Source organism: Castanea sativa, chromosome 4, assembly GCF_040712315.1.
Source record: "Castanea sativa cultivar Marrone di Chiusa Pesio chromosome 4, ASM4071231v1".
NCBI classification, from domain to species: domain Eukaryota; kingdom Viridiplantae; phylum Streptophyta; class Magnoliopsida; order Fagales; family Fagaceae; genus Castanea; species Castanea sativa.
The window spans coordinates 9,754,827-9,811,328 of NC_134016.1; the positions used below are offsets into that span (position 1 = coordinate 9,754,827).

The 56,502-nt window shown below is 35.7% G+C and overlaps 4 protein-coding genes and 2 pseudogenes across 7 annotated transcripts; 2 read left to right on the forward strand and 4 right to left on the reverse strand.

Annotated features, from left to right (window-relative positions):
• Positions 1–14,039: 14,039 nt before the first annotated feature.
• Positions 14,040–15,544, reverse strand: LOC142630864 (acetyl-CoA-benzylalcohol acetyltransferase-like). Its single transcript, XM_075804920.1, has one exon. It carries the CDS (start codon positions 15,413–15,415, stop codon positions 14,102–14,104), a length of 1,314 nt encoding a protein of 437 aa, XP_075661035.1. The 5' UTR covers positions 15,416–15,544; the 3' UTR covers positions 14,040–14,101.
• A 2,970-nt stretch (positions 15,545–18,514) lies between these two features.
• On the reverse strand, positions 18,515–20,343 carry LOC142630981 (acetyl-CoA-benzylalcohol acetyltransferase-like; annotated as a pseudogene).
• A 9,413-nt stretch (positions 20,344–29,756) lies between these two features.
• On the reverse strand, positions 29,757–31,485 carry LOC142630991 (acetyl-CoA-benzylalcohol acetyltransferase-like). The gene has a single exon (XM_075805043.1). It carries the CDS (start codon positions 31,424–31,426, stop codon positions 30,098–30,100), a length of 1,329 nt encoding a protein of 442 aa, XP_075661158.1. The 5' UTR covers positions 31,427–31,485; the 3' UTR covers positions 29,757–30,097.
• A 5,779-nt stretch (positions 31,486–37,264) lies between these two features.
• On the reverse strand, positions 37,265–45,476 carry LOC142630579 (protein FAR1-RELATED SEQUENCE 5). 4 transcript variants are annotated; one of them, XM_075804591.1, is made up of 4 exons: positions 45,310–45,476; positions 44,057–44,478; positions 38,722–38,939; positions 37,265–37,712 (listed from the first exon to the last, which is right to left on the reverse strand). In XM_075804591.1, coding segments are annotated over exons 1-3 (627 nt in total). In that variant the 5' UTR covers positions 45,311–45,476; the 3' UTR covers positions 37,265–37,712; positions 38,722–38,735. The 4 variants fall into 4 exon arrangements, with proteins under 4 accessions (XP_075660706.1, XP_075660707.1, XP_075660710.1 ...); XM_075804592.1 differs by having other exon boundaries at positions 44,057–44,530; positions 45,310–45,458; XM_075804595.1 differs by having other exon boundaries at positions 44,057–44,500; positions 45,310–45,448.
• A 5,397-nt stretch (positions 45,477–50,873) lies between these two features.
• LOC142631001 (acetyl-CoA-benzylalcohol acetyltransferase-like) lies at positions 50,874–52,187 on the forward strand. The gene has a single exon (XM_075805056.1). The coding sequence runs from the start codon at positions 50,880–50,882 to the stop codon at positions 52,185–52,187; it is 1,308 nt and encodes a 435-aa protein (XP_075661171.1). The 5' UTR covers positions 50,874–50,879.
• Positions 52,188–52,836: 649 nt separating this feature from the next.
• LOC142633152 (acetyl-CoA-benzylalcohol acetyltransferase-like) lies at positions 52,837–54,418 on the forward strand (annotated as a pseudogene).
• Positions 54,419–56,502: the final 2,084 nt, after the last annotated feature.

Sequence of the window (56,502 nt, forward strand, 5' to 3'; positions counted from 1 at the left end):
GATGGCAGAAAAGGTTCCAAGGCAGAATTTTGTATCAATATTTTGTATTAATATTTTCCCAGCCGGTCCTATGACTAAAAACAAGGGCCAACTTGTGTAGTGAAATAAATAAACATGTCCCACTCCCTTCAATGAGAGGGGCAGAAAATGGTCTTATCATAGTGAAAACATGTCCCATCAATCAATTGTGTAGTGAAATAATTAATGATACAATTAAGTCTTTTTAATGCATTTTACTGGCCAATAAAAATGCTTAAAATTTTTTTTAATTAAAATATATAAATAAATATATTATATATATAATTTATTTTTACAAGTGGAGACTTTCTTTTATTTGGGGGCCTTAGACGATTGTATCAATTGCATCACCCATTGAGCCAGCCTTGGATACAATAATATTTAACTGCAAGCAATATCAACCACTCTTGGCGAGGAGTTGTGTAGTTTTTATAATCACATACTTTTCTCTCAAAATTTGTTAGCGCAATCTTTAGAGTTCACATTAAATTAAAGCCAACCACCCAACTTTAATGAGTAGAAAATGTTGTGAACGTGTAAGAACAAATTTGAACTGAAAGTTTATTCATAATGAACTAAAATGCTCTTTTTGGCATTTTCATCTATCATACTTTCAATCTCTCGTTGGTTTTATTTTATGGAAAATTTCTGTAAAACATACACTAATATACCCACTGTTGAACACCCACACAAAATAAACAAGTCAATTTTCGATGGCAGTTCATTTTTTGTGTATGAGTGTGCAAGAGTGTAACAGAGAGTATGTAACAGATAAAACATTTTTTTTGTCCAAATTTCAAATTGTATCCTCTAGGTTTAAAATAATAATCAGCCTTATAAAAAAAAAGAGTAATTATCATCATCTTTTATCCATAAGATTTAATTTTGTTAATTTCATCTTTAAACATTGCTGACTGTTAACATCGCTTGTATTTCAACGTGCACCATTTGTAGAATTTCCAACAGCATGCATTTCATATTTTCTAAATAAAAATTCCTCTCATAAGTTCAACAAACCAAATTGTCAATGGAAAAGAAAACTTAAGTTAAAAAGTAAAAGCCATGACTGTCTAAAATTAAACTGAAAATAAGGCAGTAGGTATTGTCTTATGACTGCTGCACTCCTGGTAGTACTTTTTCAGGTACTCCGTGTTCCAGGGATGGCCCAACTTCCTTTCGTCTAATGTCTCCAAGTAGTACGTTCCTTTCCTGTGCCATGAGATGATTCTGTACGGGCCTTCCCAGTTAGAACCCAGCTTTCCTAGGGATGTATCCTTCGTAGCGCCAAGCACTTTTCGTAACACTAGATCTCTAACCTTGAAGTCTCAGTGCCGAACCTTTGAGTTGTAGTGTTTTGCCATCATGTCTTGGTACCGCGCTAGTCTCTGGGCTGCTACTGCCCTGAATTCATCGACAAGGTCAAGCTCTAGACGTAATGCTTCAATATTCTTGCTCCCGTCATAGCTTTCAACGCGGTAGCTCGTCAATCCCACTTCTGCCGGTATGAGGGCCTCAGCACCGAACGCCAATCGAAACGGTGTCTCTCCCGTTGGCGTTCTTGTCGTTGTTCTGTACGCCCATAGTACACTTGGTAGTTCGTCTGGCCATATGCCCTTTGCCCCCTCGAGCCGGGTCTTGATAATCTTTAACAAGGAACGGTTTGTGACTTCAACTTGTCCGTTGGCCTGTGGGTGGGCGGGTGACGAGTAGTGATTCTTGATTCCCAGCTGAGAACAAAAGTCTCGGAATGCATCGTTGTTGAATTGCTTCCCATTGTCTGAAACGAGCACTCTCGGGATCCCATATCGGCAAATAATACTTCTCCATACAAAGTTGCGAATGTTTTTCTCCGTGATAGTAGCAAGAGCTTCTGCTTCCACCCACTTGGTGAAGTAGTCAATACCAACTACCAAGAACTTCAGTTGTCTTGCCGCTATTGAAAATGGACCCATGATGTCTAAACCCCCATTGCGCAAACGGCCATGGGGCCGTCATGGGTGTGAGTTCCTCCATTGGCTGTCTAATAAGATTGCCAAACCGTTGACACTTATCGCAGGCTCTAACGTACATATGGGCATCCTTCTGCATTGTCGGCCAGTAATACCCTGCTCGGAGTAGCTTGTGCACCAGAGACCTTGATCCCGAGTGGTTTCCACAAATTCCTTCATGAACTTCCCTCATCACGTAGTCTACTTCATCATGGCCCAGGCATCTTAGATATGGTCGGGAGAATCCTCTTTTGTAGAGGATGCCTTTAATCAGTATGAATCGGGCAGCCCTAACCTTCAATTTCCTTGCGTCTACCTTGCTGTCTGGCAGCTTGCCATCCTTGAGGTATGCCACAATTGGAACCGTCCAATCGTCCTTAGTGCTTAATTCCTACATTCGAACGTTATCTAGTAGCGATGAATGTTGGACGAAGGACAATACCTGTTCTTGAGCGATCATGGGTTCGGCCGAAGTAGCCTTTGCGAGTCGGTCCGCCTCTTGATTCTCTTCTCTTGGGATCTGAGCTATCGTGAATTGGAGGTCGCTCGTTAGACCCTTCACTTCTCCGAGGTACCTTCTCATTTGTTCATTCTTGCAATCATAGCTCCCATTAACTTGGCTGGCTACGATTTAAGAATCGGAGTAGACTACTGCCTTCCTGGCCCCAGCCGCTATTGCAAGTTCCAATCCTGCCACCAGGGCCTCATACTCCGCTTCATTATTTGTAGTGGGGAACTCCAGACGGATCATGCATTCAACCTTATCTCCTTCCGGGGTGTGGAGTACAACCCCGACCCCTCCTGCATGCTTATTGGAGGATCCGTCTATGTGAATTCTCCATGTGGGCGTCTCTTCTGCCCCCTGCTCGTTAGGTGTAGTGAATTCCACGATGAAGTCTGCCAGTATTTGTCCTTTCAAAGCTGTTCGTGGCTGGTATTGGATATCGTACTCACTCAGCTCGATAGCCCACAAAGCCATCTGTCCGGTAGTTTCAGGATTGTTCATTGCTCTCCGCAAGGGCTGATCCGTCAGGACTATTATTGTATATGCTTGAAAATAGGGCTTCAGTTTTGGGAGCTGCAGTTACGAGTGCGAAGGCGAGTTTCTCCATCCGTGGGTATCTCTCCTCTGCGCCCCGTAGCGCCCGGCTTACAAAGTACACGGGCTTCTGTATCTTCCCTTCCTCTTTGATGAGAGCCGCACTTACCGCTGCCAATAAGACGGCAAGGTACAGGAACAATGTCTCCCCTAGCATGGACGGGCTAAGCAATGGCGGGGTAGAGAGATATGCCTTCAACTCTTCAAATGCCCTTTGGCATTCGTCCGTCCACTCGAAAGATCTCCTTAGCGTTCTGAAGAAAGGGAGACACTTGTCCGTTGCTCTCGATACGAACCTATTTAAGGCTGCTATCTTCCCTGTCAAGCTTTGCACTTCCTTTACCGTCCTCGGAGGAGATAGCTCCATAATCGCTTTCACTTTCTCTAGGTTGACTTCAATGCCCCGCTGGGACACCATGAATCCTAAGAATTTTCCAGCAGTAACTCCAAATGCGCATTTGCTTGAATTCAACTTCATTTTATACGTCCGAAGAGTGTCGAATGTCTCCTGGAGGTCCCTCAGATGATCGGACACCTTTGCGCTTTTCACCAACATATCATCCACATAGACCTGGACGTTTCTGCCAATTTGGTGTGCGAACATTTTGTTCATTAATCGTTGATACGTGGCTCCCGCATTCTTGAGCCCGAACGACATCACCTTGTAGCAAAAAAGCCCCTGGCTTGTCACAAATGATGTTTTCTCTTGATCACCTTTATCCAATTTGATTTAATTATACCCCGAGAAAGCGTCCATGAAGCTCATCAATTCATGTCTCGCAGTGGAGTTCACTAAGGTGTCAATGCGCGGGAGTGGGTAACTGTCTTTAGGGCATGCTCTGTTCAGATCCGTGAAGTCAACACACATTCTCCACTTCCCGTTTGATTTCTTGACCATTACCATGTTTGCCAGCCAGTCTGGGTAGTACACCTCTCGTATGAAGTTCGCTTCCCGTAGCTTCTGCACTTCCTCTGCTGCGGCTCGATCCCTTTCGGGGGCGAACACGCGCTTCTTTTGTCGAACTGGAGAGAGCGAAGGTGACACGTTCAATTTATGGACTATGACTGCCGGATCTATTCCCGGCATTTCGTCATGGCTCCATGCAAACACGTCTTGGTTCTCTTTAAGGAACAGTAGGAGGGCATGTCGAACCGTTTGGTCGACCGAGGTTCCTATCCTAGTGGTCCGGTCGGGCCTCGAATCATCTAGTTGTACCTCTTCCAATTTCTCCACGGGTTCTGCCACTGTTCTCTGTTCTTCGATGTTCATTGCCTGTACATGGTCATCCATCTCCATCATGGCCACGTAACATTCCCGTGCAGTCACCTGATTTCCGCGCAGTTCTCCAACTCCGTGTTCAGTGGGAAACTTGATCATCAGATGGTAGGTAGAAGTGATGGTCTTCCATGCGTTGAGAGTGGGTCGTCCGAGTATGGCATTATACGCTGAGAAGCAATCAACCACTAGAAAGGAAACATCCTTGGTTATTTGTTATGGGTAGTCTCCTACTGTCACCGCCAATGTGACGGATCCTAAAGGATGGACCCGGGTTCCCCCAAAGCCAACGAGGGGCCTGCATGCCCGGATTAGGCGCTCTTTTGCAATCCCCATCTGCTGGAACGCGGGGTAGTAAAGGATGTCTGCTGAGCTCCCGTTGTCCACTAGAACTCGGTGGACGTTGAAGTCTCCTACCTGTATACTAACCACAAGCGCGTCGTCATGGGGGTGGTGAAGGCGCCGGGCCTCTTCTTCAGAAAACTCGATACTGGAGCCGTTCCGTCATATTCTTTCTAGTGAAGAGCCCGTCGACTGGACACTTTGTACCGTCCGTAAATAGGTCTTTCTGGCCTTTTTAGACGACCCAGTTGAAGTACTGCCCCCTATTATCATTCGTATGTCTGCTACCGGTGGTCTGGGACATTCGTTTTCCCGTCTAGGATTCTGCTCCTAGGGTTGATCCGTTCTCTCCTTCCTCACGAACCTCTGCAACCTTCCTTGTCTGATAAGGGCTTCGATCTGTTGCTTCAGGTCATAACAGTCCGTCGTATCATGGCCGTGGTCACGATGAAAACGGCAATATCTATCTCGTGGCCTCTTGTTCGGATCTCCCTTCAACTTACCCGGGAACGTCAAAGTTCCTTCATCTTTGATTTGCATTAACACCTGGTCAATTGGGGATATAAGGGGGTGAAACTCGTAAACCTCCCCGAAGGTGGTTTGGATCTCCGGTCTTCTCGTCGATCTCTGGTTCTTGCTATTTTTCGTCCATTATCTGGTTTCGTATCTTCCTGTCTTTCCCTTTTTCTTGGTTTATAGTCGTCTCTGGCCAGCAAGGCATCCCCCGTGTTCATATACTTCGTCGCCCTGTAATATACATCGGACATAGTCTTTGGGTCATTCTTGCATAGAGAGAACAAGAACTTACCCTCTCGTAGCCCGTTCGTGAATGCTGCCACAAGTATCTTGTCATCTGCCTTGTCTATCGAGAGGGATTCCTTGTTAAAGCGGGCTATATAAGACCTCAATGTCTCGTCTTCTCGTTGCTTAATACCTAATATACATGCAATAGACCTCTTGTGTCGATGACTTCCAATAAAGTGTGATACAAACTGTGCGCCTAGTTCCTTAAAAGTGCCGATGGAATTAGGTGTCAGCCTACTGTACCAATCCCTCGCAGGCCCTTTCAAGGTGGTGAGAAAAGCCCTGCACATGATTTCATCCGGTACACCCTGAAGATACATTAGGGTTCTGAAAGACTCCAGGTGATCCAACGGGTCTTTGGATCCGTCATAGTTTTCCACATGGGGCATGCGAAACTTTGGAGGAACGGGGCATGAATTCACCAACGCTGTGAATGGTGAATCCATTCTATGGACTAGGTCGTCCAAGTTGCTAGATACCCGTCCTCTAAGGGCATTCATCATCACATCCATGCATTCCCTCATCTCCTGCATTTTGGCGGCTATGTGAGTCGGCACAGCGTCTAAGACAGATGGTTGATTGGTTTCTTGTCGCTCGGGTCTAGTTGGAGCGTTGCTGCCCTCAGGTCTTTCCGCGTTCCTTCCTTCCGGACTAGCGCCCTCCTGGTCTTCCTGTGGTGCACTTGGGTGTGCGGTCCTTTGCCGCAACTGTTCTTCCAAATCATGATTCTGCTTAGTGAGGCGCTCAACCGCCGCCGCAAGCGTTTGGACCTGCCTCTCTAGAGCGGTGGCGTGCGGTTTGTCGCCTTGATTGTTGTTCGTTGCCATTGATCGGGTGAGTACCATGCAACTCTTTGTCTCAGGAATAGAGCGAGGCTAAAATAATCGGAAGATTTTCTTCTCTTCCCACAGACGGCGCCAACTGATGATGCCGAAAAAATCACCAGTGAGTTGCAAGCACTCCTCAAACCAAGGCAATACCTGCAAAAATGAAAATAGAGGACCTAAAAGAGAGCACCGGTGTGGTGCCGGCCAAAAACCCTCCGAAGGTCAAGTTAGAATCTTGTTTCTTCAACCCTAGAATGCCAGAGTTAAGAATATTGTGCGTACCTTCATATCTAGGGTTTCTGGGGTATTTATATTGGGTAGAATTGCCTTTCTTTTAGGATACAACTTCCCCCTCAAGTTCCTTTCCATATAGGAGTCTTCTCAAACGTGTGTCGCAAGAAGTCCAAGTATGCACGCTTGCGTGGGGATAAAGCAAAGGTTGATTTAAAACATATCAAATGACACACAACCTGGAATCTTCAATTAATTCGTACATGACGGATACTCAGTTAAATTTAACCGTCATAGTCGCGTCACCTACGGTGTCGATCCGTCTACATGCTCTCCGTCCCTTCGAGTTCTATGGGAATACCCGTCTCCTATTTTTATCCCCTTCAATATTGATTGCAAATGTTGTATCAATCCTGTGTCCCTCAATGTCAAACAACTTCCAACAAAATAAGTAAGTTTAGGACGTTAAATTTTTAACAGTTGAACTAAAATGTTATGACGGGTGTTAATAAAAATTCTATCAATAATAAGCTCATCTTAAAGTAATGATATTTTAATTTATAAAATAGTTTAATTCTCTAATGTTGGTTATATACTAAGTTTGAAGCCTCATAAAGAGCAATACTAAGTCCATATTGTTTGAGACCTATGGTGATAATTTAAGTGAGTCCTTGTATACTTAAATATTAGTTAAATAAATTTATTTAATACTTACCATGGCAAGGTTAATTTGATGAATTAATAATAATTTTAACAAAATTTATTTTCAAATAGAGAATCAAATGTGATAGTTCAAGCATAATTTACCAAAAAAAAAATTACTATTTTGTTGAAAATGAGGTTTGCTTTATATCTAGAATATAAGGCAATAGTGCATGGTTAGTAAAGTTGTAATATAATTTTCAATTTTATGTTTTCATGTTAAGAGAAAGATAGCGATTTTTTGGAGTGTGATTATGTGGGTGATAGATGGCAAATGTTGACAATCTACTATTTAGTTTACAAAATTGAAATCTCAAACTTTTAGGAGAAATTAATAATTTATTGATAATCTAGCACATTTAAAACAAAAAACAAATTGCATCCGCCACTCAATGGCTTCTTCCAATGCTTCCCAAAGGCACCAAAACTTCTCTCAACACTTAGAATGGGTGAGACAAGTGTTTGGGCTAAGGACTTCTCAATGATATATAGATGGAGAGGTAGGAGTAGAGGAAAACTAAGAGAATTTGTATAAATGATTATGGGTATGACAATCTCTAACTCTCAAGTGTTTTGTTAGGATTTTCTATCTAAAAATGACTCTTTAATTTCGTGGGTAAAGAGAGTATATATAGTGTGTGTAAAGAATTTAGAAAAGCACTTTTCATTATTGTCAAACAAATAGTTTCACGGGGTACCTCGCGAGTTAGCCTTTCTTGGGAAGTACTCGCAAAATGATAGGCTAGCGTGACTCTTCAACTTCTAATCATGTACTTCACACGTGGCCTTTTCGCAAATTACTTTACTCATGAGCTTCTTGTGAGCTAGTCACGAAACTGCACTGATCTTCATTGCACGCTTGATTCTTCACCAATCTCTCACACTTATCCCTTAAAATTAAACCCACAAAAATGCTGAAAAATGATTGACTGAATTACAACCAAATTTGGCACGGAATTAAAGCCAACAAAAGGTTAGTCGAAAATCACAACTTTACAAAAGTCATTTCTTACAAACAGCAATTCTTTAAAATGGGGAATAGTTTTTCATCTCTAAAAGGGTTGTAATAGATATTAGTAGGTGTATTAATTTCTAAAATTAATATATTTTCATTCAATATGCACATAACAATTATGAAAATAAAAAATCATAAAAAAAAAACTAATCTCTCTTTCAAATTTCAAAAATATTTGTAAGACTGAATTTATTCAACCATTTGTTGACTTTATTCCGTTCCAAATTTAATTATGATGCCCTGTATGTAGGTGGGAATCATGTATTGGTTGTATGTGAGAGAGTGTGAAGAATTAAAGTGTGTGTGCAATCAAGAGGATTCTCGCGACTGGATCTCGCGAGTGGTGACTCGCCAGAAGTGCCACACGAGTAAAGCATGCAGGAAGCTGAAGGGTCATGATAGCTGAAACACTACAGGACAAAAATTATAGTCTGACCAATTAGTTATTTCGCGACTGAAACTCACGACTAGTCCCAATCGCAAGTCAAGTCGCCAGAACCCCCTATCATGCAAAAAAGTGACTTTTCACATTCCTTCTCATACCCTACTATAAATACCTTTATACCCACGAAATGTAGAAAGCTTCTAGAGAGAAATTTGAGAGAAAAACCCTAGAGAAAAACAAGATTGACTCATCCGCAATCTTATACCTTTGATTCTCAAATTTCTCTACTCTCACCCTCTCTATTGACATACCTTTGAGAGGACCTTTAGCCAAATTCTTATCTCACCACACCCATATTAATGAGAAGGTTATTTGGTACTTGGGAAGCAGTTCAGAGAGGACCAATTCATTTGGTTAATGCAATGGGCTTATTGCGGGATCTAGTAAGCTAAAGAAGATAAGATTAGACTTAACTCTATTGGAGAAAGAAGCTTGGAGGGCTTAGGTGCATCAGGTAAATTAGGCTTGGAGGGTCTATTGCTATTTGTAAGGTTGAACTTATTCAATCATGTGTTGGCTTTATTCCGTGCCAAATTTGCTTCTAATTTAACAATTAGATACCCAGTATTTAGGTGGGAATTATGTAAGGGTAGTGTGAGAGAGTGTAAAGAAAACTTAAGATGTGTGCAATTCAAAGGAGCCTCGCTACTGGATCTCGCGATTGGCAAGTCGCCAGAATGGCACATGTGAAGTATGCAGGGGAGTTGAAGAGTCACGACAACTAAAGCATTACAGGACAAAACTTCCAGTCTAGCCAGGCAGTTAGCTCGCGACTCAGACTCGAGACTCGTTCCAGTCGTAAGGTTAAGATGCCAGAATGCCCTGTTCGGTTGAAACTGACTTTTCGCATTCCTCATACACACTACTATAAATAACCTTGCACCCACGAAATGTAGAGAGCTTCTAAAGAGAATTTTGAGAGAGAAACCCTAGAGAAAAACAAGATTGACTCATCCACAATCTTCATCCTTTGATTCTCCAAATTCCTCTACTCTCACCCTCTCCATTGTTATATCCTTAACCTACATTTAGCCAAATCCTATCTCACCATACCCATATCAATGAGAAGGTATTTTGGTGATTGGGAAGCAACTCAAAAGGCACCAATTCATTTGGTTGATGTAATGGGAAATTACGGGATCCGGTAAGCTATAGAAGACAAGGTTTGGCGTATCTCTGTTGGAGCAAGAAGCTTGGAGGGCTTAGGTGCACTAGGTAGATTAGGCTTGGAACGTCTTCTGCTATTCATGTATCCCAACTTTATTCTCTAATGGATTATTGACCGCTTGGAGGGCGGTGAAGAGTTTTTTCGCCGAGTACTTCGGTTTCCTCTTCGATAACACATCGCCGTATTATCTTTGTGTTTGCATTTCTCTTCCTTTACTCTTTACCTTTTAATTACTGCTGTGATTGTATTTAATTATGGTTTAGAGTGTGTTAATAATTTGGATATAACTTATATTTCATATTCTACACATATATTATTTGATTATAAGCTTGTGTTGGTATTTTTGTAATTAGGGATCTAAACATTCATAGGTGTTTTACACACTATTTGAACTTTCACTATTCATGTATTCCAACTGATTTTCTAGTGGATCATTTTACTGCTTGGAGGGCAGTGCAGAGGTTTTTTGTCGAGTATTTCAATTTCCTCTTCGATAACACATGTCGGTGTTATCTTATGGTTGCATCTCTCTAACCGTTACTCTTTGCCTTTAATTACTGATGTGTTGTGTTTTAATTATGGCTTAGAGTAGTATACTTGTTTGGGTATAGCTAATATTTATTATTCCACACATACATTGTTTGAATATAAGCTTGTGTTGGTAATTTGAAATTGGGGGTCTAAACATTCACTGGTGTTTTACACATCAAGTGAACTTTCAATTATTTTTTAAGATATATAATTATATGAGTAAGATATTTTCTAAAATATATCTTAAATTTGATTTAAAATGTTTCATTCCTTTAATGTCTTTAAGGTTCTATTATTGTGTTGTCATCAAACAAATGAATAGTAATAAATATTATATTACAACATCTTGTATTCCTTGTAATACATTTTCATATTTCTATGTAATTACTGTTATAGTCTACCAAACGTGCCCTTTAATTCAATTATTGTTAAAAATTTAATGTCCTAAACTTAATTATATTGTTGGAAGTAGTTTCACATTGATGGACATAGGACTGATGCAACATTTGCAAGCAATATCAACCGCTCTTGGCGAGGAGTTGTGTAGTTTTTATAATCACATACTTTTCTCTCAAAATTTGTTTGACATTGAGGGATACAACACTGATACAACAATATTTAATTGCAAGCAATATCAACCGCTCTTGGTGAGTTGTGTAGTTTTTATAATCACATACTTTTCTCTCAAAATTTGTTTGACATTAAGGGATACAACACTGATACAACCAGGGTTGGCTCAACAACTTTGGGGGTCTTAAGCAAAAATTTTAAGTAGGGTCTTTTTATATTTGAATATTAATCAAATAATATATATTGAATTTTTTATTTAAAATATATTTTTCTTGCTTTTTGAGATGCAAAATTACGAATTAAGTTTTTGTATTTAAGTTCCTCTAACATTTATTTTTTAATTGATAATATAGCTAATTCACTTAATCTTTCTTGTGACATAGTAGACTTTAAATAAGATTGTATTAATTTTAATTTTAAAAAAATAAAGGAGTGTTTGGTAGAGTAGTTTGAGATGGAATTTTTGTAATTTTTTGAAATACGTGTGGATAAAAAAGTATGTAAAAATGTGTGTAATATTGTTTAAAATGTGAAAATATGAGTTTAAATTAACCTACCAAACAAGCCCTAAGTGTCCAGCCTGTACTCTTATGGCTAAGTGTAAAAGCAAAAAATGGGTCACATGATAGCAGAAAAGGGTCCAAGGCAGAATTTTGTATCAATATTTTGTATTAATATTTTACCAGCCTGTCCTATGACTAAAAACTAGGGCCGGCTTATGCAGTGAAATAAATAAATATGTCCCACTCCCATCCATGGCTTGACTAAAAACCAGGGCCGGCTTGTGTAGTGAAATAAATAAACGTGTCCCACTCGCATCAATGGCTTGTGCAGTGAAGTAAGAGAGGGGTGCAATGAAATAAATAAACATGTCCCACTCCCATCAATGGCTTGTGCAGTGAAGTAAGAGGGGCAGAAAATGGTCTTATCATAGTGAAAACATGTCCCATCAATCAATTGTGTAGTGAAATAATTTAGGATACAATGAAGTCTTTTTAATGCATTTAACTGACCAATAAAAATGCTTAAAATTTTTTTTAATTAAAATATATAAATAAATATATTATATATATAATTTATTTTTACAAGTGGAGGCCTTCTTTTATTCGAGTACCTTAAACAATTATATCAATTGCATCACCCATTAAGCCGCCCTGAATACAATAATATTTAACTGCAAGCAATATCAACCTCTCTTGGTGAGGAGTTGTGTAGTTTTTATAATCACATACTTTTCTCTCAAAATTTGTTAGCGCAATCTTTAGAGTTCACATTAAATTAAAGCCAACCACCCAACTTTAATGAGTAGAAAATGTTGTGAACGTGTAAGAACAAATTTGAACTGAAAGTTTAATCATAATGAACTAATATGCTCTTTTGGGCATTTTCATCTATCATACTTTCAATCTCTCGTTGGTTTTATTTTATGGAAAATTTCTGTAAAACATACACTAATATACCCACTGTTGAACACCCACACAAAATAAACAAGGCAATTTTCGATGGCAGTTCATTTTTTGTCTATGAGTGTGCAAGAGTGTAACAGAGAGTATGTAATAGATAAAACATTTTTTTGTCCAAATTTCAAATTGTATCCTCTAGGTCTAAAATAATAATCAGCCTTATAAAAAAAAAGAGTAATTATCATCATCTTTTATCCATAAGATTTAATTTTGTTAATTTCATCTTTAAACATTGCTGACTGTTAACATCGCTTCTATTTCAACGTGCACCATTTGCACCTTAGTGCCATGCATGACGTGATATAAAGTTGGTCATGATTGAATTTCCGTCACAATACGAATCCTCAATCCTCATTACACCGACTTTTTTGGGTTCTGTGTGTATTGCAAAAACTCTGAATCTTGATTTTGTGTTTGCTTATGTTTATTGTTTTCTTTATTACCATTTGTTTGAATTTTGGGGGCTTCATTCGGTTCATTGTACTAACTGATATCAGAGCATGGTTAAGGTTTTGATTTCAATGATAAGCACCAAGGTGGACAAGTTCTACGGCAATGGAAATTTCTCAGTTTAACTTTGGCAGAAAATGGATCTCATAATCCATCCTAATTTAATATCTGCCACCTCCAACCACTAAAAATAATAAACTCATTTGTGAAATTTGCAAGAGTAAAAGGAATAGCAATAGGAAAGAGAAAAGCTTTTTTAAAGAAAATTGTTCTTGAAATTTTGTGTGTAAAAGTGTGTGTAATAAAAAAGTGGGCACTATAATCTAATTTTGAGAGGTTGTTTAGGCAAAAAACTGCTTTGCACTGAGCTTGGTGGGTTGCACGAATCAACCTTTAAAAACAACTTTTCAAATGATTCTGATAGCTTTGTATATTGTTCCTAAACTCATTTTAATTTTTGGTTATTGTATTAATTATTTGAATTAAAATTTCTATTCCCTCCATATAAACCCCAAATAAAGAAAGAGAACAAATTTTAAAATTATTTTTTTTCATTCTTTTCTATTTCATTCCTTTCTCGCTCTCCTAAACCAGCCGTAAAAGTAGTTTTGAAAAAGGTATATATGTAGATCACTGTTGCCCAAAGAAAGAACCCGGCTGGTTTCTATATCGTGATAAACATAATAAGGTCAACAAAATAAACATAAGAAAAATGAGTAATGTTGGGAACAAAATATATTTAACATTTAGGGACAAGGTCTGTTATGATTCGAGCAATATTATTTTTATTTGAGTCCAACAATGATACTATTTTTATTGTGAACTAACCATTATTTGACATATCAATAATTATGATTCTTCCAAGACTTGTTGAAGAAAAAGTTATATATAAATTCAAATTTCATATAATTAAGGACCTAACATATACATTGAAATGTTTACTCCATTCTCCAACATAACCTGCATACTTACCAAGAGCCTTATAGATTAAGTGATTGACACCCCATGGTATTTCTAAAAGAGATCTCCAGGATTTAATCCTCCTTCTCCTAATTATCAAATTAATTAATTATATATATATATATATATATATACTCATGAGAAATTCAATTGAGACAACCTAAAAATTTATTCTTACTAAACCCAACATATTAAAAGGAAGCACTAAACAATTAGATTTGGGAGGTAAAGGCTTTAATCTCAGGATAATTCTGAAACATAAGCATAGCTTCTTCATGCAAGCTCACCCATGCCTCAATTCCATCGCCATCTTTGGTGTCAAACATACCAATTATTTCCATAGGAATAGCTACAATGCTCATCCAAGCAGGCTTTCCCCAGCCAAAATCCGCTTCATAGAAAGGGAACCTGCACCAGCTACTGAACATGTAGATATCAGTCTCACCTCTTTCACGTTCTTCACCGGCCTCTCTTAAGGATTTAGTCATCATAGAAACCAAATCGTCCCCGGTTTGTGCTTTCATGCAGTCATCAATCGTATTCCTTATTGAATCATCAAGTGCGTCCACCAAGTCATGCAACTCAAACTTGCCCTCGTTGTTTCCACCAAATCGAGCATTGGCCACCATGTAGAAGTTCCCAAAAGAGTTATCCGGTATTGGCAGAGCTGTCTTTCCACGCAGATTCAGTGAATGACATAAAATAGAGGCTTTCAAGTGCCCATGTCTAGCTTTAGCCACAGCAATGAGAGCCTTCCATATAAGTGCTGTCACCGCCACCACCCGAGAAGGTTGGCGCTTTGTTGACGTTTCAGAATCACAAGCACCACCTTTGGCAATGGCTTTCAGGCTTGATATTGCTGCCTTATTGAACACAAACCTTTTGGTGATGATTGGATTTGCACCAGGTCCAGGTATCTTAGGTGGCACCATAGGCATAGTATTCTCTCTTGGTGGAAAGAAAGAAGCCAAGTCAAATATTGGGTGAATCACTTCATTGATCCCTTCTGCTTTGCATGCTTTAGCCCATGCATTGAAAAACGTAGTGGCTGTAATTCCATCAATTACAAAATGAGCACATTCCAGCGCAATGGCTAGCCCACCACACTCAAACATGTTGACTTGAACAAATGCCAAAGGAGTAGTTTCTGATGGCATTACAATGGGAACAAGAGAATTCAACAGCTCGGGTTTGAGTTCTCCTTGGAGAACTTGAGCAAGTTTTCCACTTACTTGGGCTTCCAAGTATTCCGCCCCCTCATCATTACAATCAACTAGTTGCTTATCTTTGATGTATCTCCCAGCTAAAGGGTAATAGAGGGTTAAGATTTCTGAAAGTGATTTCTCTAAACGCTTACTCCTTTCATCAATTTCATTTTTGTCACCATTGGCATCATAGTATAGAATAAATGGCACATATGCTGGTGGAGCAAGTTGATCTAAGGATGATGTTTTGTAACTTTTAAGGTGAGGTGGAGTTGGACTTGTTGGTTTTATCAACTTTCTGGATAGAATTTGAACCTCCATGTTACCTCAACTTTGAGAGTTCTTTCAGCAGATAGGTAGGCTTAATTTGATCTTAGAATTCCATGAATAAATTCTTTGCAGATATAAAGGAATGAAGGAAAATCGTTGTCCTTCAGAGCGTTGGCCTCTTTATTGCTTTGATTTTTAGGTAAGTCCGACCAATGATCGTTGTCCTTAAGAGCGTTGGCCTCTTCCTTATTATTATTATTATTATTATTATTATTATGGTGTAGATTTAAAACATTATAACAATAATATAATACTATAGCTATAGATTTAAAATAAAACAACAATATGTTCATAAAAAAAATAAAAATAAAACAACAATATAGTTTTGTCTACAAAGACATTGGGCATAATTTTTGTTGGACAATACATCCATAGGATTTTCTTTGTTGTTTAGATTGTGATTATATGAAAACTAAGCTCAAGCTTAAATCTATCACAACTTTTAAAAATATTTCTTTTTCTTTCTATTTCCTTTTCATTTACTCCCACACCACGTGTCAACCATCTTTTTCTTTCTTCCCATTTACTCCCCCCACCACCGGTCAACAATGGACCACCTCGTTTAATCCAAAAGGCATTTATTCCTTGGCTATTATCTTCTGAATTTCCTCCACATTTCTTTTGAGTCACGAACCATTCTACCCTCACTCATTTTTTCTATGGTTTTTTTTTTCCATCAACATTTTTCCTTCTCTTCGTCGTATGCATTAATGTATAGTATCATTCTTTTCTTCTCTTCTTTAATTTTTTATTGTTTAAACGTTGGCTTCTCTTCTTACAAATTCATGCTAGAAGGATCTCGAATTTCAACCGGAATTTACCGCTATTCACCGAAATGACTGAAACTCATCGGAATAGCCTTAAATTTTTTATGAGTTGGAGCAAAGAGGGTTGTCGTTCCAATTTATGATTTGATACTAGATTTTTCGTCAATAGAATAGAACTAAATTCATAACAATGGTTTCAAGAGGAATATTGCTAATTTTATTGGCGTAAATGCACTTTTAATCCCTATATTTTGATGTTTCTCCATTTTAGTCTCTACATTTTATTTTTACCACTTTTAATCTCTAAACCAATTAACGCATGTTATTTTCGTCCTTTCCGTCAGTCAACCGACGGAAATTGCTGAGGTGGCTGGCGGAGGAATTAAAAAATTATAAAAAATGTCACTTCACCATGACACATCAGCATCTATTTTTCTTTTATAAATAATTTTCAATTTTAACTAAATAAAATAAAATAAAAACACAAACTCAAATTTAAAAACACAAATCCAGAAAATCAAACCAAAAACACGAATTCAAAATTAAACCCATTAACAAAATATCACTTCTTTCTCTCTCTTCTTTCAATCACACGGTCACTCTCACTCCTCTCTCTCATTTCTCATCTTCCTTTCTCTCACCCTCTCTCTAATTTGGTGGCTCTCTCAGATCACCCATGACACACCATCTTCTTCCAAACCGAAGCATTGGAAGAAGACGGAGAGGGCGGAGCTAGCGACGTTGCCGCCATCGACACGCCAATCATTTCACTTTCCACATCGGCGTTGCTCTAAAAACTTTGGCTAGCAGAGGAAAGCTCTTCCGGTGATTAGATAACGAGTTAGTTGAAGACGATAAAGGCGATGGATTCGGCGATGCGTGGTGGGTTAGATCGACAATGCGTGGTGGGTTAGATCGATGATGCGTGGTGGATCAGATCGGCCTCTCTCTCCTCCGCCAACCCCAACGAGTCCACCTCCACCACCGAAGCAGCAGCGCTCTTCTTCAGATTGGTCATTCTGTTTGGGTCTTGCTGGATTTTGCTGGGGTTTGTCTTATGGGTCATGTTGTTTGGGTCTTGAGACCGTGAGAGTTGATCTTGATTTCGAGTGGTCATGTTGTTTAGGTCTTGAGACCGGAAGAAATTTTTTTGACCTCTTTTTTTTTTTTTTTTCATTTGTGTTGTTGTGATCTGGGTCTATGTTTGACCTATATTTGTGATCTGGGTCTTTGTTTGTGTTTGATCTCTGTTTTTTTCTTTTCTTTTTTCGTTTGTGTTGTTGTAATCTAGGTTTGAGTTATTCTAACAGAAGATTGGATTTGGGTTCATCTTCAACAATTTTTATTCAAATCTGGGTTTGAGTTATTCTAACAGAAGTGATATTTTGTTAATGGGTTTAATTTTGAATTCGTGTTTTTGGTTTGATTTTCTGGGTTTGTGTTTTTAAATTTGAGTTTGTGTTTTTATTTTTATTTTTTTAGTTAAAATTGAAAAATTATTTATAAAAAAAAAATAGATGCTGATGCGTCATGGTGACATGGAATTTTATAATTTTTTAATTCCTTCGACAACCACCTTAGCAATTTCCGTCGGTTGACTGACGGAAAGGACGAAAATAACACGCGTTAATTGGTTTAGGGACTAAAAATAGTAAAAATAAAATGTAGGGACTAAAATGGAAAAACGTCAAAATGTAGGGACTAAGATTGCATTTACGCCAATTTTATTTCATAAGACTTACAAATAGATGTGTCATTAACTGCAAAAAAATAATTCAAACATTACTTCATTTATTAGGTAGTTGAAGTTCATCAATCACAAATTCTTTACCAAACTCTCACACACACAGTCCTTACATTAAATCCCACAAAAATACAAGGAAATGATTGAACAGATTACAATCAAATTTGACACTAAATTAAAACTAATATAAAACATAGTTGTAAATCACAATTTTACAAGTCCTTTAATTAAGCTTGTAGGAAACCTTCAGACTTATGAGTTAGGTCTAGTTATGAAAACTTCAGTTTTGTGTCAAATAAGAAAGAAAGTATTTTAGTTATTCATTCTCGGGTCAAATGAGAGTGGTAAAAAGGAAAGGAAAAAAAAAGAAAAAGAAAAAAAAAAAAAAAAGGAAATCTCCTGAAATTAATGTTTATTCCATGGCATGAGAAATTCTTAACACATTGAAATGTTTATTCCATTCTCTAATGTAAAATACATGCACTCATCACACGATAAATTCAATTCAGATATGACATGAAACTTTTTCTTAGTGGACCCAACATATAGAGAAAGGAAGCACAAAATCGAGCGATATGGCTAGATTTGGGAGGTAAAGGCTTTAATCTCAGGATTATTCTGAAACAGAAGCATAGTTTTTGCACTCAAGCTCACCCATGCTTCAACTCCATCACCATCTTTGGTGTCAAATAGACCAACTGTTTCTAAGGGAATAGCTACAATGCTCATCCAAGTAGGCTTTCCCCATCCAAAATCTACTTCATAAAAAGGGAACCTCCACCAGCTACTGAACATATAGATATCAATCTCACCTCTTTCTCGTTCTTCACCGACCTCTCTCAAGGATTTAGTTATCATGGAAACTAAATCGTCCCCATTCTGTGGTTTCTTGCAGTCATGAAGCGCATTTCTTATTGAATCATGAAGTGCATCCACCAATTCTTGTAATTCAACCTTGCTCTCATTGTCTCCACTGAATTGAGCATTGGCCACCATGTAGAGGTTCCCAAAAGAATTATCGAGTATTGGCAGAGCCATCTTTCCTCGCAGGTTCAATGAATGACATAAAATAGAGGCTCTAAAGTTCCCATGTTTAGCTTTAGCCGCAGCAAGGAGAGCCTTCGATATTAATGCTGTCACTACCATTACCCTTGAAGGTTGGCGTTTTGTTAATGATTCAGAATCACAAGCACCACCTTTGGCATAAGGCAATGGCTTTTAGGCTTGATATTGCTGCCCCATTGAACACAAACCTTTGGGAAGTGATTAGATCTCCTTGTTTCTTAGGGGGCTCCCCAGGCATAGCGTTCTCTCTTGGTGGGAAGAAGGAACCAAGGTCGAATCTTGGGTGAACCGCTTCACTGATCCCTTCTGCTTTGCATGCTATAGCCCATGCATTGAAAAATGTAACCACTGAAATTCCATCGGCTATAAAATGCGCAAAGATCAGCCCAATGGCTAGCCCACCGCAGTCAAACATGTTGACTTGAATAAGTTGTTGGGATATTACACAAAGTAATAATAGAAGAATAAGATTAACACAAAAGACAAATAGGAAATAAATAACTTGGAAGTACTATATCATTTTCTTTAGACAATATTTGCCTCCCACACTTTTGTTGCTAAAGAGTTATCGCAAATTTGTTCACATGATACAACCAAGATGTTGGGTTCTACAGATAACAATTCTAGAGAATGAACACAAGATTTCTTGTTTTTTTAAGTGATCATAAGCTTCTATTTATACTTATACGATTATATTTCATCATAAGGCACGTATGGAGAGTTAAAATATTTTATAAAACCGTTAACAAGGCTTGAAACCTCTTCAACCTTTCTGAACAGTCAACAGAAAATTCTACAGAAAATTCCAAAAATTTCTAGAAATTTCTGATTTTCAAATTTTCACTTAGAAAATTCTAGAAATTGAATTTTCATTTTATAAAACCATATTCTCTAAACTCAAACATCATTAGTACAATCAATCCTTGTATATACCTATATATACAACACAAGTGCCAAATGAGTAGTTGTCGATTGCATTGCATTGGGAACAAGTGGATTCAACAGCTCGGGTTTGAGTTCTCCTTGGAGAATTTGAGCAAGCTTGCCACTTGTGCTTCCAAGTATTCCACCCTCTCATCATTACAATCAACTAGTTGCTTATCTTTGATGTATCTCCCAGCTAAAGGGTAATAGAGGGTTAAGATTTCTGAAAGTGATTTCTCTAAACGCTTGCTCCTTTCATCGATTTCATTTTTGTCACCATTGGCATGGTAGTACAGAATAAATGGCACATATGCTGGAGGAGCAAATTGGTCTATGGATGAGGTTTTGTAACTCTTAAGGTGAGGTGGAGTTGGAGTTGCTGGTTTTATCAACTTCCTTGTTACAATTTGGACCTTCATATTCAATTCAACTGTGAATGTCTTGGCTTGAACACACTTTTTAGATGACAGACTGAACCTATATAAACATCTTATATTTATTGATGATTAGTAAGGTTAGAAAACTATTGGTGGGGTGCTCCGCCGTCTCATGTCGTGGAGGTATGAGTTGTTTGCTTTCTCGGGGGGTTATGGATGCTATTTGATCAATTGATTTCCCAGCTAACCAACGGAGACTCTCTACTGATTGTATGAATGACTCTCCATGCTTCAATAATGCGAAAGACAATCAAAAAAAAAAAAAATCTTTTTTGAAATGATGTGAGTCAATCACAGAAAAAATTAATAATAAAGTTATTTTTCTTTAGTCTTCATTTGAATCATAATTCCAATACGAATTCAAAGGGGGATTGATAATTCAGTCCAATCCAGCTTCTATTTCCGTAAATCTAGCTCTCAGATCAATGAGCTAGCGAATGAGTTGATGTTATTGATACAATTTTGTAGTTAATTTATAATCAGTACATATTTATGGATACAATTAAAAGCAATCGCAATTAACACACATATATTTATAGTATTACATAAATGACTTATAAATTTAAATTATTTTTAGTTACACGAAAAAATGGCTCACAAAAGTAAAATCTTTCAAACTTTATTTTCTTCTAATTTTATAAATAGAGTTAGATATATGATTAGGTTTTTTATAGTTTATTTATATTAGAGTACTCTTCATATTCTACATCAAATTAACGCATTTGACACAATAAATAAAAAAAAAAAAAAAAAGGATACATGACACAAAATTAGGCTCTAATTAAAAATTAATTTAAAATACTTTTAAATTTTCACTCAACTTTGACTTTAAATAAATATATATGATTAGTATGTTTTGTTGATTATGTCAGAGATAATCAAATGCAAATAATTTAAGTGTGAGGAAAGTATCACAGGCGGGATTTATAATCTGAAAAGAGTGAGATAAGATTAAAAGTAAAAGTACTATTATGTGTATCTTCATCATGTTTTGGATGAATGCCTAATAGGTATCTAGTACTTTTTTTTTTTTCCGAAATGTTTACAAATATATTTACAAGATATATATATACCGAAACCTCGAATCTCAAAACCGCTACACCACCCCATGCTCCCCAAAGCACTTAACTCCTCTTTTCTTTTCCTAAAATAGGTGTCTTGTCCTTACTCATTATTTCAATCTATCCTATTTTCTACAACTTTTAAGGTGTTAAGAAAAACAACGTAATTTCTCGACATTAAGAAAAACAACGTAATTTCACGACATTCAGCTCCTAGTATTAATGAAATATTCACCTAAAATTTGTTAGAATGTGACCTCATAAAAATAAGGAGAAATTAAGTTCCTCACTCTACGTGAAGAGTCTTTTCTTCTCTCCTCTAACTTACAAGGGGTGTGGGCCCTATCATGGATCCCCATAACTTAGTTTGCATTTTTGTCAAACATAGAAAAAGGACGATAAGTTACTTTGATCTCACGTTAGCCTATACACACATGCATTGTAGTGAAACGTAAAGTTTTTGTAGAACTTGACAACCTGTGACTCCTTGCCTAGTCGGGTTGAAAAAAAAAATTCATAGAGGTAAAATACTAAAATCCCACTCAACCCACGTGAGTCAGGTTAGTCAGTTTTTCATTATTATTATTATTATTTTTTTCCAAATAAATCTGAGCATTACACATCAGCAGTATTACAAACACTCTGAGTTTGCGATTTTGACGACCCAAGTTAAAGTTTCAAAATCACCACAACAACAATGTGAGACTGAAAAAATGTTAAGAAATCTGTAAAAACACCATGCATGTTATAAGTTTTAACCACATGTTTTATTGACATCCAAGATCAGATGTAACAAAGTAACCATTAATAGAAGTTGTTTGACATCCAAGATAATACAACATTTGCATGCGATAGCGACCGAGTAGCTTACATGGAGTTCTTGGCCATGGGTTGTGTACTTTCTATATAATCACATGTACTTTTTTCTCTCATAATTAGTTAACGTAACCTTTAGAAGTCGCATAAATTAAGCCAACAGCCCAACTTTTATGAGGAGTAGAAAAGGTTGTTAACGTGTAAGGAAAAATTGTACTAAAAAATGTGTATTCATAATGAACTTAATTTTAATTCTCGTCCGCATTTTCATCTATCTTCCTTCCCATCCCTCGATGGTTTATATTATAAATTGAACTTATTTGTCTCAATTTTTTCAAATTGTATCTTCTAAATAAAAGATAATTTATTTCATTTTATTTGTGAGATTTAATTTTGTTGATTTCATCTTTAAACTTTGTGTAAAAATTGAAACACAAAGCAAAGAGGAACAGAGAGAATTGAGAAAACTAATTCTGTTAATTGCTTAAGAGTTTTGATACAAGATACCACCAAATAATAAGCTATACAAGATATTTATATACACACGAAAACAGAGGGCTCTAGAGACTCTGTAATCAGTTCCCAAAATCATAACTAACTAATTCAAGCTTCAACCAATCGACTAATGACATCTGGCAGAACCAATAACTAACTGAAACTGAATAGTTAAGTGATACGGTGCGTTTTCCCTTTTGGTCTTTTTCTTGCCGTTTTGCTTGTGCTGTCTCTACTGCTATTGCCGTTTAGATTAACTCCATTATATCTGTCGTTTGTCTCAACTTGGGAATCAGTTTTATTATCTTCCATCTCTATCTCAGCTTCAACACTCCCCCTCAAGTCCAGTGGCTGAGGCTCTGTGACTTGGACTTCTAAACTCTTGGGTTGAAATATATCCTTCAAACCCAACCTGTCTGACAATCGTGAAAAAGCTGCTATTCCCAAAGGTTTTGTAAATATGTCTGCAACTTGAGAATTAGTGGTGACATGAAATGTTTTGATCTGACCCTCCAAAATTTTGTCCCTAACCAAGTGACAGTCAACTTCTATGTGTTTGGTACATTCGTGGAACACTGGGTTGGCAGCTATGTAAAGAGCTGCTTGGTTATCACAGAACAACATGGCAGGCCTATGATGATCAATTCTCAAATCCTTGAGCAATTGCATGACCCAAGTAATTTCACATGCTACACTTGCCATGGCCCTATATTCAGCTTCTGCAGATGACCGAGACACAACCCCTTGCTTCTTAGATCTCCAGGATATCAAAGAATCCCCTAAATAAACTGCATATCCAGTAAGAGACCTACGAGTATCAAGGCAGCCAGCCCAATCTGCATCACAAAATGCCTTAATGTGCAATTCAGTATTACTAGGGAAGAAAATTCCTTTTCCTGGAGAAGCTTTAATGAATTGAAGAACTCTATGTGCAGCCAATAAATGAGGTTCTCTAGGTTGTGAAACAAATTGGCTCAATTTGTGCACAGCATATGTTATATCAGGCCTAGTTAAGGTCAGGTACAATAATCTCCCTATAAGCCTTCTGTACATACCTGGGTCAGCAAGTAACTTACCCTCATACTTGGACAACTTCAGGTTTTGTTCCATAGGAAACCTCACAGGCTTGCAACCAATAAAACCTGTGTCTTTCAAGATGTCTAAGGCATATTTCCTTTGTGTCAAACTAATGCCTGCATCAGTCCTTGCCACCTCTAAACCCAAAAAATACCTTAATGAACCAAGATCCTTCAAACCAAATTGATCATCAAGCAACTTCTTCAAGGCAGTAACACAAGTGGGATTATTTCCTGTAAGCAAGATATCATCAACATAAACCAAAAGCACAGTAAAAGAACTTCCTTGTGAATGTGTGAACAAGGAATAATCTGATTTGGACTGCACAAACCCCAGCTGCAATATGGTAGTTGAAAGTTTCTGAAACCATTGTCTTGATGCTTGTTTAAGACCATAAAGACTTTTATTTAGCTTACAAACTAAACCCTCCCCCTTGCTGTGAAAACCAGGTGGTAGAGACATGTAAACATCCTCAACTAAGTCACCATGTAAGAATGCATTGTTGACATCCATTTGATGCAAAGACCAGCCATTCACAGCAGCCAAGGAAAGGACAATTCTGACTGAGACAGATTTTGCAACAGGGGAAAAGGTTTCAGAATAATCAAGACCAAGTTTTTGAGTAAAACCCTTGGCAACCAAACGTGCTTTGTATCTTTCAATAGATCCATCAGGCAGGTACTTGAGTCTATAGACCCATTTGCAGCCTATGGCAGTCTTACCAGGAGGTAAAGGAGCTAAAGTCCATGTGTTGTTGACCTCCAAAGCTTCAATCTCCTTGTCCATAGCAGCCCTCCATTCAGGAAATTGAACAGCTTGATGAAAAGAACCAGGCTCGGATGGAGCAGCACTGACTGCTAGAACAAAAGACTTGAAAGTAGAGCCCAAGTGAGAATAACTCAAGTAATCAGAAAGAGCATAAGGGAGACCAGATTGAGGTTTGGCACTAACACTCTTACAAGAATAGTCTGAAAGATAAGAGGGAGGAACATGAGGTCTGGTAGATCTTCTTAAAGGAGGAGGATCATTCAAAACAGCTGAATCAGAAACAGGGTCATGACCATGATCTGATAAATTTGGAGAGTCCAGAATAATAGGATCAGGTGTAGAAGTAGTGAGAGGCTCAGAAACAGATGGAGCAGAGGAAGGAGTAATAGAATCTTGAGAATGTAAGATAGAGGGATTAGAGGTGGTAGGAAGAAAGCAATCTGAAGAACAAGAAGGATTAGGAGTGACATGAGGGAAGACAAAATCAGTTAAGGAAGAAGTAGAAGGAGAAGAGTCAGAAGCATAAGGAAAAATTGACTCATAGAACACAACATCTCTAGAGATGGAAATAGAATTAGTTGCAAGATCCAATACTTTGTAACCTTTAATGCCATGAGAATAGCCTAAGAACACACATTTTCTGGCCCTAGCATCAAATTTGTGTCTGTGAGAAGGTAAAGTAGAAACAAAACACAAGCAACCAAAACACCTAAGATGTTGATAAGAAGGGGAAACATGAAATAACACTTCATAAGGTGTTTTATTACCTAAAGACTTAGAAGGAATCCTATTAATCAAATGAACTGCAGTGAGAATGCAGTCACCCCAAAAACATAAGGGGACTTGAGATTGAAACTTCAATGCTCTAGCAACATTAAGAATATGTTGATGTTTCCTTTCAACAATGGCATTTTGTTGAGGTGTGTCAACACAAGACAACTGATGCAAAATACCATTGGATTGAAAGAAATCTTTGAGGTAAAACTCAGTACCATTATCACTCCTAATTATCTTAATGGAACTATTGAATTGAGTTTTTACCATATGAGCAAAATTGGGAAGCAAAAACTTAGTGTCAGACTTGAGTTTAAGTAGATACACCCAAGTACACCTAGAAAAATCATCTACAATGGTTAAAAAGTATTTAAAACCCTCAGTAGTACAAGTAGCAAAAGGCCCCCAAAGATCACAATGTATTAATTCAAAAGGTGCAGTAGAGACATGAGTACTAATAGGGAAAGGTAATCTTTTCTGTTTTGCAAAATGACAAATGTCACAGCAGGCAGCTTTATTAGAAATATCAATGTTTACAACACTTCTTAGCAAATGAAGTTTAGAAAAGGAGGGATGCCCTAGTCTAGTATGCCATAGATCAGTACTTGAAGGATTGGTAGCAGCAGTGAGAGCAGAAGACCTGTGCTGAGATGAGGAATCCAACAAATATAAGCCATTGCTCTCTCTACCCTGACCAATCATGCTCCATTGAGCAAGGTCCTGAATGAAACAACATTGACCAAAAAATATGAGACAACAAGACAGGTTTTTGGTAAGTTTACTAACTGAGATTAAATTGAAACCAAATGTGGGAACACACAACACATCAGTTAAGACAAAAGTAGGTGAAATTTGAACAGTGCCTACATGTGTGACTAAGGCTTGATCCCCATTTGGCAAATAGACACAAGTATTGACAATGGATGTAATAGAAGTGAAATGTGTGACAGAATAGACCATATGATCTGTAGCACCAGTATCTATGATCCAAGAATTAGATTTCAAAGTAGTCCTATCAACTACTTGAGCAGAAAACACAGAATGGGAGAAATTAGGAGGGATCCAAAAGGGGTTACCTGAGAAACTAGGGAAATTGGAAGAAGGTGAGGGCAGGAGTGGCTGTGTTGAACCAGAAATGCTATTGGAATTCATGACAGAAGCAACATGACTAGGTTGAGTGCCAAACCCTGAACCAGTTCCTGCATACCCTTTGAGAAAAGAGAGTAATTGCTCACATTGAGCTGATGAAATAGGACATTGAGGCTGCAGTGAGTGAGAAGACTGCTGCATAGAGATACCAGCACCACCACTGCTAGAACCACCAGATACACCATGTGTAACACCAAAGGGTGTAGTTCCAACACCATTCTGAAAACTACTTTGAGCAGCATAAGGAGCAGCTACCATATTCTGAATCATACCATCAGATTGAACTCCCAAGGCAGGAAGAACATTGGATTGAGCATTATGAAAACCAATGTGATTAGTATCAAAACCAAAAGAACCTGAAACTTGATTAGCCATTGACTTGTTACCTCCTTTAGGCTTATATCCAGGGGGATATCCATGAAGCTTATAGCATTTGTCTGCTATATGTCCAGTAAAACCACAATAAGTACAAACGGGTCTATCTTTCTTTCCTTTCCCACCATTTCTATTTTGTCCATGATTCCCTTGAAAAGACCTATTGTTATTCACATACATTGCCACAGCATCCAACTGTTGAACCATATTAACAGAACTACCTATATTTTTCCTTTTTTCTTCTTGTAAAACCAAAGAATAAACTTTGCTAAGAGAAGGAAAAGGTTCAATAAGCAAGATTTGCCCAATCAAATTGCCATAGCTGTCATTTAAGCCCATCAAAAAACGAAAAACATGTTCCTTTTGTTGTGCATCTAACCGAGATGATTTAGAACCACAAACACAGGCACAATTACAAACAGTGAAAGGTTGGTTATTCACAAACTCATCCCACAAAGTCTTGAATTTGGTAAAATAGGAACTCACCGAGAATGATCCTTGAACCAAATGTAAAATCTCCTTTTCCAATTCAAATAGTCTTGGTGTGTTGTCTTGAGATAGCCTGTTCTTGAGATCAATCCACAAGTCTTTTGCAGAATTGATGTACATCACACTTGCTTTAAGGTCAGGACTGAGTGAGTTGGTAAGCCATGAAAGGATCGTGGTATTACATCTATTCCAGGAATTGAATAGAGATGAAGTTGGATCGGGTTCTGCAATTGAACCATTAACAAATCCAAACTTGTTTCTGGAACTCAGAGCCAGAAACACAAATCTTGCCCAAGTCATGTAATTCTCAGGACCAGTGAGAGGCTGAGATGTAAGAATCAAACCAGGATTCTCATTCGCTGGCAAGAAATAAGGGTTGTTAGCTGATTCATCTACCATGGCTGCACTTGCAGTTTGCGTAGATGAGGAAGAAGGTACACTCAAAGAATCTGAGGCCATGAAAACAAAGAAAGCTAATTCTGAAAGAAAGATTCTGTTTGGTAGGTAGGAAAATGAAAGAAAATACACTCTGATACCATGTAAAAATTGAAACACAAAGCAAAGAGGAACAGAGAGAATTGAGAAAACTAATTCTGTTAATTGCTTAAGAGTTTTGATACAAGATACCACCAAATAATCAGCTATACAAGATATTTATATACACACGAAAACAGAGGGCTCTAGAGACTCTGTAATCAGTTCCCAAAATCATAACTAACTAATTCAAGCTTCAACCAATCGACTAATGACATCTGGCAGAACCAATAACTAACTGAAACTGAATAGTTAAGTGATACGGTGCGTTTTCCCTTTTGGTCTTTTTCTTGCCGTTTTGCTTGTGCTGTCTCTACTGCTATTGCCGTTTAGATTAACTCCATTATATCTGTCGTTTGTCTCAACTTGGGAATCAGTTTTATTATCTTCCATCTCTATCTCAGCTTCAACACTTTGTGAACAGTTAACAAGTTTTGTGTTTCTTTTTTTGATAATTTGACAATTATAATGGAAGTGGAGATTTGAATCATAAATGCCTCTATTAAAAATATCAAAAAGTATCAACCATTTGAATTACAAAGGAATTGATGATTTTACAGAAAGTGACTTGTGTTTCGTGGTGCACGATTTGCATTGGTGCCATGCATGATATAAAGTTGGACATTATTGAATTTTCTTTGCAATACCAGTCCTCATTACACCAACTATGTTGGGTTCCCCAGCATTTATTGCAAAACCAAGCACCGCACACTGCAAACCTTGACTTTGTGTGTGCTTTTTTATCGGTTCTCTATTACCATTTGTTTGAATTTAGTGAGACTGTCATTGTACTACACACTACAAGTGATATCAATGCTTGGTTCAAGGTTTTGATGATAAGCATCAAGGTCGATCAAAGTGGACAAGTTCTACGGCAATGGCAATTTCGCTCTTTAACAAAGGTAGAATAAGGATCTCATAATCCAATAAGGTGTCCATGAGGGACCACATGGAAAAAGAAGAAGCCTAAGATGATGTGTGGGGATGACTAGAAAGTGATGGATGACAAGACTATCAATTAATGCATTTTTGTGAGATAATCTTAACCCCTCTATTTTATAAAAAAAAACCTAATTCAATACAAGGATAAAATCTTATCCTTCTACGCAAAGGTAATCGGAGAGTTTTCTTTTTTAAAACTAGTAGAGATTGGAGGGGAAAGAGTGATGGGGTTTAAACCATAGACATGAATCATCAAAAATAATGTTATTATTACTAGACTATCACTAAATCATATAAACAGAGGTATTTAACATTTTATCCCTTTTTTCTTTTTTTTTATTGCCCTATGAAACAAATCCTAAAAGTAGTTTCCAAAAAGGATATATATATGTAGATCACTTTTTCCCAAAGAGAGAAACCTAGTTTCTCTATCATAACAAACAAAACTAAGGTTAACACTACAGAGTTATATTCCTTTTAAAAATCCAACATGCATTAAATCATACCATACGGAAAATACGTTTGGAACAAAATATATTTAATCACTTTTTGTGTACATGGCCTATTGCGATTCAAGTAATGTCATTTTTACTTGAGTCCACCACTAACTCCATTTTTATTGTGCATTAATCAATAATCATAACATGACATATCAATAGTTATGAAAATTTGTATTCCAAGACTTGTTGAAGAAAAAATAATTATAAATAAACTCAAATTTTAAACTAATTAAGGACCCATCATATTAAAATGCTTCTTCCATTCTCCAATGTAAACATACATACTTGCCAAGAGCCTTATAGCTTAGCTGGTTGACATATCTAGGTGTTTTCATATAAGACATCTAAAGTTCAAATCTTACTCTCCCAATTATTGAATTTTTTTTTAAGTAACAAACATACAGTCATTACACGAGAAATTCAATTCATACATAACTTGAAATTAATTCTTATTAAGAGTAGTATTTATTGCATACATTCTATTACACACATACGAAAAAGAAATTGAAACTATGAGTACAGGTCATGATTTTCAAATTAAAAATCATAACTTCAAGTCAATACAATTTTAGTAACTTTTTCCTGTGTGTAATAGCTAGCATATGTTTAGTATTTTTTTATCATCTTATTAAGAATAGTGTTTATTACACATACTCTATTACATAAACATTTACACACATGAAAAGGCAACTGAAATTGTGGATTGAAATCATGATTTTAAGTTAAAAACCGTGACTTCAAGTCATAGCGGCACAACTAGATTTGGGAGGTAAAGGCTTTAATCTCTGGATAATTCTGAAACAGAAGCATAGCTTGTTCATGCAAGCTCACCCATGCCTCAATTCCATCACCATCTTTGGTGTCAAACATACCAATTATTTCCATAGGAATAGCTACGATGCTCATCCAAGCAGGCTTTCCCCAACCAAAATCCGCTTCATAGAAAGGGAACCTGCACCAGCTACTGAACATATAGATATCAGTCTCACCTCTTTCACGTTCTTCCCCGACCTCTCTTAAGGATTTAGTCAAAACAGAAACTAAATCATCTCCATTTTGTGGTTTCATGCAGTCATCAAGCCCATTTTTTATCGAATCTTCAAGTGCATTCACCAAGTCAGGCAACTCAAACTTGCTCTCATTGTCTCCACCAAATCGAGCATTGGCCACCATGTAGAAGTTCCCAAAAGAGTTATCCGGTATTGATAGAGCCGTCTTTCCACGCAGGTTCAATGAATGACATATAGTAGAGGCTCTCAAGTGCCCATGTCTAGCTTTATTCACAGCAATGAGAGCATTCCATATAAGTGCTGTCACCACCACCACCCGTGAAGGTTGGCGTTTTGATAATGATTCAGAATCACCAGCACCACCTTTGGCAATGGCTTTTAGGCTTGATATTGCTGCCTTATTGAACACAAACCTTTTGGTGATGATTGGATTTGCACCAGGTCCAGATTTCTTAGGTGGCACCATAGGCATAGTATTCTCTCTTGGTGGAAAGAAAGAAGCCAAGTCAAAACTTGGGTGAATCACTTCATTGACCCCTTCTGCTTTGCACGCTTTAGCCCATGCATTGAAAAACGTAGTGGCTGTAATTCCATCAATTATAAAATGGGCACATTCCAGCGCAATGGCTATCCCACCACACTCAAACATGTTGACTTGAACAAATGCCAAAGGAGTAGTTTCCGATGGCATTACATTGGGAACAAGAGAATTCAACAGTTCGGGCTTGAGTTCTCCTTGGAGAACTTGAGCAAGCTTTCCACTTACTTGGGCTTCCAAGTATTCCACCCCCTCATCATTACAATCAACTAGTTGCTTATCTTTGATGTATCTCCCAGCTAAAGGGTAATAGAGGGTCAAGATTTCTGAAAGTGATTTCTCCAAACGCTTGCTCCTTTCATCAACTTCATTTTTGTCACCATTGGCATCGTAGTACAGAATAAATGGCACATATGCTGGTGGAGCAAGTTGGTCTATGGATGAGGTTTTGTAACTCTTAAGGTGAGGTGGAGTTGGAGCTGCTGGTTTTATCAACTTTCTTGATACAATTTTGACCTTCGTTCTCAACTCAACCATGTTGAACGTCTTTCAAGAGATAGGTTGGCTTTATTTAGTCTGGATTTGGTTTGAATATTCACTTTGTATATGATTGCACCTATATATATATATATATATATATATAAACATCTTCTACTATTTGAGTATTACTTTGATGATTTTGTATGCTAGGTTAGGAAATTATTGGTGGGGTGGTCCATGGTGAGGCTTGTGGGAGTTGGTTTCTTTCTCGTGGGCCTATGAATGATATTCAACTGATTTCCCAGCTAACTAATGGAGACTGTCCACTGATTGTAGCAATGACTCTCCATGCAAAGACGTTGAAGGAAAATATTTAATTTCTTATTCTCGTTTATATCGATTATGTTTCATTAATATCCATAATTGTTGTAAGAATATTCACATTTTACAACATGAAAGTAGACTTTAAGAGGGTGTAAAAATACTATTGTCCCCAAAAACAATATGGGTCAATCACAATATTTAAAAAATAACAAAGATATTTTCTTTAGTCTTCACTTATATCAAAATTCCAGTATGAACTGCAAGGCGAATTGCTAATTCAATCCAACCCTTAGATGAGCTAGCATACGAGTGAGACGTTGTTAATATAATTTTGTAAATAATTTGTTTTGTTAATTATGTCGTTCGGAAATAAAATAATCAAATGCACTTAATCCAAAGTATGAGGCTCGGGATTTTGCCTGAGAAGAGGAAGTCGAGAAAAAAATAAGTTGAAGTTAAAATTATTGCTGTTGTTATTATTATCCTATAATGTGTTTCTTTGGATGAATATTTTGCTTCATAGGTTTGATGCATCTTCTCTTTTCTTTCCTTTTTTTTTTCTTTTTTTTTTTTTTTTTTTTTTTGTCTAAAGAATAGATATGATCCTATTTTTTATGTTAAAATAAAAAATAAAAAGCATTAACAGGTGTAGCTATTGTCATCAACCCACTTAAATCCTATTTATAAATGACATAAGATCACATGTGCAATAGTGGAGCTTGCCACTACTCAAACTTATAACCTCAAACTCTGTCCAGCTCAAATGAAAGAGAGAGAGGGGGTAGAGTAGAGCTGGAAGAAAATTATCTACAATTTCTTACCAGCTCTACTTTACTCACTTATACACTCCCTCCATCTAAATTAGCCAATAAAGTGATGAACCACAAGCATTTCCTACTACTAAACCACCTCCACGGGACGGTGAATAGCTAGCTAGCTATCTATCCTGTCCTAACTCATTATTTTTGCGATAACCTAAATTCTGCAACTTTTTAGTAGTTAAGAAAATCTACAACGTTTCACGTTTGAGTTGTTAAGAAAAACATAGTACAGGATGATCTTTACTATGTGTGGCTCCTAGCTAGTAACGAAATATTCACCAAAAGTTTGTTAAAATGTGCCCACAAAAATTAGCTTATACTTTTGTCGAACAAAGGGAAAGGATGGTAAGTGACTTTGATCTCACGGTAGCCCATACATAGTGTACTCAATACGAATACTGACTTTAGTGGCACTTGTAATTGTCGTGGGAATTGTGACTCTATTGGGACTCTCAGACTATATGATACCTAATTGGATTGAGAAAATATATTTTTACACTCATTTACATCCATTATTTCACATTAATATCTATGTTTCATACAAAAATATTCGCATTTTCAATTTTTAATACATGAAAGTGGACTCTCAAAAACAGATGTGAAAAAAAAAAAAAAAAAATATATATATATATATATATATATATATATATATATAAAAGGTCTAAAAAGCCTACTTAATAAAACTAGCTGATTAGAGCTAATGGGTATGTTCCAAATGGTGACTCCCACAAGTAAGGGTGTTTACCAAACCGCATAAACCGCACAAATCTCAAAAAATTGCACCAAACAGCCCACAAAATAGTATAACTGAATCGCATCACAAGTAATAATACACCGCACCGCATCACACCACATGGTGCAGTACAGTTTGCAATTTTACAATAAAAAAACCGCACAAACTGCACCACACTGCACCCTCTCTTTATATTAATATATTTAATTATTTTTAATATATAATATATTATTAATAGTTTAATAACCCTAGTTTTCAAAAAAAAAAATTGATAACCCTAGCAAGAATTGATTAGGAAAGTCACCACCGCACATCCTTGGTGCGATAGTCACTCCACAAATATAAGTGTTTGTGGAGTGTGGGGGGTAAGGACCGGGATTTAAGTCTCCAAGAAAGAGCTTCACACACATATACACTTAGATTAGGCTAGAATATAAATTCTATCTTGTATAAAAAAAAAAATTAGGAAAGCCAGCCCAAAATAAAGAAAAACTAGCTCAATAGTTTAAAACTTGGACCAAAACAAAGGGAAAAATTAGTTTAGGGCTACGTAGAAAAAGTCCAAAATTTGAAAAATATACCAACTTCAAATCATTCAAACCACATCTTATACACCGCACTGCATATGTGACCGCAAAAATGAGGTGCGGTACAGTTATGGTTTTAGCTAAACTTTAAACTGCACCACACCGCACATGTGATCGCAAAAATCAAGTGTGGTGCAGTTGTGATTTTAGCTAAACCGCACCGCAAAGTGCAGTGCTAAAAATGGCCCAAAATCACACCGCATCACGAACACTCCTACCCACAAGAGTTTCAAATCTTTTGTCCAACAATATTGAATATTCACGATCAAAATATGTGAACTTTTCAAAATAATTATTTAAGATTTTTGGAGTTGTATTCTTTGGATTGAAAGAGAAAATATGATCTGTAGTAAGAATATATGGTAAAATTACAAAATATATAAGCAATTAAATAGGTATATATGTAATTGTCAAATAAAACATATTATAAATGCATTCTGATTTATTGTTCATACCTAGTGGCTCTTTGGATCCACGTTTCTGTGTCCACGTTTGCGCGTTTTCTCATCTCTTTTTTTTTTCTTCAGCGCTTATAAACCGTAATCGGTACTATTCATGCATGTGATTACACTGTGCGAGAGACAAAGTTACTGTTATGCATTGTTCATGGGACCTACAAGCACTTTATTCAGAAAAAAAATTTAAAAAATTGGTCTCACGATACTATTCACACATTTAAAAATTATTGTGCTACAATGTTTTCAGTTTTTAGTTTTCAGCAATAAGTTCTATCCAAACGGACCCCTAATGTAAATTATTCTAGCAAAAAATTATGCTTAATTTGTTAACAACGTTATTTTCTGTAGATTTACTTTTCGAATTTGGTATTTGTCAATGGAAGTTAAGAGAGTAATCAGGAATGTTTCTTCTTAAAAGTATCCGTAGTAAGATTTTCAAAGCTACCTTTATATGAGTTGTTTGGATTTTGATTGAGGTTCATTACTATGTTCGGTATTCTCCATAAACTCAATTGATCACAAGACTACAAGTACATATTTCGTATAGTAAGTAAACAAAAAAATAATGAATGCTCTCAAGAGATCAATGTAAAATATAAGCATAAAGTCAATTGATTACAAGACTACAAATAAATATTTCAAATAATAAGTAAACAACAGTAATTAATGCAAATTTAACAACAAATTGACCTAAGAGATCAATGTAAATATATAAGCATGGAAACATCTAATTTGATTCCTTAAACATAAATTTAGAAAAATAAATAATTGTCATAATAATATTTTTATGATCGGTGACATGTTAGTTTATGAAAGACGTGTATTCTTATCTTACCATCACTCAATTAATATATAATAGACAAGTTGTTGCATAGTTAGGTTTGGTTCACATCAAAGATGTAACAGGAAAATTTGTTTGACATCCAAGACACATTGCTACGTTATGAAGGGACAATTAAGATGGAGCTCTTGGGTATTTTTCATAACCATATCTTCTGTTGACATTTAAGAGATACAACAATTGCAAGCAATATCGACTAGCGACGTAGTATCTTTCATCACATGGAGCTCTTGGGCCTTGGCTAAAGGATGTGTAATTTGTATAATCACAAGTTTTTCTATCAAAACTTGTTAACGTCAAAATTTGTTGGCGTGATCTTTAATTTAGAGGTCGCATTAAATTATGCCGACTAACTTTTAAGAGGAGTAGATAAGGCTGTTAAAGTGTTAGGAAAATTTGTTCTCGAAAAAAAAAAGTTTTAAGGAAAATTTGAACTACAAAATGTGTTATTCATAAAGAACAAAAGTACTCTTTTTTTTTTTTTTTGTATTTTGATCTACTTTACTTTCCATTTCTAGATGGTTTTATTTAATTAATAGAACTTTTTTGTCTAAATTTCTAATAATATCTTCTAAGTTTTCATATAATCATTTTTATTTCTAAGGTTTTAATTTTGTTAATTTCATCTTTAAAAAGCAAATTTATCAATTAAGAAAGTTATAGAAAATATGACTTTATTTAGAATAGAATAAAGGAGAAGAATACAAGTGTTTGATCCTAACTAATCTATTAAATATCCATAGCCGACCCAAAAAATTGTGATATAGAATGTGTTGTTTATGGCAAAACTAGTGGCATCATTAAAAATTATAAAATTATAAAAAGGTTTCATATTTGAGGCTTTAAGATGAAAAAATGAGGCCTCAAGCATGTGATATGCTTTCTAATTAGGCGAAGTGCAAAAGGATCAGTTCAGATCGTCAGTTGCAAATTGATTGTCTGTACTATTAATTTTATATTACTGAATCCTGAGGTTTAAGAATTATTCAAATTATTTCATCCATCTCAATTTGATTAACCATAATTTAAAAAAAAAAAAAAAAATCATGTGATGTGCACATATTATTTTTAAAATAATTTTGTTATAGTAAAGTGATTATGTGCATACCATGTTACTCCAATATATCAAAACCTCCCTTCATCTACAAACTATAAAGTTACTTCTTCAAGTACAACTTTTTCATTAGATTATTCCTCAATTTATTTTAGATCTGCTAAACTGTCCGTTCATTTTTCGGGAATGACCTTGTCGTCTAAGTTGAAATATATTGTCTGTTCATATCTCACCTCATCTTCTTCCTATGTACTATCTAAAAATAAATAAATAAATCTACTCCACTCTACCCACATTCAAAACAGATTTTGTTGAATATTCGTTACATTCAATTATTTATATCGGAGCCAAAGGCCTTGTAGCTAAATTGGCATCTCCTCATGTACAAAGTGCTTGAGAGTCTAAAGGGAAAAGGGTTTGAACTACGGGGTTAACAACATGTTGTAATTATCACTCAAAAAAAAATTATTTATATGGGCTTTGAGTCTTCACTAGTGTTAAACTAAAATCCATTGATGCTCACTTACACTTGCATTGTAATTCTCATCAGGCTAGTCAAACTATCAAAAACATAGATAAACACCAATAAAACCGCCATGCATCAGTCTCACCAATTCAGCAGTCATAATTAACAGATGAATAATGACTAAATACCTTTATTGAGTTATTAACCCCCCCACACACACACACACAACAAAAACAAAAACACAAACAAACAAAAAAAAAGAACCCATCTATTGAGTTGTTCATCAACAAAGTTATATACATGAAATAAATATATAGTATTGAGTCTAATGTAATTTAATAGATGAACTAAAATAACAAGTGTGAAGTTTTTGAACTGATTTAGCAAAAATTGCATTAAAAAATCATATTTATCCCAAAAGAATTCAAATGTAATGAAATTGGAACGAGTGCATTAATTGCATTTCCTTGTGAAAGCTGATCTCCTAGTGATGCATCATTTTTTTTAGCCAAAAAAAAAAAAAAAAATTCATTCATGTCTTCCACAAACAAATATGTTACATGTGGGCACATTGGTGGTGAGGGCAAGTACACAACTGAAACATATAAAAGTAAAAAATAAAAACCTGAATTCCAATAGCATATCAAGAGTAAACATGTTACAATTGGTTTAAATTACATAAATCAAAATTATACATTTATAAAATACAACCAACAAAATCACTACTTCAACAAATGGGATTATGAAATAATCCACAAAAGAAGGGTGGGGAAAAAAGAAAGAGGAATTCTATCTAAGCTTTTAGATACCTAGGACCTATGTAATCACAAGTATGCATCACTTACAAAGGTTGAGGAGCTCATCCTCAAGTATTTAAATTTTCCCTCAAACCCAGACACTCTTCTTCCTACTTGCTACACCGTTTAAAAAAAAAAAACAATATTACAACACACGCCTTTTATAGACACCGATCACCAAATCAATGGAGCTCCATTATCACTTGCACTATATATGACACAAAAAGTCATCTTGGTTTTCTGTTACTTTTTCTTCCTATTGCTGCACTCACATAGAAAGTGAATATTAGATAATATCAGCTTTATCCTCTATGACCACTTCACATTTTTTGATCTACTGACACTATTAAATTTCATATTGCTGACTGATATTGAAAAGTAATACAACCAAAGCTGATATCATGATACTTCCCAATTGAATGTATAAAACTATGGCAATACACCAACATATTATTACACCAAAAATGTTACAACATAATATTACTACCAGCATCACTTATCCATAATTTTGACAAAGATCTATTTCATCAATAGATGCTCCAAGTTAATACATCCAGGATTGACATCATTGCAGTACATCATAATTCAAAGAAACTATTCTATATTGAGCTACTGTGTAATTATTGGCACTGGTGCCTTCTCTTAACCACACAAAAGAGCAAAGAATTTGAAAGCTGTGAACATTGTGCAACATAAATATCTGCAAAAATGACTTCCCAAATTATGTGTATTGGATTGGATAAGTGTATTGTGCGGCTCTGTACTGAGTCCCATATCAGGTGATTAATAGGTCAAACTATACTTTGTAAGTGATTACGAGAAACCCTAATTGTAGATTGACTAGCACTTTTAGGGTATAGTGCATATATGCCTAGCGCTCTACTCAAGTCATAAGATATGGTATCAGAACCAACTTGGTAGTGCCATGTGGCTGGGGGCACTATAATACAACATAGGACTCAATGAGAACATCATGAATTTAAGTGGAAGAGATTGTCATACCCTTAATTATGTGGATTGGATTGGGTAAGTGTGTTGTGCAAGTGCGTGCTGAGTTTTACATTGGGTGTTTACTAGGTCGAATGCTATCTAAACAATGACGTGAAGGCTCAATTGTAACTTAACGAGTTCTTTTGGGGATATAGCATGTGTTACTAGTGCTTTCGTTGGGTTGTGATACTTATATACAGAGCCAAAGAGATAATATAGGGAACACAAATATGAAAAGAAATGGCATGCCTAGTTCGAAGTTACAATGCAGAAGTACTTACTCTAAATGCCGAGGCTATCTATGGCGAAGAAGATCTTGCTCTATGGACTCAAATTCTTTAAGATTGTCAACTACATTTTGAACTTTCTTGGATATCTGTTCACTATGCTCTTCGACCATTTTCATGAATGCATTTAGCTGTTCTTGGTATGTTGCACATAACCGTTTCTTATTCCGCAGCTCTGCAGTCAATTCCTGGATTTTTTTATCCTTTTCATCCTACAAAAATAGTGAAAAAAAAAAAATCACTCAAATAATCAATAATCATTACCATCACTAGTTTGGTAAAAGCACCCGTGCAATACGATCATTTTATTGTCCAATTAAAGTGATTTCCCACTCAAGGTTGCCACCTGTAATTCAGTATGTAGACAGTATGTAGGAAACTGATATGCATGCATACATTTTTTGTATTAAGTACTTATCAATATAAAATACCCGCATTCACACACAAAATGAGTAAAGGACACTAAGGCTCCTTTTGGTTTGCATTTTTCACGGTTTGCGTCTGCTTCTGGCTGCTTTTTTTTTTTTTTTTTTTGGACCAGCGCCTCGTGCACTATTCATGGGACATTAACAGTGCATCAAAGCAAACGTACAGCATTTTTTAGTGTGAAAAGTAACTGGAAATTATTTTTTTATTGTTTTCAGTTTTCAGCAAAATAAGCAATATCCAAACGCACACTAAAGCTTTTGTGCAATATATACATAAATGTCCGTAAACATTCATAAATGCCCAATGGTATCAAAAATAAAAACTTAAACAAGGGATAATATTTAGCCTTCCTAAATAGGAAATCCCTAGGCGATACAGGTACTAAGGGGTGAATACAGAGATTTTAACGCATTTCCCAAATGTAGAAGCAATCTGTCCACTAGTCAAACAGTTCATAATTTCAGTTCAAGAAGTTGGATGAAAATTAAAAAATAAATGTTAGTTTTTTATTCCTTTTGCCAAGGGTAAGATAGAGGGATCAAACCCCTAATACAAACCCCACAGAGGGGACGGAATTCCATCAGGCAATTAGCAAATAATTATGGAAAATATGCATTAAGCATGAGAAAATATCTGACGTCCATATATATATATATATATATATATATATATATATATATATATTTTTTTTTTTTATATTGGTGAGTTTCAAATAGGATAGAAAGGAGAAAAAAAATTAATGTGCCCAATCTAATCTATCGAGGATCCATAGCACCCCATTTTGGGACTAAGACTTTGTTAATGTTGTCGTTGTGAGTTTCACACACCCCCAATGATTTCAAAATCATGACCTCACCCATCATCCATTCTTATGCGAGAAGGAAGTACATTTGAGCTAGAGGTAACTGGTATATCTGATATCCATATACCACACTTGTGTAATGAACTGTTTGCACACAACAAATCTTTCTCCATTTTATCATATATGTAACCAGGGTATCTCTATGCATTTGAGTATCACACCCAGAAACTTGACCAATTCACACTTCCAACTGTGGTCCAGAAAAAGTATAAAAATACTGAACAAGTGTACCCTGTTAGTTTGAAGCTCAACAAGGTTTCTCGCCAGTCCAACACTTAAAAGTGAAAGCATTAGTAGTCATTTATCCTTGAAGTTCCCCCTGTATTGTAAAATATGCACAAAGTGTGTAATATCCATCAGAATCATCAATCATCCCAAATCCATATAGGAATGATTCTCTGCTAGGACACTTTTTTTTTTTTTTAAAGTGATTCTCTGCTAGGACACTTACATTTTGTCCTAGAGAATTACAATACTTGGAAAGTCTCAGGAGGAAGTCTATAATTGCAACAATGCCTCCAAAAAGAAAAATATTCCCTTTTGGCCATCTTTATTGATCATTTCAATGTCGAACATCCCAGACCTTTGCATGGAAAGAGCTAGATTAGACACAGGAAACCTCTGATACCAAATCTGACGTTGGACATATTCCCAAAAGCAAGATCCTTCAAGAGGCTTTATAGAACAGCCAGTTGGGGTGCCTGAACAATGACTAAATAACACAAGGCTTCATTACAGAAGCAACTACATGATAGTTTTCACAAACAATCAGTTGGGTTGCCTGCACATAATACTATTATCCCCTTGATATTTTTTATTAGTAATAAATAGTTCATTAAAAATGGGTAAAGCTCTGGTACATTGAGAGTATACAAGAGCCCCACCAAAAAGTTAACATCTAAAATTACATCGACCTAGAAAATCAATAAAAGCAGTATACTCTAGATTCCTGATATTTCTTAATCATTTTACAAAAAATCTCAAATTAAGCACCAAGGTCACCACATTAATTAGGCAAAATGGAATAGCATTCCACACATCGAAATTCTAACATCTCTTAGATACTCCTCCCCAACATGCTAACAACTCCTTCACAGAACTTGGCATTACCAAATGAACTTCACATAAGGCAAAAGCCAATGACCAAAGTTCTCTTGCTATGGCAAAACGTGGAAGAAGATTATTGATTCTCACCCTAGTAGCCTTACACATACAACATCAATCAACAACAGAAATGTGATGCCTACAAATCTACAGTTAACATTTACCATGAGCTGATGTCCAAAGTCCAAATGAAAACTACCTTCCTTGGAGTCTTTGTCTTCCATATTGCTTTCCAATGAAAATACATTCCACAGATTCTCAATGTCCGTTGATAAAGTGTGACCCTAAAGAACACCCACTCCTAACCAACCAACGTTTCCTGGAAACTTTCTGAACCAGTACTCTAATTAAATCTTAAGGCTCTGTCTTGCTGACCAACCAGTTTGACTCAGACCATCTAGTTCAAGAGTACATGGAAAAATCATCTCATGGTCCTAACCCTCCATTGCTCTATTATTAGGCCTCCTTCAGTAATTAACCCTCATTTGGATCAACACCTTTGCCAACCATGATAACATGGTTAAATTTAAGAAAATGTATTAGGTAGGACTGCAATGCATTATTTGCCTATAATAAATCACTCTATCAATGCGTAAAGCTAATGAAACCATTGACATGGACTGTGTTAAATAACTCCAATTAAGATTGCTCACTTTCATGTTTAGGCAAGGCCCAAATGCAAATGGGCATCCAGTCAGAACAGGATTACCTGAAGATGCATAGTTGCACAGCAAAAATTCCAAATAAATATTTGATCCAAAACCTTTAGAAACAGAAAAACTTTTTTTTTTCTAGTAACTAAATTAATCAATATAAAGAACTAAGGGGATAAAACATAGTTTGGTTTGCCAAAGCATACAATTAAAACAGGAAAATCAAGCAGACTCCCCCAAAAGTGTTCCAGGGGAACATCCTTCAAGAGCTACTTTCTACCAAAATCTCTCAATAGTCAACAACTCTCCCCTTACCCATAAAATCTTCATGCCTTTAAAGGAAATTAAAATATTGAGCAAAAAGACTTATGAAATGCAACCTAGCAAGTCTTTCTTAGTACACCTTCCCTCTTGATAAACAAGAATTTTGGAAGAACAGCTTTTAAATATTCCCTATAGAAAAGTCCAGTAAAAATTGCTTGTTTAAAATGGATAACTCCATATAAAAATCTACAATTGCTGATGGAAAAACAACATTAGATACCGCCAAATAAAAGAAATCAAGATTTGTGGTCAAATTGTTAAGTGGGGGATTTCTTGGAACCTCTCATAGGCTGCTTTAGTTATTATTGAGTCTTAGAATTATGTTTTCCGAGCTAAAAAATTGCTAGTTCAGTTTTAATTAGAGGCCCATGAGTCTTATTTTGTGTTCTGAGTCTTTTCCCTATTTAGTTTAGATGCTCTCGAGTACTTTTTCTTTGCTATTATTAATCCCGATCTTTCTACGAATAGATTATTTTTTCTAGGAAAGGGGTAGGAATAACCTATTTAAAGGCTTTATTGTATTCAATAACATTAATATTGAGATTGATTTTTTAAATTAACAACTTATCTTAAGCTTTGAGAGTGCAATTGCCTTCTCCTCTCCTACCTAATTATAATTACTTAGGATAACCTAGGTGTCATTGTTGAGTGTTTTATCCTTCTTTATTTTAAATTATATTCATTGTTTTAACTCCAAACAGCCATCAACATATTCAAGATCCAATATTTCATTACCAAAACCCATCACACACAAGAACCCTTCAAGAACTCATCAATAAATCTAAATTAGGGCTGAATTCCTAAAGATCCTACATCAAAATTGGTATCAAATCCCATCAAAGCTTCTGTCCTGCGTCAGTTACTATATCTGCACTCACTGAAAGTTTTGATTATTAACCTTGCCTAAGGCATTGTTGAAGTGTCCACTCCCCCAAAGAGTTCTATAGTAATTCACAAGTGCTCAAAGTTCTGAAGTAATCAACTAAAGCAGAGTCCACTAGGTCATGTCTACTATTCAGAATATATATATATATCCAATTCTTTGTTTCGGTTATATATAAATCATAGAATTTGTTAGCAAATTCATGCAACATACTATTTACATAAATGAGAAGCTGAATATTTTAGGTCTTAAGTTTCTGGAACTTATGCCAAATGTATTCTTTTTAGTCACTTCTTGTCAATCTAGCATACAAGTACCTTTTTTTTTTAGTACATGTATCATTGTATCATATAAATTATACTTTGAATGGATTCTTTGTTTCGGTTATCTATAAATCATAGAATTTGTTAGCAAATTCATGCAACATACTATTTACATAAATGAGAAAGCTGAATATTTTAGGTCTTAAGTTTTTGGAACTTATGCCAAATGTATTCTTTTTAGTCACTTCTTGTCAATCTAGCATACAAGTACCTTTTTTTTAGTACATGTATCATTGTATCAAATAAATTATACTTTGAATGGGTTTGCCAGTAATGGCTTTTCACAATATCGATAATGTATTCTACGAAAGCTACATAAAGGTTATTTATCTTGTTTTGGTGAAAATTCAAGCCATAGTAAATGAGCCCCACTTAATTTGGAGCCTTGCAATTATATAACATTCCAAATAAATTCCCCAAAGAATTCCATATTCCAATTGAATACTCATTGCCTTCTATATGCATATAAGTTTGCGTTCTCTCTCCAAGGCTTAACTATATTTCCATTTGATGCTCCCAATTCTTCTTAAAAATAAGAACACAACAGATATATTGTGGGCTAAAAATTTTATAAGCCCGAACAAAGAATATGATCTAAAACATTAAGGGGACAACATAAATAGTCCTTATAATGCATGTGGAGAAGTAAAAAAACCCAAAGCAAAGATATAGATTTATTGACCAGGGAATGGAGTGAAAAAATGGTAAAAATACTGCAGCAAATAATTGTATAAGAGATAAGAAAACTCACCATTGTTTGGCGAGCTTCGCGTGGGGACACAACAAGTGGATGATTATGGTCCTTCACAAATTTTGTAATCACCCATTTTCCAGACTTATCATATTTTACATGAATCATTGCCTTACAACCTTCCCTTGTGCTTGGCCGTGGCTTTCTAACTGGCCCAAACTTACCACGAATGCTAACACAGTGGCCCTCCTTATTACATCCAAGCCGGCGAGCAAGAATCTTCCCATCTCTTTCAGAGCGACGGCAAGACATCACTCGCATAACAAATCCTAGCCGCCGTGCATACTCATCATAGAATATCTTGGCAGAATCTTCAGATTCAAATTCCATACCCTCATATGGTTCTAGAACTGTATCTCCCTCATATGCAGCCAACTCGGCTCCAGCAGAACTCTCCACTCTGGCCCCCTCATCAGAATCCACTGCCACACAACATTATTTGGCCTTTGCTTTCAAATATGAAAGTTTCATCATCTTGTAAAATAAGCTAAGTCATTCAAGAACAAAACAAAAGCAGTAGCATTCTAGTTCATTGCCAACGGAACTGAGGTATGATTACAATTTATGAGGTTTCAAATTTTATGCTTCTCATTCTTACAAAACAAGAACAAACAATACTAAAAACAGAAACGCAACCTTTGTATTAAACCAAGTAGCCATATAATGAGTAACTGGTATTTCTTTTCTTGGGAGCAACCAACCAGAGCATATATAAGGCAAAATTTCATCTCTCTCTTTTCCTTTCCAGCATTTAATTGATCAAGCAGTTGGTGAGCACAAAAAATCATTGCAGACGCATAAATTCCAAATACCAAGGCAAACATGTATCCCAGCTGATTACTCAGTTGTGGTAACCAACACATCAAAAATCACATAAAAGTAGCAGTAAAAGCAACAAACTAAATAAATTAATTAAAAAAAAAACCCCATAAATTTAGCATCTTTAGCACTGTATGAGCAGTAGCAAGCAAACATTTCTTCAATAGCAATACAAAAAATGGGCATAAAGCACGTGAATAATTACTGCCACAACAAATCCCAACAGCCCAAATAAGCAAAACCCATTAAAATTAAAGCCTTTCACATTACAAATTCACAGTATTTACCGATGAACTTTTGAGCGGCTGATTCAGAGAGAGACAAATGGGGCAGAGAAATGGGAAAAGGAAATTAAGGGGTTGCATCAGATGGAGAAATAAGTAATGGGTATTCTTTGAAATTGTGAAATAGTAGAAAAAGGGTGAGTGACTTACTTGGTTTATAGAGTGTGAAAGACGAGGATGGATCTTCGTGTGTTGTGAAAAGGGGGGCACAGACAAGAGTCACAGAAAGACAGAGACTGGCTGCCTCGTGAGTTTCCAACTTTGGAAGAGGTTGTTTGTTCAAAAACGGTGTTGGATATATGTTGGGGGGATTTTCAGATTTTGGGCCTTTTTGTGAGTGGTGGTGATAGTATGGACTTGAGTCTAAGGACATCTAAGGTTGGATACCCACTTGTGTGCAGCCACGTGTCAAATATTTTTCTTTTTCTTTTTCTTTTTCTTTTTTTAATAAGCACCCCAACTTTTATCATAATTCTAACGTGATAAAATGCTATTAATTGTCTATTGCTTTCATATTGATCTATCACTTGTTCTTAACCATTTACACTCAGAGTCAACTACATTAAAGTTGTGTCTACAGATTTTATTGTTACAAACATCATCAAGAGTCTTATACCTCAATTGGTATTTCCTGTTATTTTTTATTTTTTTTATAAAAAAAATCTCATATTTCCAATTATCAATTATCAAAAAAATCCTTCCATTTTTTTCTTAATATCTAAAACATTTTTCATAATTTTTTTCAAATGTTAAGGTAACAAGTTTATAGAAGGTAAAGTGATGTCATTAGTATGTTTGTGTGAAAATAAATAATAATCCATTGTGAAAAATATTGTAGCAAATATTGCGTATAAAATAAATATTACGGGTTTTTTCCCACTTTGTACTACTTCTTAGAGCAATGTTGGACGATATCACCTTTGTTAGGACCAATTTTGGTACAAAGCATGGTTTGAGAACCTATTTAGAAGATCACCAATTAGAAATAAATCAAATAAAACAAGACATTAGGGAATCAAAAGCTGAAATAAATTTGTCAAATGAATGAACAAATGGCCCAAGAAATAATTGCTTTAAAATTAGAAAAACAAATATTATTACCAGAAGAATGAATATCATATAATTTAATAATTAAAGAAGAAAATAACAATAAAGGAATTAATAATTTAGAATTTAAGAATTTAATGTCACAAGATAAATAAAGAGAATTAGTTCACAACGATAGCATTAGAAGATTCAGGAGCAGATATGAATTGTATTCAAGAAGGAATTATTCCAACTAAATATTATGAAAAAATATCTGAAAGATTACATCAAGCTAGTGGATCTAGATTAAAGATTGAATAAAAGCTGTCAAATGCGAACCTATGTAATAATGGAATATGTCTCAAAACTACTTTCGTATTAGTCAAAGATTTAACTTCAAAAGTAGTATTGAGAAATCCACCTTTCAAAAAAAAAAGTATTGAGAAATCCAGCCTTACTTTATCCTTTTCAAACATCAGAAGAAGATATTAGTATTGAAATTTTAGGACAAAATGTATTATTTAAAAGTGGGTGTTACGAGATTAATTGTTGGATTTTAATATTTTCTTTGCGCACATATCTAGCCTAATATCTGAATCAATACGTATTAACCAATTAATCATCACAATTAAAAGGAATTAGCCTTATCAAACGCGTTTTACACATAAAATGAGGCTTTCTTTTTCTTTTTTTTTGATAGTAGCAAAAAAAAATCTATATTTTTATTATATATATAATTTTTATTTTGAGAATCTAATTTATAAGTGAATAAATAAATTTGAAAATCAATAGGAAAGTGACCCTATTTTTTAGGCAATGTTTTAGTGGAAGTTAGGGTTGTATTTTTACCGGATTGTCCTTTAGTTTTATCTCTACTTAAACATAAGAATGTAAGGGTATTTTAGAACCAAAAAAATCCGGATTGTTCTTTAGTTTTATATATATATATATATATATATATATATATATATTTAGATTTGTTTTTGGATAAACGTGGGGTGTTTAACTTATTTTTCTATTAAAAAAAACAATAAACGTATAGTTACTTTGAAAAAGTGGGTTAGTGGAGGAATGTTCCTATTTTGTAGGCAATATTTTAGTGCAAGTTAGACATGTATTTTTACCAAACTATCATTTAGCTCTGTCTCTACTTAAACTTAGGGATATAGGGGTATTTTGGAACAAAAAAAAATTTGGTCCAAATAGGGGCAGCTGCTTAAATAGTAACTAGCCTCTAAGCACGCGCTCACGCGCGTGCTCAGAAACTCTTCTATTTTTTGGATAAAGGATAATTTAGAGAATTTATTATAATTTGGGATTATTACATTTTTCAATAAATAAAATAAATAAATAAATAACCTAAGGTTGTTGTTTTGTCTAATCCTAAAATGTAGTTTTTTAATCCTAAAATTTAGCCATTTACTAAACATCCATAGCATAAGTAAATAAAAACTTAAATTTCAAATTTTATAGCAGGAGATACACGTTTCTTTTCGTGTTGTTGTTCTTTTTAAAAAAATTTAATAACATTTATCAATTTTTGTTTAATCCAAAATTTTAGTTTTTTAGTCCTAAAAGTTAGCCACTTACTACACATCCATAACAAAAGTTAAAAATAATTTAAATTTCAAATATATCAACAACATCAACAACCTTTAAAACTGAGAAAAAGGTACGTAATATTTTTTATGAAGTAGTAAAAAGAGACATTTTTCCCAGGCCAATCTTGGTAGACTCTAGTTCATTCCAAATTGCTGCCCCGAAAATTTTGAACCAATTGTTCCAATTGATCCTTTGCAACCCTTTTGAAAGTAAACAACTTCTCCCACATAGTGACCATGATATTCCCACCCTTCTCGCTAACTTCAGGATTTTCTCTGCCGATTTCTGACCTCAGACCCCAGAAACTCTTACGGCAGTGACATTAATGCCTACAATACCTACAACATGAAATGACAATTAAGTACAGTGGTAGAGTATATGAAAGAATTATTCATTTCAAAATTACATTTAAAAAAAAAAAGAGTTACATGATGCATATAAAAAAAATTAAAAAAAAAAAAGTAGAGTTCAAAGAAAGTCAATCATAAACCAAAGAAAAGAAAACAAAAAGGAACTTGCAAAAGATAGAACCTGAAAATTTGTTGGAGTCTCTGACAATAAATGTCTTTAATCTGAAGAAAAAGAAAGGAGGATGTAGAGCTAAACTAAATATCTTCAATCTGAAGAAGAATGAGAGATAGAAAGTGAGATAGAAATTGCAAAGCGTTTATGGATTTTAAAGTGTAGGAGTTTTAATTTACATATTTATCCTCGTTAGTTGGAAACTTATAAGTGGATATGATGAGAGTACTTTAGGCATCCAAAATATGGAATCCAAACAGGGGAAGCCCCTTAAATAGTAGTATAGACAATACCTACAACATGAAATGACAATTAAGTACAGTGGTAGAGTATATGAAGGAATTATTCATTTCAAAATTACATTTTTTAAAAAAAAAGAAAAAAAAAAGAGTTAATGTGATGCATATAAAAAAAAAAGTAAAGTTCAAAGAAAGTCAATCATAAACCAAAGAAAATAAAACAAAAAGGAACTTGCAAAAGATAGAACCTGAAAATTTGTTGGAGCCTCTGACAATAAATGTCTTTAATCTGAAGAAAAAGAAAGGAGGATGTAGAGCTAAACTAAATATCTTCAATCTGAAGAAGAATGAGAGATAGAAATTGAGATAGAAACTGCAAAGCATTTATTGGTTTTAAAGTGTAGGAGTTTTAATTTACATATTTATCCTCGTTAGTTGGAAACTTGTAAGTGGATATGATGAGGGTACTTTAGGCATCCAAAATATGGAATCCAAACAAGGAAAGCCCCTTAAATAGTAGTATAGATATAGATAAAATAATTTTTCTCCTTATCAATGTGGGATTAAACATATTTACTAACTCCTCATCTTCCATATTAACTCCCACATCTTTACATTTATGTTGTAATATAAATCATTTTAATTATATAATATTAAAATTCTCCAACACAATGGAAAAAAAAAAAAAAAAAAGCAATTGATGCATTAACAGCAAAAAGAAAAATATAAAAGAATTTAAGAACATTTAAGAGATCCTGAATTACAACAAAAAATTGAGAATTTTAAAAATAAAATAGAATCAGAAATTTGTGCAAATTTACCCAATGCCTTTTGGCACATGAAAAAACATATGGTGCAATATACCCACTAAAGCCAGACAAATTCGATTGAATCAGGAATTATTGGAATATTGCAAAAACAAAATCAAAGATTTATTAGACAAAGGATTAATTAGGAAAAGTTTTTTTATATATACAAGATAGAAATTCTACTATAATTTAAATATATATGTATATGAAGTTTTCTCCTAATCTAACGAAAGTATAAGTCTTGCAAAAGCTATCCTAATCTAACGAAATCAGCTTTGCAAAAGTATCAATCCTCTATTTTTTTTTGTGAGGATAAGTATTATTGAAGTTTTTTACTTTTGAAGTCCCAGTATCAAAAACTATTGAAGACTTATTCACTGTATCAGTATTTAGACGTATTAGGAAATTATCTTCTAACAGTTACTGTGTTCTATTAGTGCATTATTCATCTGTTACTGTGCAGTTACTAGTCACGCAAAGAATTTCAAAATTATTAGAAATAGTTCTTGTGTAGCAGTATTCACTACTATGCAAAACTATTTACTTTCACTTAATTATTCTGAATTTACTATTAAATTTTTGGCTTTTTCACTTTTGTATGCCAATATATATATATATATATATATATATATATATATATATATGAAAATTTTACGGAGATCAATAATTCCTCCTCTTACATGAGGGGTAGGCTTCATGGTTGGTCCCATATGTGGGGCTCACCCTTCGTGTGAGAAAAATGACCAATGCTCTCAAAGTATGTAATAAATTTCCCCTATTGATATGGCATTCATATTAGTTGTAATGTAGACAAAAAAAAAAAATACTCTGAATAATTAAGCTCCAAAATCCAAATAGACTTTAGATAAGTTCCTACACGGCCAAATAAACTCTCTCGGTCCCATATTAGCCCCCGAAAAGCCCTTCCTTGTATTAGAAAGAATAATTCTTGTATCAAAAAATTATCTTTGTATTATATTCAAGAATTTGAATGCATGCTCGAGTTTAAAGTACTATTCAAGTAAGTTTTTAAGCTTTCAAAAATAGATTTTCATTTTCAGTTTTTATATATTGTACCGTTATTCTATTCTTGCAATACACTTCTTACTTAATATCGATCCGTATTAATCTCTTCATCCACTCACACATATTTCGTGTCTTGGGTTGTATATGGTATCCATATTGTTCTCTTCATCCATATACCAGGTTCTAGTTTTTTTTTTTTTTTTTTGGTGTTTATTACACACCCTACAGTCTCACACACATTCAAATTGCACATAAATTGTGACTGGAAGTCATAACTTATGTGCAGTTTGAGTGTAATAGTTTCTTATTAAAAAAAAATGGGGTTGGTTATATATAGTTGTAGTTGTTAAGCACATGCATTTTGTATTTAAATACTTGTCTCAAAGCAGCTCAGTTTAAGCAAGGAAGTCATTTTACTCATTCCGTTTCTCTCTCTGTCTCTCTTTCTTTCTTTAGCTCAGTTTAAGAAAAGAACTCTCTCGAAATTGAGGTGAGTATGAAAGTTCAAATCATATCAAGAAAGTTGATAAAACCAGCAACTCCAACTCCACCGCACCTGAAGAGTTTCAAATCATCATCCATAGACCAGCTTGCTCCTCAAACATATGTGCCATTTATTGTTTACTACCATGCCAATGGGGACGACAATGAAAATGATGGAAGGAGGAAGCGTTTGCAGAAATCACTTTCAGAAATCTTAACCCTCTATTACCCTTTAGCTGGTAGATACATCAAAGATAAGCAACTAGTTGACTGTAATGATGAGGGGGTGGAATACTTGGAAGTCCAAGTAAGTGGCAAGCTTGATCAAATTCTCCAAGGAGAACTCAAACCTGAGCTGTTGAATCCTCTTGTTCCGAATGCAATGCCCTCTGCAACTACTCCTTTAGCATTTGTTCAAGTCAACATGTTTGATTGCAGAGGCCTAGCCATTGTGTTGCTCTTTGCGCATTTCATAGCCGATGGAATTTCAGCGACTACGTTTTTCAATGCATGGGCTACATCATGCAAAGCTGGAAGGATCAATGAAGTGATTCACCCAAGATTCGACCTCGCTTCTTTCTTCCCACCAAAAGAAAATGTTATACCTGCAAAGCCCCCTAAGAATCGTGGAGCTCCAATCATCGCGAGAAGGTTTGTGTTCAATGGGGCTGCAATAACAAGCCTAAAAGCCATTGCCAAAGGTGGTGCTTGTGATTCTGATCAATTACTAACAAAACGCCAGCCTTCACGGGTAATGGTAGTGACAGCATTAATATGGAAGGCTCTCATTGCTGTGGCTCAAGCTAAACATGGGCACTTTAGGGCCTCTATTTTGTGTCATTCACTGAACCTGCGCAAAAGGACAGCTCTGCCAATACCAGATAACTCCTTTGGAAATTTCTACATGCTGGCAAATGCTCGATTTGGTGGAGATAGAGAAGGCAATGTGGAGTTGCATGAATTGGTGGGTTCACTTCATGATTCAATAAGGAATGTGCTTGATGACTGTAAAAAACCACAAAATGGGGATGATTTGGTTTCCATGATGACTAACTCCTTGAGAGAGGTTGATGAAGAACTTGAAAGAGGTGAGACCGATATATTTATGTTCACTAGCTGGTGCCGATTCTGTGTGTATGAAGCGGATTTTGGTTGGGGAAAGCCTACTTGGTTGAGCAGTATAGCCGTTCCTATAGAAATGGTTGGTCTGCAAGACACCAAAGATGGTGATGGAATTGAGGCATGGGTGAGTTTGCACGAAAAAGCTATGCTTCTATTTCAGAATTATCCACAGATTAAAGCCTTTACCTCCCAAATCTAGCTGCGTGCTCAATTTAGTGCTTACTTTTAATATGTTCGACTAAAAGTAAGAATAAATTTCAAGTAATGTTTATATTACATTTCTTATGTTCTAAATATATGTGTGTTAGGTGAGAGAACGGCACAAACATTTCAGAAATTAATTAGTATGAATTTGTGCTTAGTAAGATTTTTCTTATGGTCCGAGTTTAATTAGCATGTTGGAATTTGGATTCTCATAGGGTATATTACTCTGGAAGATTGACATTAATTATTTGGTTAGCTTTTTTTAACAATGACGGCTTGTCTGATTCAAATATAAATATATTGTATTTGATTCAAATATAAATATATTGCAATCAATCCTTCCCTTCATCTTCTCCTAATACACCGAATTTTTCACACCCAGACTTTTGTATTTATGGGGGCCTAGTGAGATGCATGATTGAGTGAAAAAATCTATTCTTTTTCTTTTTTTCTTTTTTTTGTTGGTGCCAGCGCTGCTCAAAAGAAAAGGGGTGCTTAATTATTTCTCCCAGTGTGTTACACACACGGTGTGTTTTTACCCACCGTGTGTAACACACTCGAGCTTTTTTTCCAAAAGAAAACTACTTTTAGACTTTCCACTCGACGCAAAACACAAGAAATAGACGAAGGACTAGTCCATTGAATTCTTCATCAACGAAGAATAGAAATTATAAAGCTGCAAAATTATTCTTATCTGTTGATGAGAGACGTTTCACAGTTGAGGTGAGAAATGAAGGTCCAAATTGTATCAAGAAAGTTGGTAAAACCATCAACTCCAACCCCACCTCACCTTAGGAGTTTCAAAACATCATCGATAGACCAACTTGCTCCTCAAGCATATGTACCCATTTTTTTGTACTACCATGCCAGCAATGGAGACGAAATTGATGGAAAGAGGAAGCGTTTGGAGAAATCACTTTCAGAAATCTTAACCCTCTATTACCCTTTAGCTGGGAGATACATCAATGATAATAAAGTAGTTGATTGTAATGATGAAGGGGTGGAATACTTGGAAGCCCAAGTAAGTGGTCAGCTTGCTCAACTTCTCCAAGAAGAAGTGATCAAACTTGAGCTGTTGAATAATCTTGCTCCCTTTGCAATGGTATCAGCAAATACTCCTTTAGCACTTGTTCAAGTCAACATATTTGAGTGCGGTGGTCTAGTCATTGGGTTTCTCTTTTCGCATATTATAGCTGATGGAATTGCAGCCACTACATTCCTCAATGCATGGGCTACAACATGTTGTATAGCAGGGATCAATGGAGTGATTCGCCCGAGTTTAGACCTGGCTTCTTTTTTCCCACCAAAAGAGAATATAGCTGTTGTACGCCCCAAGAATCTTGGAGCTCTAATCATCACCAGAAGGTTTGTGTTCAATGGGGCAGCAATCACAAGCCTAAAAGCCATTGCCAAAGGTGGTGCTTGTGATTCTGAATCATTAACAAAACAACCTTCACGGGTAATGGTGGTGACAGCATTAATATGGAAGGCTCTCATTGCTGTGGAACAAGCTAAACATGGGCACTTGAGGCCCTCTATTTTGTGTCATTCATTGAGCCTGCGCGGAAGGACAGCTCTGCCAATACCAGAGAACTCATTTGGGAACCTCTACATGATGGCCAAAGCTCGATTTGGTGGAGAGTGTGGAGACAGTGAGAGCAAGATGGAGTTGCATGAATTGGTGGGATTGCTTGATGATTCACTAAGGAATGTTCTTGCTGACTGCAAGAAACCGCAAAGCGGGGATGATTTGGTTTCCATGATCACCAACTCCTCAAGAGAAATCAGTGAAGAACTTGAAAGAGGTGAGACTGATGTCTTTATTTTCAGTAGCTGGTGTCGGTTCCTCTGTATGAAGTGGATTTTGGTTGGGGAAAACCTATTTGGGTGAGCAATAGACCTAAACCTGTGGAAATAGTTAATCTGATGGACACAAAAGATGGTGATGTAATTGAGGCATGGGTGCACCTGAATGAAAAAGACATGCTTCTGTTTCAAACTCATCCGGACATTACAGCCTTCACCTCCCACCAAATCTAGCTGAATCTCTCAATTTGATTTCTGTAAGAATAAATTTCAGGATATGTTTTTGTTAAGTTTCTTATGGTCTGAGTATATGTATGTTAGATGAGAGAAAGGACCAAGCAAATCAGTATGCTGGGCTCTTGATTAATTAGTATGAATTTGTGCCTAGTATTTATTCATGTTGGAATTTCAATTTTCAAAGGGAAAATAAGTAAATAACTCTGCAAGATTGACCATAATTAGTTATTTATGTTTAGGTTTTTTCAACTAAGATGGCTCGTGTGATTCAGATAGAAATCGATTATTGCATATGATTTTTTTTTCACGCCCATCACTTTTGTATTGATTGAGGGCTGGTGAGATAGAATGATTCTGAATGAAAAATCTTATTCCTTTTTTTGGGTGCCAGCACTGCTCAAAAGTAAACTACTTTTAGGACTAGTCCATTGAATTCTTCATCAATGAAGAATAGAAATGGAGCTGCAAAATTATTCCATTCTTGTAGTCATATTATGATCAATGGTAGCTCTTCTTGGCCTTGAAATATTTTTCTCTAGCCTGCATTTGTGCAAAAACTTCAAAAATTAAAAATAGTCACCTGCTCTTCAAGACCATGCTATATGATTTTATTTTATTTTTATATGGCTTTAACTCAAACAATTTTCATTATTCCCAATCTCATACAATCAAACACCCCTTTTCCCCAAATCAATTTCATCAACGGATCTGAGTAGTGATTCCTTAATTTAGGCATATGATTTGAAGTCTCAAACCAAAATTAACAAGTTATTTGAAAAGTATTGTGTAGGTATGATTAGAACAGTTCGAGATGGACGAAGTGGGTTGTTAAAAAATAACTGTATTGCAAGAACAAAAATGTGTAAAAGATTATATATATATATATATATATATATATATATATATTGGTGGGATTGCCCATTGAATCTTCCAAACTTTTCCTCATGCTTTTTTTTTTATAGAAGTTTTAAGAAAATTCAAACCCAATTGACTAGTATAGGAAAGTATAAAAGCTACTACAAATTTTATTACAAACTGCTTACAATTTAATAATAAATGTAAATGTTTGACTTCAACAACCTTGTAAGTGCACAATTACACTTGGCCCCAAGAACAGTTACGGGCTCAGGCCCAATGAGCCTTAAACAATATGAATTTGTAGAGTGTGGGCTTGAAACCCAGGTTAGAAGTGTGTGAGGATTAAATGACAAGCCAAAGATTACAAACACTCAAAAACAGCTGGGAATATTGTAAATCAACCTCCTCGGACGTAAGCCAAGAGTTGTTCTTATATTATATCTTCCTCTTTTTTCTTTTCTTTTTAGATTACAAAGTAGTCCGTCCCCATTTTCAGTTCTAGGTTGCTCCTTAAATACTCTTCTTTTTGATACTTTGTACACGTGTTGCCCCGACTCCCCCTTAGCCTAGATATTTCTTTTCTCAGTGCCTTTGAATAGTAATCAGAAGTTTCCCTTCCACTGTTCAGGTGTCACTTCCCCATTAATGCGGCCAGGGTGGTAGGTGCAGGGTCTTTAATGCGGATGTGGCAGCCTTTATCCTTGGTATTTCTCTAGCATCGATGTTTCTAGGACATTCAAGGGTTCACCCCCTTTTACCATTGGTCTTCACCGTGTCATTCCCTAACCTTTACAATGAAGTCCCGGAATCTCCGATGTCCGTCCGAGGGGAAAAATCATCCCCGGCTGTACTCTCGGATCCTCGGCGTATGGGCCGACCCATAGCACTAACAAGTTCTAAACCCAGGAGCAGGTCGGCCTTCCTTAGCATGGCCCAAAGGCCCATATACCCATCAGGGTCTTTTTACTCCCCACAATAGCCCCTCAAAACTCTAATTTTCGACGTCCGAGGAGAAAAATAGGGTTTTGATCTGACGAGAACCTACTCCACACACTTTGTGAGTGATGGCACGTATGAAAATCGTTTCGCGTCCCAGAAGATGCCACTTGGCGGTTTTATTTTCAAAAACGCGCGCATTTATTACTGCAAGTTACACTTTGTCCCCCACGTTCAATGGCGAGATGGGCATCCAACGGCCCTCGTTACTCCACGAAAATTTGAGCGGGATAAACATAATTTCGAGGCCGCTTTTCCGCACGCCATGACGCTTCGGGAACCTGCGCCTTCATTTAATTCCCCAGGGGTTAATCCCATCAAAACATCAGCCATCATACTTTACCTGCAGAAAACCGTGGAAATTTGCACACCTTCAACTTTGTAAGTTTTTGTTCTTTCTATTCTTAACCGTT

What these genes read in the sequence shown, in the direction of transcription:
- LOC142630864 (XM_075804920.1), bottom strand. Translation starts at nt 15,415, where the DNA reads ATGGAGGTTCAAATTCTATCCAGAAAGTTGATAAAACCAACAAGTCCA.
- LOC142630991 (XM_075805043.1), bottom strand. Translation starts at nt 31,426, where the DNA reads ATGGTTGAGTTGAGAACGAAGGTCAAAATTGTATCAAGAAAGTTGATA.
- LOC142630579 (XM_075804591.1), bottom strand. An exon ending in GCGAAGCTCGCCAAACAATG is followed by an intron (nt 38,940 to 44,056) that starts GTGAGTTTTCTT and finishes CTATTTTTGTAG; the next exon opens with GATGAAAAGGATAAAAAAAT.
- LOC142631001 (XM_075805056.1), top strand. Translation starts at nt 50,880, where the DNA reads ATGAAAGTTCAAATCATATCAAGAAAGTTGATAAAACCAGCAACTCCA.